General features: G+C 37.2%; 2 protein-coding genes across 2 annotated transcripts; one reads left to right on the top strand and one right to left on the bottom strand.

The window, feature by feature from the left end:
* The first annotated feature begins 26,659 nt into the window (after positions 1-26,659).
* On the top strand, positions 26,660-27,607 carry LOC122802197 (olfactory receptor 56A5-like). The gene has a single exon (XM_044071862.1). It carries the CDS (start codon positions 26,660-26,662, stop codon positions 27,605-27,607), a length of 948 nt encoding a protein of 315 aa, XP_043927797.1.
* Positions 27,608-52,251: 24,644 nt separating this feature from the next.
* On the bottom strand, positions 52,252-53,190 carry LOC122802199 (olfactory receptor 688-like). The gene has a single exon (XM_044071863.1). The coding sequence runs from the start codon at positions 53,188-53,190 to the stop codon at positions 52,252-52,254; it is 939 nt and encodes a 312-aa protein (XP_043927798.1).
* Between the last annotated feature and the right edge of the window lie 18,899 nt (positions 53,191-72,089).

Here is a 72,089-nt window from a genome sequence, read left to right on the forward strand (position 1 = left end):
TAAAGAATATTCTTTGTAAAACAAAACCAAAAGTTGACAACTTTCCTTACTCCAGTGTAAAGATTTTATTTTAAAAGACAGCAGTACGGTATAACCTCAGTGCATGAAATATATCAGCATAAAATGACTTATTAAGTCAACAGGCTAGGTTTTGTCATTATGGAATATATCTTGTTTTTTGTTCCAGTTGTGGTGCAAAGGTTAGCGTTATCACCTAACAGCAAGAGGTTTAAATCTTGCCTGGGGTGCATTCTGCGCAGAGTCTGCATGTCCTCAGTGTGGTCACGTGAGTTTCTTTTGGGTGCTCTACCTTCCTCCCACATTCCAAAGACATGTGACTAGATACTCTAAATGAACCATAAATCAAAGTTTGTGAGTGAGTGGTACAAATAAACTATCATGGCAGGACCAGCCGGCTGATGGTGTAAACCTTGGCTTAAGATGATTGTCACTGCTAAAGTGTCACCCTGACCCCATTTGCAAAATTGGAAAAGGGGTTGAGGATGGATGGACATATGATCTGATGCTAAAAGCATTATTCCTGCCCATTAAAATTTTTTATCTGAAGTTAAACCATGGCAAATGATGTTTTATTGAAAGAAAGCTTTGTAACATTGTTCACTTTTAAGTGCTAGTGGAACCAAACCAGATAAGCTCAGAGTAATAGCTGGGTTGCAAAATCTATTTTGTGTGACTGAGTTGATACAAACCCTAGTCATGATTAAGTATTTAGGCAAGTTGTTATCAAACTTGTCAACTGTCCCATGTCCTTTAACAAAGCTGTTAAAAAAATGTGCCCTGATCATGGAGATGTGCTCAACTCCAAGCATTCAGGAAAGTAAAAGAATGTTAACAGCAACTCCCATGCTAGCATATTATGATTTCACTGGACACAAATACAGAGTATAGATGCCAGTGTTAAATAATTTTATCTATTGATCCAGATAGCTAACTAATAGTTAACAGTGATATTCACAGATAAAATAAGAGAGAGTGCCTTAAAAAAGGTGGGGTATGGTAAAATTATTCAGATACCTAACAAGATTCAAGTTATGTCCATCTTCTCACTGACAACCATCGGTTCCAGTAATTAATTCCTATGACCTAGACAGAAAGCCATTAATGTGCCAAAGAATTGTAATAAAATCAAGAAGCTTCAAAGCCAGAGCAATCCATATGTCTAGAAAACAGTTGCTTATTGCAGATGTGTTATTCAGAAATCTTGCACACTACCACCCAATATCTGATATCAAAAAACGACATTGTTGCATATATGTACATCATAATGATGACTAGACCAGTGATTACTGGGAACTGTACAAGCTTCAGTAAACTACCATACATTAATGAGTGTTGCAAGCTTATATCCAACATGTGCAAGATAGATGAAAAAATTGCCCAGCAATTTATTAGTAAATATTATACTGTCAGGTTGTACTTATTAGTACATGGTGGCTTGTTGTATCAGTACAGAAACATAGTATCCTCATCTCAAAAAGCAGACGTTCTATATTAAATACACAAAGGTGATCACCGTGTGTACACTGCTTCTATGGTAGTGAATAAATCATAGCCAAGTGCAAGACAACGTTCTCAAAGTATGATCTACTCTTTGAACTGGTTACATACAATAGTACACAGCTTATGTCAAATGAGTTTTGATAATTTCTTACTGACTATGGTTTCAGCCATTCTATGACAAGTCTGCAATATCCATAGTAAGATGGTGAAGCCTGAGAGCAGTACTAACAGTCATAAAAATATTGAGACACTAAGTACCTCACAATGTTACAGCTATAAATATTCCCAGCTCATGCTTTGAAGACAAATGCAAACAGGAATTCAAATATTAGAACCAAAACTTCAGAATAAAATTATATCATAGAATGCAGTCAAACAAAATAACCAAAAAAAAAAACCTGAAGCTTTGTACACAATGCTTTAATACAGACATAATTATCTGCACCTACTACCTGTACGTCAAGCAGGCCAGGCTGTCCAGTTAAAGTTAGATGAGGAGAAATAACAGGACAGAAAACTATTGAACCACAATTCTACATCAGGCAAAGATAATTTAGTAAAACAGCTATATCAAATAGAAGACATACATTTAGTTCCAGATAAGGGTCAATTGAATGCTGTGCTCCTCAGAAGCAATCAGAAATGTGTAAGCCAGGTGTATCCAGATCTACATTTAATAATAAAACTTTTCCAGAACCAACAAAATAGATACCTCAAAAGAATATTTGAGACACTACTATAAGTTTGAGTTTGACTATTTGTAGGGACAGGCCATGTGCTTTGAAGTCAATGAAATTGTGACTGTTCATGATCTTGGGGACTGTGTTTTTCTAATGACTTAAAAATACTAATGTTTTTTATAATAGCCCGTCTCAAAGTTTCTGTCCACAGGCTCGTACTCCCAATTCTAGCAAATTCTAAATGACCAGGAACTGTTGTATAGTCAAAATGCAAAATCACTTCTAAAGATGTAATAGTGTTTTTTGCTAGTAACATCCATCTAAATGTCGTGTAAATAACTGCATTCCTTGCATTCATTAACAGTATGCATTTGCAGGATCAGTCCAGAGTACTGAATGCACGTGCATTGGTTGCGTTCCTCTATATTTCATGATTTTTGAAATGAGAGCTTTTTTGTATAGGGTGGAGAAGATGTAATGATAAGGGAAATAAAGTTGCTGTAATATTTGTATGTACTGTGATTATGTACTGTAGGTCTTGTCACTTTAACACACTATTCTGACATTGCTATTTTGAGAGTGCACATATCCCCAGTTGCATTGCATTTTTAAACCTAGTATTAATGTGTTCTGTTGAGATGCAATGATGTACAAAATACAAGTTACCTGTTTGACCAAAATGTAGGTGTATCACAACAATGAAACTACTACCAGATGTTAAAAGGTAACTACTGGTACATAATCTAGTTAGCCTCCCTTAAGTAAAGGCAACATAATGTATGTCACTGAGATGATAAGCATGTGATATACAGGTATACTTACTTTACATACATGCAATAATGTATAGGTCTCTAAGATACTGACAGCAGATTTTAATAAACTGCAGCAGAGGTGTGCACTTATGTTCTGCTGTCTTGCGCAAGGGTAGGTAAAAACATTTATGTTTCACTGTAATATAGATGGCTTGCATGCTCTTCAAAGAAAGGGATCTAGTCATGTGTCTGTTACAATTTGTGGATGAGTATAGATGCCTCTCTCTCTCTCTTTTCCACACTAACAATGTCTACTGTACTAGATGGCCGATTCTTTTGCCCAGCCATGTTGTGTTGAGTAGTACAATAATTGTAGATACAGCAATCTACTTGGAACATAGACTAATGGCAAAAATCAAGTCAAGAAGCTTTATTTAAATCACATTGTTAAAATATATATACTTAAGTGCTTAGTGCTTGCACTCTTGTACTTCATCAGATATGATCAGTGATACCAGTATATTAAGGATTTAAACACATCACATGAACAACAATAACAAATCAGTATTTAAACTCCTTCCCTCCAAACTAATGCTAGACTTAAGAAGTCATTTAATCTTGGAAATTTGGTAGCATTCACTTTAACCAAGTTCAGTCCCTTCAGTAGCATTTAACAAATCTCCACCTCTCAGCTTCAGATGATACTACATAATACCATAAACTTAAAAATGTGCTCAACATCATATTCTGACAAATTCCTAACCAAAGCATGGCTACTTTTGACATACTTTTAGCATGATAATATCAGAAAGAGGAATTCCTAATTTAAACAGTTCCCTTTGATTGATGCTACGCATATTATTCACCAGTTTTATGATCCCTAGTTAATTAAGGTGGATGTGGAATTGGCTTTCAGGTTTATCCCATTTTCTTTGTAGGACTAGCATCTTCTGGGAAAGCAGTCGCAACGTTTTTTTTTTTTTTTTACTTCTTTGTCATGGCCATACCTATGGGGTTTTCAATAGGGTAGAACTATGCAGTACAACCTTTCATTGGTGATGCGAGCAATTGTCCCCTGCACAATGTGCAGTCCATTATTTGGACAATTTTTTTTTTATTGTAAGTGGAGTTAAACATGGTGCTATAGCAGCCCTTGCTTCATTTCAAGACATTTAGCATCAGTTGATAGCATGAATATCCCAAGAGTAGACTGAAGGCCCTTTGAAGGTGATCACATTTTTAGGCATTGAGACTGATGTTGTTATGACAACATTTAGCTTTCCCTAGGATAAGCTTGATGTCTTGAACAGTCACATTTAAAATTTTTTCAGCCATAACATGCAGGTTAGCTGGGTGACAGAACTGCATGGCTTTTGAATTTTGCTTGCAGTACAGTGGCCACAGATAGGACTTTTATTAGATCACTAAATTGCTGCAAGGTAGATTCAAGAATCATCATAGACTCAGGGTAACTAGAAAAGTAAAATGGTGGTCTTTATTTTTACCTGACTTTAATGGCAGGTCATTCTGGCAGGACAACTGGGTGACAAGTAATGCATTGCAGTTGTTCATGGATGCTGCCAGTGGGTGTGGAATGGGAATAAATTTTAATGGGCAATGGTTCTCAGCTCATTAGTGCCTTTCATGATCTCCATAAACGAGGAAATACATCACCTTCCTGCAGCTAATGGCCATTTGGGTCACCATAGTTTTTTGGCAAAGGAAACTGAAAAACAAAAAGGTGATTTTTCAAGTCTGGCAACATTATACTGGTCTAAATCTTAAACAAAAATCATTTCAATCAATGTGGGTGTAGTCTCTTTTGAGACAGCTTGCATTATTTAGTTTGCTTTTTAACTTACCATTTTCAGTCAGCACATTACAGGTATTTGAAATGTATTGGCTAATAACCCTTCTTGACTGCAGGTTAGCAAATTTCTGCAGTTGGATCTAGAAGCAGCAGCTTTGCCCTAAAGGACACCAGATGAGTTGTAGATGACTGGCAAGGGATAGCGGACATCCTATGGTGAAATTCTTGGGATTTGCATACCAGACAGGATTACATAATAGTTATTAGGGCTATTACATAATTTTGGAGTAACTTGTCAAAACAAGAAAGAAACAAGCTCCACGTGGATTTACAGAGTGGTCCTAGCAGCAGGGAACTCAGAAAAGCGACTACCTTCTGGATTTAAGTATCTTTGCTTTTTTTCACTTGAAATAGCTTCTGTAGCTTACCTTGAACTAGCCTGAACTGTTTTTTAACTGATTGCTGCATTATTTTAAAATCTGCACTTAAAGTTACATTTTAGTCGAATTTGATCGAAAGTTTGCTTGTTTGTTTGTTTGTTTAATTTAACTGTGGAGGCTGCCCACTAAAGTGTGCTAGCCTGTGTAACTAATTTATCACTGTGTCTGCATTTTCTGTGTGTTTCTACCAAAAAAACAAAAAAATAATCCTTATTTTCCCGCCTTCCTCAACTAGTTTAGACCAGTTTACAGGCATTGCTGTATTCTGGGCTGTGGTGTAGTTCCTGTGTTGTCCATTACCTTACTTGGATAGAAGGACGTTTCTTTGCTCACCAGTGGGAGTGGGGAGCCTTGTGCAGCCTACCTGCCCCTTGGGGGAAATGACCTCAGCACAAGAAGCTGTAGTAATTGGTTGTTTGGGACCATTTCTAGCTCTTTTGTAGTTCACTGTTTAAAATCCGCGTTTGCACAGCTTTGCACGGTCGTGCGCATAGCGCAGAGCTGGTTAAACAAGGTTAAACTTTTTCTGGCTCTGCCAAGTCTGCTCTTCAAATTTTCCCTTAAGGAAGCTCTACTCTTAGTATAACCAGACTACTCACTGTATTATAAGCCTAGCACTTGTTCTCAATACTTCTCTACTAAGTAAGCACTCTCGTACTAAGTAAAGCACTACATCTACTTACCACCCCTGTGAATACCCACTTCCCTTAAAGGTATACCACTCCCTTATACTGTTCTAGCATGTTGAGTGGTAGATTACTGGCGTCGTCTCCAGTTCAGCTGGTCAATCTGGGCATCTTGAGACAATGCTACAATTGTCTCATGTACACAGACAACCCTCTCCTCCTCCCAACAAACACAAATACATGTGAGAGATGCAACTATATAGCCAAACTGGAGGCTGAACTCTGTCAACTCAGGGCTGGCATGACCAGACAGGAGGAGATGGCAACCACACACACAACAATCCCAGTCCCACATAGACCTACCACAACTACAAACCAAACACATAAAAACACAAAGACATACTCAGAGGCTCTAATAAAAAACTTACCAAAACAACAGAGGCTCCCAAAGCAGACATCCAGAAATCCACCACCTCAAAACAAAACACATGCAACACATACTTCAATAAATCAGTGTGTCGACCAATTGCAGCCCTTAAGGCCAAACACCTTGCCTGATACACTAGTAATAGGTGACTCCATAGTCAGACACACTGATATCCCACTGACCAGGCTGAACAAGGACAAGGTGACTGTGAGCTTGTCTATCGGGGGCTAGGATCTGCCACATAACACACGCACTCAGGTCACTCCAAAGCAAGTACAAATATGACTCCGTCATTGTCCATGCTGGTGTGAATGACCTGAGACATACCTCCCTGGACTACATGAAAAGAGACATAGAGGAGCTCTCTGATTATGTAGCCCAGGCTGGTATGACCCTGACCCTGAGCAGCATCTTGCCCTCACCAAGAATGATACCACAATACAAAGACAAGATGATCAGCTTTAACAATTGGCTCGAGTACTGGTGTCATTCTAAGGGATCCAATGTCTGTCTGCCTGGGATGATATGTTGGACAAGCCACGCTGCTTCACAAGGGATGGCTTACACCTGTCACCACTGGGCTTCCGGATATTGGCTAAGGCTCTTGCCACCCCATAGTGCCTTTTTAGGCAAGGCTCAAAAGACAAACCCACCTCCTTAGAAAACAAAATGGAAAAAAACTAAGGGTAATGCTGCTCAATGCCAGAAGTCTAAATCTCAAGATGCAGGCACTTCATGCACTCCTCAGCATGGAGAACATCGACGTCTGTGCAGTAACTGAAACCTGGTTCAAGGCTCCAGAGCGCACCCCAGCTACCAGGTTATACCTCATATCATGCTTTTCGCCCCAAAACCCGGCCGAACCACAAAGGGGAGAGGAGTGTCCAAATTCATAAAGGACACCCACACATCCAGGTTAGTAGCAACACATGAAGCATCAGAGACCATACAGGTGCAACTAACCATAGGCAAAACTGCTATACAACTGGTAGCATGTCACAGACCACCCTCCCAATCTCAAGAACCCCACTCAGCCTTCCTGAAGACATTGGAGGATATGAATGTATCACAAAATACCATCATACTGGGAGACTTCAACTACCCAAACATAGATTGGGTACATTATTCTAGCCCTAATACCCTAGCCCAAAGGTTCCTGGAATTCATAAATTCAAATGCACTGGAACAACTAGTCACCTCTCCCACTAGGGATAATATACTAGACTTGATCATCACAAACATGGGGACAAAATGCTCCACACCGATACCCCTCACTGTGAGATCTGACCACAAACTAATCACCCTGGATATACATATCCCACCTCCACCCCCAGCACAAAAGACCACAGTGAAAAACTTCTCAAAAGCAGACTTCACTCTTCTTAAGACTGAGATGGTATCCTTTAAGCCCACTGTGCCAGTGGATACCACATCCCACAATGCCGAATCCTTCACAAATGCTTTCTATGGACATCTCCAAGAATGCATGGATCATGCAATCCCAAAGAAATCCAAGTCCCTCTCCACCAAATGTAAAGTCCTGTCTGGTGGACCTCAGCCATAAACAAATGGTATAACAACAGAAGGAAGGTACTGCACGTCAGAGCGAAAACCTTAGAAGGGAAGACAACTCTGATCATCACTAGCACAAAACTACGTTCTCTCATAAAAACATCCAAGGCAAACTTTGAGAGAAAAATCACTAAGGACACTAAAGATAACCACAAAGCTTTCTTCAGCTATGTTAGAAACCTGGGCGGAAACCCTCAGATATACTCAGAGTTAGTTCACAACAACAAAAAATACACTGAACCCACAGATATTGCTAACATTCTGGCTGACAGGTTCAGTGCAAATTTCTCACCTCCTTCACCCCCAAAAGAAGAAATACTTATCCCAGCTGAATGTAATCTCCCTGTCATCTCAGATGTCCAAGTGAGAACCACCCTAAACAAAGCAAAAAACACAGCATCAATGGGACCTGACGGTATCCAGGGGTGCGTGTTATGTGAACTCCAAGAGGAGCTAAACCCACACATAAAAATGCTATTTAACCTTAGCCTTACTTCGGGATATGTACCTGAACACTGGCGTACAGCAACAGTGGTCCCACTCCACAAGGGGGGTGCCTCTACACACCATGGAAACTACCGCCCCATAAGCTTAACTAGCCTGGTCTGCAAAGCTATGGAAAGAATCATTATGGAACTCATAAACAGAGACATAGGGCACCTACAGACACTTGACCCCACCCAGTTCGGCTTTGTAAAGGGCAGATCCTGCCTTTTAAACCTGGTTGACTTTTTCGAAACAGTCACTAGAGCCATTGATGAGGGCAAAGCAGTCCATACAGCATACCTGGACTTGGCTAAGGCCTTCGACACAATACCCCACTCAGGCATCATAGATAAGCTAAACAGCTTAAAAGTAAACCCTTATGTCACTTGATGGGTTGCAAACTGGATAAAGAACAGAACCCATAAAGTTAAAATCGCTGGAGCAATGTCAGACTCAAAGCCAGTCACAAGTGGTGTCCCACAGGGATCTGTCCTGGGACCCCTCTTGTTCGGCATTTATTTCTCAGATGTTAAAGCAAACATGGGAGGGCTGTGGCTGACAAAGTTCGCAGATGACTGCAAACTAGGCGCCATAGTCGATACACCAGCAGACACACACATCCTACAAAAAGGCCTCACTGAAACGGACAACTGGTGCTGTAGTCACGGCCTTAAACTAAATGCCAAAAATGTATAGTCATCCCTTTGGAAAAACAAAGTACCCACAAATTATCACATAGACAGCAACCCACTGAGTACAGAAAAAGTAATCAGAGACCTAGGGACCCAAGTAGACAGGGACCTCTCATTTGACACCGTTGCCAAATTGGTTAGAAAAACATTCTACCTTGCACACCTCATCATGAAGGGATTCACATCCAGATCCAAGGATGTCATTGTACCCCTATATTCCTCCCTCATCAGACCCATGATTGAGTACAATGCCCCATTTGGTATGTACCTGACCCGGCACTTGCAACAGCTGGAGAGACCACAAAAGTACCTCACCAAAAGGATCAAGGGTCTCCAACATATGTCTTATTCCGCCAGACTAAAGAAACTTCAGCTCTATTCAGTAGCATACCACCTGCTCAGAGGTGATCTCTGCCTGACGTACAAGGCCATGTCCAATCAGGATCTGATGGACATGCTCCACCTCAAAAAATCCAAATCCATCAGGACCACGAGAGCTAAAGACTTAAACCTCGGCAATAGGACATGCTGGAGGGATAGATTCATAACCCAGAGGCTTCCCATGCTTTGGAACAGGATCCCAGTTCATATTAGGCAGAGCCCCTCACTGACTCTCTTCAAGAGAAATTTGATGAGTGGATGGGAGATCGTAAGTTTACCCCAGGGGTCACATCTGTGTCACTGCTAGACAGGGGCACAGTAAACTAATTCTATTATATAAGGGGACCTTCATTGTGTCACTACTAGACAGAGGCACATTATTCTAGATTTATTCTGTACATTTTTGTACCATTTCATGGGGTGGCAAAAGCCACATCACTATGGCTAGGCTTACAAATGCCCCAGGGCAGATAGCCTAGTACTATAGTATGAAACTATGAAACTATGTTCAGTCCACCTTTTAGTGCATTATCTAACATCTTTCTGGGGAAAAAGTGAAGCACCTAGAACATTGAGAGTACACTTATGTGCATTAATCCTGTTTTCCAGAGCTTCCCATCTTCAAGAACACAGGAAGCATTGATTAACTGTCAGAATCCTGAAAGTTTCAGTCAGAATTCAGAGCATGTGATTGGATTTGTTTCACCCTATTGGTAGATCATTGCTTAAAGTCATATTTGTAGATGTCCATAACATTTCACTGATTATCATGAATATGCACTTTGGTCCACCCTTTTTAAGTGGATGGATGTTGGGGCATTTTAGATTTGTGAGCATCTTGGTGATTTAAACTTGACTCATGTTGCAGTGGTTCCGGATATAGTGCTGGTTTGGATTGTGGGTCCCAAGACTGATCAATAGGGTAAGAGCCAGCACGTGACTTTGGACAGAGTTGCAATGCCCTCACTCTGTTCATTACAATGTTTAATTACCTTGCAAATGTTTGTTACCTTTATAGTTTGGACAGTTTATTGTTTTCATTTTTAAATGTTTCTCTTTTTATGTCAGCAGAGGCCATGAGATGTGTTTATGCAGGGCTTTGCTCTCTCAGATTCTATTTTGTGAGATTTATTTGTCTCATTTTTTAGGATGAGATGCACACGAGACTTGGCCTTTGAAGGTAGATCAGTAGACCTAATTAACAACACTGGTAAATTTTCCTCCCATGCATACTTTTTTTGGATAATAGATATGTTTTTCATTCTTATTCTCATATTCTTTCTTTACTTCTTATCTCTTCAGTGCTTCTGTAATCAGATGGTAGCAATCTGAGCTCAGAACTCTTTTTGTTATAAAATGCAGTGGTCTTACTACACTGAATAGCTCACTGTGCATGCTGGTTGTCTTACTAGAAGTAAGCTTGCATATAAGAATCTCTAATATAAATGACACATTTGATTATAGCTATAATTGATAATAATAATAATAATAATAATAATAATAATAATAATAATAATAATAATAATAATAATACATTTTTCTTTTATTTTTCTCTTTGTTTAGCTGTTTCCCAAAGAGACATAGCTTAGTGACAGGCCATTTACCATTGTAAAGGTGACTTTTTTAATTGTTTTCTTTAAATTCAGTGAGATGCAATTTTTTTCCTATTTACTCCTGTGCAGTTCTTTCACTAGAAGGTAGGAATTAGCAAACCTGCTATCGAGTATTGTTAGAAGTGCTGTTATTTGACTCTGTTTTACTTTATTCTCCTTTATTTATACCATTAGTTGAAAATAATCTATTATATTGTATTTCTTTGCATTGATTTACCCACCCTAAATTAAAACCAAATGTTCTGAGAGTAGTAATTTTTCTGTTCTCTTGGTGTAGTTACACCACTAAAAGCAATGAATAATGACCTTCTAGTAAATAATGTGGATGTGCTCTTATTTCAGTAATTTTTATATTCCCTTTATTTTACAACATTGACACATACTGACTCATTGTTTTTTTATTCTTTTGTTTGCTCTAACATTCAGCTTTAAGTTCAGGTTTGTTATTTCTGACAATTTTAATTTCTCCTAATGTAGCCCTTTAACAAGGAGCAGGTATCAGTGCCCTGCTAAAATGTGTTGTGGAAGTACTATAATTTCACTTTGCCTGCTTTATTTTACTCCACTGTTGGAAAGTGATCCATGTTCCAAAATTCCTTTGCCATGGAAATTGCCACATTAATAATATACTTCCAAAAATTAGTTAGGAACATTACATTTAAAAGTACTTAATCACATTCATATATTATACCGGTATTAAGTGTCATTGTGATATTTGAATTCATTGATGGGTCACTGGAGTTATTTTCAGTATGGCCTCTTAAGTTTGTTGGGTAAACCAGTCAAGGGTACCAGATGATGATGGTAAAAAGAACATTTAGTTTATAAAAGCAAGTGACCAAACACTTCCTATGGGGTTGTATGTGATTAGTTTTAACTAATTTAAATAATTCAGATACTTTTACATCTTTCATTTGTTTATAGAACCCATGTCTTTTTTTCCCTTTGATTGACTGGACAAGCTGAGGAACATGATAAAGGTGCTGAGTCTAGGAATTTGTATGTTTTATTTAAAACAGTTTTATGTAGATTACACATATGTTCATATTTCACATTTTAGTATTTTCATTTGCTGATCATATCAGGTTCATTGTCAATTTTAAGTATTTTTCTCACTTTTTTATTTTTTAAATACAATTGAATTAATTCCATAGTATTTATACATAACTTCTTAAATAACTATGTGCACTATTTACATTAGCCTGACACTATATCAGATCTTCATGTATACAGTTACTTTATAAGTATGTCCAGTCCATTATCAGAGTGTCGGGTCAATTATTGTATAATGTCAATCAACAATAAGACTTTTCCCCAAGGATTGTTGATAAATTTCTTTGGATAAATTCTTAGTTCTTTAATTTTAATTTCCAATAATGCTGTGATCTTCAGTAGGCTGTAGAAGTCTTCCAAAGTTGGTACTGTGTTTGTATTCCATCTTCTTGTTACACACTTCCTAAAACTTGCAAGTATAGTCCATACTAGATACATGTTTGACCTATTCAAATGAGGATCTTCCTTCACATTTAATAATACAAGAGCTTTAGTTAAAAAAAATGATGCATTAAATGAAGCTTATAGAACATTATTAATCCCATTCCAAAATGGCTTAATTTTAACACAGTCAAATAAAATATAGTTCCAATTTGCATTGTGTACTTGCTCACATCTCCAACATATTCCTTTTATGGAAGAACTAATTTTACTGATTCTGTCTGGGGTTAAGAATGCTGTTAAAAGATCAAACCAGATTTTAAATATATATTTGCAATAATAATTTTCCTAAATGAGTCAATGTATAATTAATCATATGAGTTTTAGTGGGTTTAGTTATGTTATATTGTATACTAATACATATGTGCCATAGCAAATTGTTTTTATCTATTTGAAACTTTTTTTGTAAATCTAATTCATTTATTGATATTACAGTCAGTAATTCTTGCCAATTTGCAGAGTAATTTGGACTTATGCAATCTGAGATTGTTTTGATATTGATGCTTTAATATATGTTTCTATATCAGGAAAGTTTAATCCTCCCTGTTTCCATGGTCTGATATGATGTATTAAAGCTATTCTGTTTCTTTTGGGAAACCATACAAATTTTATTAGACATGAATTTATTTCTTTAAGTATATTCCTTTCTGGTATTGCCAACTCTATATATAAGATCTTGGGCAGTAAAACCATTTTATTAACTGTAGTCTATCTTCAAATGTTAATATTATTTTGTTCCATTTTTCCACAGGAATTTTAATTGTATTGATGATATTATTGTAGTGTTTTGAGACTAATTCATTGTTATCCTTGCATGACTCAATTCCTAGATATTTTAAGTTCGATTCTTGTTTCCTTATGATGTGCTCCCCCTTAGTCGGCAGTTCTTTTTTTTATTTAAAAATAAAAATTTTGATTTTGATTTATTGAAATAGAGTCCTGAAGTCATTTTGTCAATTAATATGTCTAATTCTTCTAATGTCTCTTTTGTATTAGATAACGATAGCAATATGTCATCAGCAAATAGCATTACTTTAGAATTGTATTATTCATAAACATCTATTCCTTTGAATTTTATATTGTTACGAATTGAATCTGCCAATATTTCAATAGCCAGAGTAAATAGAATGGGTGACACTAGACATCCTTGTTTAGTGCTTTTTGTTATATGTATAGATTTATAGATAAAAGGACCTAACTTGACATGCGCTAAATTATTTGCATATATATTCTTTAGGAGATGAACAAAGGATGCAGGAAATTCAAATAGCAGTAGGATTTGAATAAATAGTCCCAAGTTAGGGAATCAAAGGCTTTCTCTATATATAAGCCAATTATGAGTGTTTCTTTATTTTCTTTATTAACATAATCTATACGAGAAATTATCCTTTTAATATTGTCATGTGTGTGTCTATGATATATAAATTCAGTTTGATTATTATTTATTGTTTTGGATAGTGATGTTTTCATTCTGTTAGTTAATATTGTCATAAATATCTTATAGTCATTATTTAATAATGATATAGGAATATATGAGGTACAGAGGTTTGTGGATTTGTTTTCCTTTAGGATTGGTGTGATTAAGGAATATCTCCAAGAGGTTAGTATCAAAGCTTGTGACTGAATTTCTAATAGAGTTTTATGGAAGAGGGATAGTATATTTGAAGGAAAAAGTTTATTTATTTCCATAATTATGCCATCTATACCTGGACATTTATTATTTTTACTCTCTTTTATTGTATCTGTAGCTTCTTTGTAGGATATGGGTGCTTGCAGATCTAGTTTTCATTTTTCTTGTATTATTTTATATTAGAACATTTTTCATCTAGATTTAATTGATCAATATGTATTTTTTCTTTTTGTAAATGTTCCATATACTGATTTCTATAGGCATCAAAAAGGTCACCTATATCCAAGACATTTTTCCTTTCTTTTCATGAAGATACTTTTAATGTTATTAGCTTTTTATTGAATTTTGATTCTTGTGGATAAATTATGTAGATATTTGGGAGAAGTGGCCAAGGTATTCATTTTCAGTTTTTCTAAAGCTAAACTAGTTTTATGTGTTAGCATTTTGTTGTATTTATTGTTTAACACTTCTACTTTCTTTTTCATCTCCAAATGATTTTGATTTTTTTCAGCTTTTACTGACAAAAGTTTGGATTGTAGATCTAATAATTCAGAATTCCATTCTCTAATTTTTTATTTCAAGTTAGGGTTTTACCATATAGATATGTATATATATATATATATATATATATATATATATATATATATATATATATATACATATTTTAATGAGTCCCATATCATTATTTTATTTATTTCTGTGGTGTAATTAATATCTAAGAAGAACTGTAATTCAGATAATAACCAGGGCTTGAACTCTTTAATTTTAGTTATATATGCTGGGATTCTGGAGTAAAAGATTAATGGTTTGTACCCATTTTGAAGTTTTAATATCAATGAATTTTGGTCTGAAAAGTGGCAGGAAGTGATTGAGAAATTAATGATTTTAGAATGTAAGTCATGGGCAGCAAATATTTTATCTATTCTAGTTTGGGTACCACATCTGTGATCTTGATGGGAAAACAGCAAATATTTATCTTCTTTAAATTTGAAAGTATCTACAAGATGGAAAGATTCTACCCACTTGTTTAAAGCTTTTGATACAGCAGATGTATGCAGCAGTCCTTTATTTGTAGTTTCAGAAGTATCAAATATACAGTTAAAATCTCCTCCTAATATTAAGTTGCGTTTATAATTATTGGACATGAAATCCAAGTGTTTTTAACAGTTCCTGTTCCAATGCCTGGGAACCAGTATAGATTGGCTAGGGTCCATATTATGTTATTATATTTAACTATTACTAATGCCATAAGGCCTTCTTTATCTTCATACTTATAAATGATTTCTGGGTTAATCACATTTGTTTTCCATAAAACTATTACGCCTTTTGTCTTTGTCTTATAAGTGGATTGTGCCAATATCGTATATTCCTTAGGATTCCATTTGTAACTGTCATTTGTTTTTAAATGAGGTTCTTGAAGGAAGACAGTTTGTGCTTTGTTCAGTTTTAAATATTTCAGTAGATTTGATCTCTTGCTATGATTGTTTAAGCCATTGGTATTTAAAGATAATAAGGTTAAATCCATCTTAGGCTATTTTAACTATGCATTTTTTGTTTTATTGTGACTATTAAACATTTTACTCTGATAACTATACAGTATATGTTTGAGCTTTTAAAGGAAATTATCAGTTTTATAATTTGAGTGTTTACCAATAAAGTAATGTTTTGGTCAGGCATACTAAAAATGTTTTTGTGAAATAAATTTAAATTAATAAATGTTGACAAAACTAAGATCCGCACTAGTCATAGAATGAAAATCATTCCTAATTTGATGGAATATTTTTGTAAAATAAATTTAAATTAATAAATGTTAACAAAACTAAGATCTGCACTAGCCTTAGAATGAAAATCATTCCTAATCTGATGGATAAACCTAAGTCCATCAAATTATCACTCTTACCTTGACAATCCAGAACATCTGAGTTCCATAAATTGAATTATCACATGGAGAATATTTGTAATAGGAATAAGCAATATTTATATTATTTTGAACAGCTATAGTACTATTGCAGATTAGACAGAATTCTAATATAATGTAAATGTCTACTTATTGTATAAGCAATCAATATCTACATGAAAGATAGATGACAAGCAATTCAATCATAGTAAAGTAGGATGTATCATATATAAAACCTCAGTAAAAGATCATAGCCACACTTATTTAACATAGTCACCCTTAATGATGAAGTCTTTCAAAACGTATTACTTAACATAAATAGATGGTAATAATATTTATACCCAATGTTTATAATACAATGTATATGTGTTCTGTTTAAGCATAAATTCTTTTTGGAATTATTCCTCATTGATTCTCCCTTCATTGTCATTTAGAGAAGTCTCTATATTTGTTATTTTTGTATGATGTTGCTGTAATAGTTCCTTAAGGGTATCATATCTGTGAATTTAATTTGAGGTTTTCTAACTCAATTTTAAAGTCATCCATCTTCAAATATACTTCCTGTAAGGTAGATGTCATCAATTGCAGTTCTTTTTTCAAAGCAGCATCTGGATGAGAATTACTTGAGTTGTTTGTTCATATTCAGTGACTCAATCTATCTCCAAGTTACTTGACAGGAACATTTTTGTATATCTCCACCAAAATTGATATATATGTAGTTTTGTAGTTTATCTATAGATTTCTGTTGTTTTAAACTTGAACATAATACATTTTTTATACTACTATACTAGCTTATGGAGATCTCAATAAATGTTTTTCAACTAAATATTACAAATGTATGTAGCCTGTTATTAGAGGTATAATAGGGCAAGTTTGATTGGTTTATTGAAATAACGTAAGAAGTGCTTATAATCTATTTAAATGGTTTATTTAGCATTGTACTTTACTTCAAATTAAATCCCTTGGTTTCAGGATGAAATAGCTTAAATAGAAGTAACAAAATCTGGTATAAAAATACATTGTAGGGTATGTGTTTTTTTTTTTTTTAATTTTTCCCACTGTGACACTGTATTTTTGCAATTTAAATGATGCCACAATGACATCCATATCAATACATAAAAAGGTGATTTTTTTGCCCATGGGTGTTCAATCTTCTCTTGAGTTAAAGACACTCCCAGCTGCTGGCAATGATAGTGAAATGAAGTGAGACCTGCCCAGAAACCTTGTTCTTCCACATCTTCAATCGAACAATTATTCAAATAATGGACTTCTTTTTGTGATGGGCACCACTGGAGGGCTATCTATGCTAATTTTCTCAATGGTAGGGCACATCACTGCACACCACATTAACTTCACAATGTCAAAGAAATACAAACCTTTGGAAAGCATTTCCAGATGGTGCCAGTCCAGTGGATAAACGAGGATAAACCTAAAAGTTTACTCCACATCCAACATAGAAAATCAGTGACTTTTAAACTGAGAAATAATAAGTATAGTATAATCTGAAGAGGAATATTGAACTCTGACATCCCTCTTCTTGATAATATCATTGACAGATGACTCCTGGAAGTATGAAAGATGGTAACTTGAGCAGATTTCACCCACCATATTTTTAATTGATTTAAAAGGGTGGAATGATATGGACCTACAGTTCTATATTTGGACACTTCATTATACAACAAGTCCCATAGAATGTCCTCATCACCTCTGACACAACTCAAGTTTCTAGAAAAATAAGCCTTAACAGATGCATGCAATTTAATAGAAAGGCCTAACGTAAACCCTTCCACTAAAAATCATCTTCACCTTTTGAACTGGGTAATGTCATAACAGATTGTAAAGGGCATAACTGTTAATGGGGAAATGGTACAGGCTCCTATTGTAAACTCTCTCTGGCATATCATCTCTTGGCTGCACACCCCCCACACTCAACAGAGAGTCTGATTTCTTGCAGTTACTTCTGTCCTGTTAGGTAACATTGTTCCAGACTTTCTCCTCCATAGTTAAACCAGCATTTAACAGCTGAGTGTCTGACACTGCAATGTGAACAAATGTGTGAAAATCTACCTGAGTGCCAAGCATAAGCACTATTGCTAAAAGCCCATGTTCACTTTACACGCATGCAAATCTTTGCTGATATGCAAATGAGTTTTTAACTTGTCTATCATAGTAACTAGCCTTGTGTCAGACTGCCTTTCATCCAACCTGAGATCCTTGTTTACTCTTTCAGTTTTCTAAATTGCTATTCATACCATAACCAGAAAAGCCTCCCTCCTCAAACAATGGGGCTCTCTGATAATATAAAAGTACTTGAGTAATGTAACTAGTAAGGAAAAGTAACTTCTCAGTAATAGTGCTCATAAAATGTATAGAGTCAACCACCTGGTTATTCCAAGATTTTCCTTTAATGTTAATGAGTTGACATTATCCAGTGCTAAGAATGCAGCTAGGATGTCTTTAAAGCCTGAACTATCCGCACCCACTATGAGTTGTATTCCTATTGGATCAATCATATCAAAAAATTGCAACATAATCTCCTCTCAAAATATTTTCCTTAATGGAAAGGAGAGCATGGACAGAAATTGATGATCCCAGTTTGCAGGTACAGGAAGCCTGCCCTGACAAACTTTGCTCAGGTGAAGTTTCTCAAACGGGACTCTAGCTTATTCAGCAATCCTAAGCCACTTGTCCCAGAACTCCTGCAATGATGGCATTCTCCTAAAAGGAAAGAACAAAAACATTAATACAGTGAAATGCACATATATCACAATATCTATCTATCTATCTATCTATCTATCTATCTATCTATCTATCTATCTATCTATCTATCTACCATTTATCTCTCTATATAGTCATCTCTCTATATGTATTATATGATTCTGCTGTGTATTACCGAATGTAACAAATACTGACAGTCCATACATCATGGAGCTATTGCAGAGATAGCACAATGTCAAGTGTAAATAAGTTTGGTGCACTGAAATCCCATTCAAAAGTAATGCCTAAGGAGACAATGTTAATGTGGACAAACTACAGCACTGCAGAACACCCGCCATAAAAATCTGAGTAATGCCAACAATTTCTGTAGCAAGATGTAACTGAACATTGGATGACTTGCTTTATGAAAGTTGCAGAATAATGCCCATGATAAACACAGATGATAATATAAACAAACATTTGGCCAGAATAGAGAAGCACCTCCTGCAAGATGATCAGCAGCTGTCTTTTCTCATATATGTAGCTATGACTACAGGTGGATATCCATAGTGCGGCAAATATATATCACAAAGTGATAATATCGAAGAAATCCACAGTTTGAAGACATCCAGAGCATGTTTGGTGAAACCCAAACAAACAAACAAATAAAAAGAACAATATGCATTGCCATGTAATGGCAATTCATAGGGATATTTTCTATGTTTCACTATAGATACTATTAATTTGAATACAAAGGAATATAGTAAACATATGGGTGACAGGTGCTTGTATGTGAAACCTGCATTAGTTATTGTTAAATGTTAAAATACATTATTGCACTAGAGATAAACAATAATGTTGGTTGTGGGGTTCACCTATTTAAGATAACATTTTGTCGCTGCTCTGCACATTTTGTACAATGTCGACAGTTGTCTCATTGATACAAAATAACATAGTGCATAACCAGTGTAAAAATGCTACAGAGCACATTAAGGATACAACATTATATATGTACTTCAGAAATATAGAGATGAAAATATATTGAAAAGATCAATACTATTAGTGAGGCACACTTACTCATAATGCAAAGATGAAAGTGTGATTCACAACAGGACTGATATGAAGTTACCAGTTGGTGTCAAACATCAGAACATACCAAATCAATATGACGGTATAGTTGTACCTACTGAGCTCATAGTGAAAGCAACTATATAAAATGATAGATTCTACAGATTATGCAATATGTATAATGAGTACAACTGATAGTTTGGAACAGAGTCACGTACTATTAGTCCTGCAGGTTTGACACTGCGTATTTAGAGAACGGCCTATGGCTGAAATATCTGTAAAATGAGATACTTAGATTGTCCCAAAACATATTTATATGTTTACTGGCATTACATGTGCATAAATAATTTACTCTAAAGATGTAATGTTCTGACAGATGCATTATGGTGCTGGTCATGTAAGGGTGCTATTCTAATAAGCTGTATTCATCTCATTTATGTCAGTGATTCAGAATGTCAAATCCAATTAGGAATGGTTTTAATAGGGAACTGAATATTACAATCTGTTGAAGAAATGCCATGTGATAAGTACCTTGCAGGTAGATTGCTCTTATTATCTAATCATCATACACATGTTAATTGACATGCAGCAATATCCAGTGCATGAATTTATAGTAAGTCACGTAAGATATATCAGTGCATTTCACATATATTGCATGGGAGACACTATATACCTATTGTCTGCTATGCATCTCAGAGTTAGCTCCCTATCACACATTCTCTTCCTGGGTGGTGTGAATGACTCAATGGAAGAGAAATGGATCCATATTTGTTGTATTCTAGCCTGCACCTTTACAAGACAGTACACTGTATCATTCAGAATTGTTGATCGACATTCTAGGATACACTTTAGTCTCTTGTGCCACCCTTCTACCATGTTTTGAGTGGGTGGAACACCAGCCTGAGTAACATCATAGATAGACCTGATGGGTAAATACAGGCAGTAATCGTGGAGTGGGTGAAGGTCTTGTGGAAAATTTCCACTTACGGCCAACATAGAGTCCTGATTAAAATAGCTGAGGAATTCCTGTGCATCTATTGGAAATAGACATGAAAAATCTGCAACCACTTACAGAATTTTGTCAGAAGGCAGAAATGACAATGCCAGTAGTCATTTGACTAATTGTCTGAAAGTGCTGCTGTTGTTGTACTTTGCAGTGAGACCTACATTTTGCACATTTCTCCACACATTCTGACTGAAGTGGAAGCAACAACCAGTTAAATTCACTGTTGGAAAATTTGTTCTCAAACTCAAGATGGCAGCAGGTTTAAAGTCAGAAATTATACGTTGTGGAGAGGCTGGGTAACTACAATGGACAAATACATCAAGCACACCATTCCATAAGAGGTAGTATGTATGAAGTGACTAGATGTCATGAAAGCAACAGTAAATGGAAATGTTTTATATCTGCCAGTAGTTTTAATACAACTGTGAACAAAGTGTATTTGCCTCTTAGCTCTGCCATTAATAACATTAGTGTCAATGACAAACCACATTGCACAGCTGGACAAATCCTTCATATTTTCCTCAGTTGATAGGATAAGAATACATGTGATTGTTCAATTAGTATTTAAAAGTCTATGTATGAATGGACCATATGGGAATGGCAAGTTCTCAGGTGGATTTTAAATATAGTCTGAGGAATATTGTCTACCTTTTCTGTGGATATGTTCTGTTGTGTAGCACAGAGCTGTACATGAAGGCAACCTTACAGAAATTTCCTCATGTGCATTAGATAAGCACTTGTTTATCACCTCTCAGGGGATATCTGTGGAATTATCTGCTCCGATGCTGAGATCATGCAGAATGTTGTTAGTTTGTGCCTCCGCATGCTGTGGTTTATGCCTGTGAGATGCTGACTTTACAAGTTGCTCTTCTGATGGAGTTAAAACTGTCACAGCCCTTCCACCGCATTTCTTGCTGGACTTCTCCTTCCAACACCAGTATCTCTTTGCAGTAGACTGACACTTCAGGCATTAAACATATTCATCAATAAGGGGCAAATTATTGCTTTTTTGAGAGATTATGCACATGTACATGTGATCTATTACCCCAGACCTGGCTTCTGAGTTTACATGGCTCATTCCTGACTCATCTATGTTGTCAGCATAGTATGTTGCATAGCAATGGCAGATGGAAATAATCCCTGAACCACAGAGATGTCAATGACATTTACGTACATATTGCTGACATAGTGCACAATTCACCAAAGAGTTTTAGGCACAACATCAAATGTTCTACAAGTCTAATGCTGTACATGTGTATTTACTGTTCATACAAGCATGTTGCTATTTTCATTTCTTGTACTCCTGTGACTGTGATATGAAAATGCAGCTATGGTGTACATTTATTTCTACAAACCATGTGACTTGATCTAATAGTTGTCAAAGGCATTATTTATACCATGCTGTATAGGACAGATAAGTGTTATTTCATTTATTTAGTCATTTAATATACTTGTTCTATTTTCAATGTCACACAGTTTGAGCAAGTGCCACATAGCTGGAAAGACTATGTTTCACTTGTAAAACATGCTAAGATTTTGTCAGTATGTGAGTGTAATCACCAGTGTATAAGTTCTATTTAAATCTCTCCTGGAAAACACTGTCACCATCAATGATTGTTTGCTATGTGTTTTTCACACTATGTATAACAATGTCCTATTATCATACAATTGTGGTTGTGAACATTTCATAAGCTATACTTATGTATGTTTGGTAATTTCCTTGTATAATATGGGTGGAGTGTAGGGCATGTTTATAGTATGGTTAATATGCAGTGCTGCACTTGTCCACAACAGCACTGTCTAACTTAGGCATTACTTGTGATTTCTGTGCTATGAATTTGTGTGCACTTGACTTTGCACTATCTCAGCAATATTTACTTGATGCATGGTGTATTGGTATTTGCTACATTCAGTAAAACATTGTAGAATTCCCTCTCTGTCTGTCTCTCTCTCTTAATATATATATATATATATATATATATATATATATATATATATATATATATATGTGTGTGTGTGTGTGTGTGTGTGTGTGTGTGTGTGTGTGTGTGTGTGTAAATCTGTATGCATCACACCATTTGGAAACACCAAACCCGAAAATCAAATTGGAAATCAAAAATTACACTAATTCCATAATTGTCTGCATGACTTTTATATATTATTAAAAAAAATGTGCATAACTTACTCCTGGCTTACAAATGTAAGTTAAAAAAGAAGTGGAAAAAATAAGTAAATAGGGTTTGATTTGGTAATTTAAACTATCTTCAGTAGCCTTTTTCATTTAATTTCAGCAATATATGTTTATATAAGACATGTAAGTCGCCCAACACATCAACTCAAATAAGACATGTCAAAAGGTATGCCCTGCCATTCAAAGATCAGCATTATACCACCAAGCACCTTTTTAATGAAAACTCTACTGCTTTAAAACCATACCCACGGGGCTAATATTTATTTATTTATTTATTTATTTACATTTGTTGACCGGGAATGTCCGACAGGTCCATTTTCAGTGGAGGCCCGGGGATAAAAGCTCCACAAATATTACAGACATAGTTATAGATTAAGAATCCTAGCAATTAAAATATTACAAACACAGTTGCAGATGAAGAACATAGTACATTCAGTAGATAACTAGCATCAGTTCTATCCACAAAATCATAGCAGATGTTAACAATTGTTACAATAAGAAGTTACTGCCATATAATAAGTAGATAGGCATGGAAGTACCAGAGCTTGCTGTAATCAAAGGTAGTTTGTGGGATGGAAGCGAGGGAGAGGGTAGATGAATTGGGAGAAGTTAGAGGGGAGCATTACAAGGGCATAGCCAGCATGTTTTTAGGTGCGCTTTAAGTAAAGCTTTGAAGGGGGTGCATGATGGTAGAGAGGTTATTGTGGGGGGGAAGGTGTTCCATAATTTGGCTATAGCGCTGGAGAATAGTGCTTCTCCACCAGTGTTATTGGCTCTAGTAACCTGTAATTGATTTTTGTTGCTGGATTGTAGTGGTCTGATGGTGAGATAGGGTTGGAGTAGATACTGGAGGGATGGGACCTTTAGAGGATGGTTAACCAGTCTGTGGGCGAGTGTGAGTTGATACCATTGAAGGAGGTGAGGGAGTTCTAGCCAGCCTAGTTCAGTAAGTGAGAGACAGTGGTGACTGTGGTAGAATACCCTGGTGGCAAATTTGGCAATTTTGTTGTAGCAGGTAATATATTTACCAAAAGCACATGGCACTCAATGTCTTACCTCCAGAGTTAGGAATAAATCCAGGGATAATAAGGGCCACTTTAAAATATAGGACTATTAACTTGAAGAGCTAACAGAATTAACATGTACTTTCTGAAGAAAATAAAGTGCCCTTAAATTAAGTCTATCCAACATATTTCCAACCAAATGCCGGTATAACAGGAATCAAGAGAAACAGGAATTTTGATCCGAGCACAGGAATGTCCCTGAAACATAAATATGCAGCTGAAGTAGTAAAACCTCAAAACCCTATAAAAACATTTTAAAAACAAAAAAAAAAAGGGTGTAAGCGGGGGGGGGTGCAATCCCCCTGCATCCCCCACACCCCCGCTCTTTAAATATACCAACTCTGAGATTGTGCTACAGTATAGGAAATGGAAAGCTTTTGTTTCTGCAGTGCATTGCACTGAAGTGCGATCTCAGAGCTGGTATATTTAAGTAGCGGGGGGTGTGGGGTGCAGATGGGCTTGCCCCCCTGCTTACACCCTTTTGTTTATTTTTGTTTTGTTTTTAAAAATTTTTTTAGGGTTTTGAGGTTTTACTACTTTGATCACTAAAGTTCGATGTTTAGTGATTCGAAGTAGTAAAATTTCAGTAATCTGATCTAGACCCGATTCTACCTGATAGTCATGCAAAATAACATCTTCGTATATACAATCTTTTTTTATTTGAATAAAAATCACCCTACACATCTAGAGAGTATCCCAGACATGCACCCAAGAAGACAGATGCAAAACTAAAGTAAAAGTCATATCTCCATACCAAACAACAAAACCAGCACTATGAACCCAATTCACCTTTTCCCCCCAGAAACAAAGGTGAACTAATATTCTTAAAACTTTACCTATCACAATATCTACCACTAAACTTTAAAAATATCTCTGTCTCTTTTTTAAACAGTTTTTTTCTGCTGTCCACATCTGGTCACTGTTGAGTAGCTGTCCTGAAGCTGTTTCACTGAACTGACAGTAAGAGTTCCAATGCTTGCAACATTATACATCTATTTCAACAGCTATATGAATAGCAAGGCAGAGAGACAAGATGGTTTGCAGTAAAACATTGTTTAGCTTGACCCGTAATAATTCATCTAATGTTCTGAGTATATGATGCTATAAGTCCCAATGACAGACTTATAGACACAGAAGGCAGAATCAAGAAAATGATAACTACCTCAGCCAAAACAGGGTTGAAGAGTAATAAGCCACCTCCTAATTCATCAGGGTATAAAACTAACCATTATTTTACAAAGAAAATACCTGGTGGTGTGGTTTCCATTTATATGAAAAATTCAACGAATTCACAAAATACTTTAGTTTTAAACGCTCATATTCAGAAGTAATGGCAGTTAATACTTATCTTGACTGATGATAGGAAATGTTTGGCTTCTGTAAGAGCACCAGTCTTTTAATAATGGATCACTTGAGATTCATTTATGAAATTAAGGGTTGTTGTTGTATAAAATATTGTAAAACTTGTCTATCACTAAGTAAACGACCTATCCCCTACAGGTTGCAATATAGGAGATACAGTATGCATCCTCAGTAAACCTAAACGTTGTGAATGTCAAGTTATGATCTAAACTGGGAAATTCCAGCCACTTAGGATTATGTTTTGAATTGCACACCAATACTGTTTGATCTACTAAATACCAACTGATAGAAGAAAAATATATATTTTAAAAAGAATGTATGCTAATCTTTGATTACATATGTTATTGAAACTTGCAAAGTGCATTTGCCCACCTTGACATCAGTCAGTGTTGGTCTAGTTCTATTAGAAAATGAATCCATTCATAGTGATATTTATCTTAGTTAATGCACCTATTTCATGTGCAAAACAAAACTGGTTTGGTCAAACAAGTCTTTCAATAAGTATGTCAAAAAGAAACATCACATTTCAAAATGTATAGAATCATTTCCCAACTCATTTCAACAAAGAAATTTAATTGGTTAGTAAATATTTGCTTGGCAATAGGTCAGGCAGTCAAAAACTAGCCATGAAAAGAAGCGATGCTATAAATGGGGTGTTATAAAGGCATCTAGTGGGTGTATCTATAAAAAGCAATGTCTCTAGTTCTTCAGAAAATCACAAACTGAGAGAAAATGTTATGGTAAAAGTTTTTAAGAATGCTATTGACCTGAGTGGTTACACCAGTGCTAGCATTATCTTCAGGCTACAACCATATAATATAATTACTAAGAAAATAGTTACACACATTCTCAGTAAAATTAAACATGATGTATTTTCCTGGACCAGATTAGCTACATCTGAAAATATTTTCTACTTTGCTTTCATTTATTATTTACAATTTATTATGCATTAAAGTAAAATTATTTTCTAGCCTGCTTTAACTAGTATGCCCTTCATCTTGAAGGTACCTACTCAAAGTGATTTTTTTATTGGAATAAAACTCAGCATTGTGATAATTATTCATTGTATTGTAAAATTAAACAATATACTAATGAGGGTTCTACAGCATGTATCTTTATGATGAAAAGATTTAGGAAAATAAAATTGTAGTGCAAATAAAATAATTTTTCATTCTGCTTTTACAAGTATTATATTTTCTTTTTATTTAACAGACAAATAAAGAAAATCACAATTCCTTGCATGGTAAATCATGATAGAAAAGAAGACTGATAACCTGACTGCCACAGAGTTCGTCTTGACTGGTTTTCCAGGACTTACTGACCAGCAATATTGGCTCTCACTTCCATTTTTCATCTTCTTTGTACTGATTATCCTGGGTAATGCAGCCATCCTCTTTGTTATCAGTACAGAACCGTGCCTTCATGAACCCATGTATATTTTTATCTTTATTTTGGCACTTACTGATATAATTCCTGGAATGTCAATTCTACCACAGCTGCTAATAATATTATGGACTGACTCAAACACAATCGGTTTTGATGCATGTTTTGTGCAAATGTTTCTTACTAATTTTTCTGGTGCAATGGAATCATCTCTTTTGTTACTAATGGCATATGACCGTTACATTGCTGTGTGTAAACCTTTGAGATATTCATCTATTGTAACAAATGCATTTGTTTTAAAAGGAAGCTTATTAATTTTATGTAGAAGCTTTTGCTTTGTCCTACCTATACCTATCCTAGCAAGAATGCTGTCATATTGTAGTGTGAGGAACATTCCAAATGCCTATTGCGAGTATCTTGCTGTCATTAAAATAACATGTTCTAAGTCAGTTGCATCGGACATTTATCAGTTTACTCTGATATTTTTTCTAGTAATACCTGATGCAGTGATGATTGGCATATCATACTATATGATTCTAAGAACTGCGTTAATGTTAGGATCAAGTGCATGTAAAAAGGCATTAAACACCTGCAGTTCTCATTTCTTTGTCATTTTATTTTTCTATTTAACGGGAATCCTCTCATTACTGGTATACTTTTTTGAAAACATATTTCCTCCATATTTGCGTGCTCTGTTTTCAGTCCTCTACATATGCATCCCGCCTACATTAAATCCAATAATATATGGTATAAGAACAAAAGAGATACGGCGCTCTATAATAAACCATTTCAGAAATGTTAAGATGGATTTTTAGAACAAAGGTAGCAAAATGCAATTTAAAAATAGAATAGAATTTTTGAAACAATTGAAAAATAAAAGCTTTTCATAGCACACAGTCGTCACATTTATAGGATGAATCAAAAATGTACATCATAGAGAGAGAAAAATGACAAATTATATTTTTAAGAGAAATAATATGTTCTTAATTATTTGATCCTGAACATACATGGAGATGATATACATGGTACTTGCAATGAAAAACCAACCTTTTATATTAACTTTTAAAGTGACCAGCAACACTTGTCTGGCATTCAGCTGGGGACACTAATATATACATAACAAAATTAATTTAGCTTGTCATATGGAAATGCATATACTTCTTGTGAATTTGTTTATGAATGTTTTCAAACATGAAATAAACTGAAGGGTTAACAAGAAACAGCTGTCTGTGGAATTAGGAATTAAATACAATTTTGTGACATGGAAGTGAAAGGGAAAAAGATATTGAAATATGTTGTCAATATCATTGATATATTTATATACATAGCAAGTTCACATACTTTGCAAGAAAAAAAACACAAATCAGAAATAGCGTGATGCCATATTTTAATCATTTACACAACTGTGACTTTGTCCAACATAAATTTCCTAACTAGGATTATTAATTCTGCTGCATGCAGCTGAAATAACGAGCTATAAAAATATTAAAATGGACAGATTTAAACATTATTATCACTGAATATTACAGGAAAATTCAATATGTACTCTTTTTATATCCATACATGTGAGACATAAGTAAGCATACAAAGGCTTGAAAATTCAAGGGATGAACAAATAACTGAAATTAAACCCTCAATGTGCCTCGGAGGAACAGCAAACAGAAATGAAGCAAAAAAAAAAAAAAAAAATATATATATATATATATATATATATATATATATATATATATATATATATTGGTCTAGGACAATTCACTGAAAATCAAATGACTGTGCATAAATCACTGAAAGCACAATTCACTGAAAACTCAATTCACTGAAACACATTTCACTGAAAGTTATATATGGCCTTTTCTCCACTGTAGTGCAATCCTGGAGTTAGAAAATATAGTAAGGGGGTGTGGGGGGCATCACCCCCCCCACATTGGATAGTGCAGGAGGCATTTCACCCCCACATAGTTCGGATATATATTAAGTTTAGAAAAGAGTAATTTATTGAAATTGCAAGTATCCAGGTGTATAGTTCAAAATATTTAAAATAGGTGGGGGCTACTCCCCCCACCCGCCCTTACTATATATTCTAACTGCAGGGTTGCACTACAGTGATGAAAAGGCCATATATAACTTTCAGTGAAATATTTTTCAGTGAATTGTGTTTTCAGTGAATTGAGCTTTCAGTGAATTGTGCAGCCATGTGTTTCAGTGAAATGTGCTTTCAATGAATAGTCCTAGACCCATATATATATATATATATATATATATATATATAGAGAGAGAGAGAGAGAGAGATACACACACACACACAAAAACCAGAACAGTTACTTTAAGTTTGTTCATTCTTTTGCTATTTTAGAATTCATCAGAAATACAATTCATTAAAATCACTACATTTTTGAACCTCAAAAAGTGTGACATCAGAATGAACCAACAAGTAAAAAACACATTCAATGAATTAATTAAAACTATACACAACGTTGCAATTTAAAGAAAACCCATACAGATATACACATACTATTATAAAAAAATCCCTTTATATTTCAATAAACTTTAAATAGTATTATTTAAACCAGGGGCAACATCTCCCCTCAAAAAAAAAAAAAAACTGCCACCTGAGTTCAAGGTATTCTAAACAGTTGTTAAACTGATGTATGAAATATGATTGATCCACTTTCTTTATCACTAAAAATATAAGTTTGTGAAAATCCTTACAACAAAAACTATAACTAGACAAAGAATTACTAGTATCTTTTTTCTTTATCGCTAAAATATGTTCCCTAATTCTAACTAATAACTTCCAAGTAGTTTTGTCAATGTAGAAAAAGTCACAATTTCAACAGCATGCCAGATAAACTAACCTTTTACTACTACAATCAAATCTACCTTTGGCTACAAATGTGTAATTTAAATGTGTAATATAACTGTTGGCACCCTCATCCGCTGGCTGGAGACACTGCTTTTTACTGTTGTGGTGCATTGGTGTGCACCACGCACAATAACGCAATAATTCTATAAAGAAAAGAAATGGGAAGACAGGCATGTGGTGAATTGGGGAGCAAGCAGGGGAAGAACAAAGTGAAAACAAGGCAGGAATGCGCAGGAAGGGTGTAGAAAAGAACCATAGCTATACATTTCTTCCAGAATAAAACATACAAATTTGGCTGACTTTCGATGGTCACCCCCCCCCCAAGAGAGGGGTGACCACAACACAATTTGTTGTAAAGAGAATTGCATAGAGAATTTGAAATAATCATGTGTATCATGAACACACATGCGTGAAATGGAGAGTTATGTATGGGATGATTTATTTTTTTTTTTTTGGAACAAATACCCATTTTTTTTTTTTTGAGAGAAAGAGGAATGTTGGGTAAGGGATATAGGATCCCTTCCTGGGTGAGGTAATTTGGGCAGGTGAGAAAGCAATTGCAGACAGATAAGGCAAAAAAAAACAAGAGCAAGCAAACATGAAGAACACATGAGTTGGGTGAACACCATGGATGGGGAGGGGGATGGGAAATCTCAGTCCCATGCATGTCAAGGTGGTTGACAGTAAGAATTTCGTCCTCACTTAGTGGACTGTCATCACTGTCATCTTACTGTGCTGCTGGCTTCAGTGCCTGATGTGTGCTCCTCCCATGGGTGATCTGCACTAGGATGGACAGCAGACACTACATCCAGCATAGGTGTGTGCCAACAGTGTGATGCACAATCCTACACACCATCCCCAGCAGGGGCTTCAGAGAGGTTGCTACCAGGTACTGCACCAGACATTCTGGGCAAAGGTGCTGTAGCCGGTGGCATGGGGACAGGTTTATCCCATGGGACAGTCCTACCCTGCTGTGATATGGGGAAAAAAAAGAAAAAGTAAACAACAGAAAAACACAGTAAGCCAAAAAAATAAAAATAAATAAATAAAATAATACCCCCCCCCAAAAAAAAAGGTTGGTGTGAGAGAATAAAACAGGAGAACATTAGTAACATCATATGTAACATACAAATCACTGATACGATTATTTCACTCTGTTCTGTTACCTTTACTTTTAACACTACAAACTCCTCTAACAAGTTTCTTCCTTACTTTTAAGACTACCCATACCCAGTTTATAACAGAGGCACACTATAGCACAGATTGTAGCCACCAAACCTTGATATGTGCATATATTGCACATATGCATGTCCCAATTATACTGACTGCAGATTACAGAAGGTCATTTGTGCCACTGGTACAGAGGTATGAAGTTACATTCTAATAATGATGAAAACATAACAGTATTGTAGTATATTTCAGACTATGGCACCATTGCTTTGTGCTAGAGACTAAGGCATGCATAGATTATTTTACAACTGGGATATGCATGCTTATTTTGATGCATATGTGTGTTCCAATTATACTGAATACAGATTACAGAAAGTCATTTGTGCCACTGGTGTAGAGGTATGAATTTACATTCCAGTAATGATGAAAACCAAACAGTATTGTATATTTGGGAAGAGAGGTTTCTGAATCCACAACCAATGACTATGCTAAAATAAGGTATGGTTATTTTGTCCTGCAGACTACTGCATGCATACTTTTATAGTTTAGAGATGCATGCCTACTGTTATTTTAGAATATGACACCATTGCTTTGTACTACTGACTACAGCATGTATAGTTTCTTTTACAGTTGCATATGCATGCTCAGTTTGAGACAACTCTATTAAATACCATTTAAAAGGTCCTTAGCTTTTAATACTGCAAAATTACTATAAAATTAATATTCTTAAAATACTATTTAGATAGTGGTGTTCTGATGTATACATACCACATGCTTCTTGCATCCTTGCTAGATGAGCGGTATTGGATTGAACATTTGAGACTCTCATCTCAGCAGCTGTGAAAAAAACAAAACAGAACAGAACACGATTAAGAATAGCAGTCTTGACTATATTCACCTTTTAACTCTTAACAATCATTCAGTAAAATTGATACTTACATATCAGTGGGGTGTCCCCTGCCCGATATTCCCCAATCCAAAGATCAAGTGTATCCCACTTCCTCCTCTTCTTCTGGAGGTCATAAATATGATGTCTGCATTGCACACCTGTGCGGTGGATACCTGTCACACTGGTTAAGGACCTGGCAACTGTATTCCATGCTTAAGGTTTATATTCTCAGCCAGATAGTCCTGCTGCAGTAACCTAGGCCCATGTTCTCTAACTAGGAGTCCAACAAAAATCTTGGACTTCTGGACACCCCAATACTGTGCCTAAAAGTGCACATCCTCTCCAGCAACTCCAGACATGCTTGCCATAGTTCAAGCTCAATGTCTAGTGAGCATTTCCCACCAATTGCTGTTTATATGATACTTTTCCCACCCATTCAACATCTCACACTTACTGAGAGTGCACTCACATTCATTTTGAATTTGCAACATTTGAAAATGTCTTGCATCACTTAACATCATGCAAACACTGTAGGTGACTGCTCACTGCCGGGTACCATGTTTGTGTGATAGCAAGTGATGTGCAACAGTGATGAACAAAGTGATTTCTAACTGATTAGGTATACAAGCACTTGTGTAAATGGGCTAGTCAGTTTTATCATATATATGATTCTCCTATACTTGCAGCTATTACTACCAGAAGATTGAAAAAAAAAACAGTTGTGTAACTTGCACTTTATTGTGATAATGTGCACTCTCACAACAGTAAAACAAAACTTGCACACCCTGTACTAGAACCCTGTACAATTTGCACTCCACCTCTACACTTAACATCTGCTGTCATGGGATTAGTGACATAGATATCTGTTATATTAGTAGTCATTGTAAAGTTCTTGCTGCTAGCCATAACACAACACCACTTACTATGTTTGTGAGATGCACAATATTAATTGAATGTGTCTGGTTCATATGTGTGGCTGTCTGGGTGCTGTCTACAACCTGGGTGGTCCATTTCCCCAGATTGTGTACTGCTGTGCTTCACACAAACCATGTAAGCACAGCTACACATGTTTATGCCAAGCAGTGCATCTCACAAAAACTGGCAATTAAAAAAATGGATAAAAATATTAAAAAAAGGATAAAACAAATTAATTAAAATGCAAAAGGCAAACTGTCCACAGTTTTGCAGAATGTCCAGATATTTGCATCATATATTTGGCTTTTTCCTTGTAAAATGGGTGGTTTATTATAGCAATAACCCACGCCTGGGTGTGGGTAATGCTGGATTTACCCATGGTTGGTGTGGTTTGGTCATGAGGACAAAGCCCGAGTGGCCAAACATTGCCAACTGTGGGTACATCCAGCATTACCCACACCCAGAAGTGGGTTATTGCTATTATACAATGACATTATTTAAGAAAAAAAATAATTACTTTTCTTAAATAATGGCATTGTATAATGCCTCTTTGCTGCCATTCAGCAGCTGCCTAGTATTCTGCGGCAGTTCTGATGTACTGCGCATGCCTATGCCTACGTAGTACATCAGAGCTGTGGGCAAAAGCAATGGAGAAAGCAAGATCACCGTTGTTTTTTACAAACTGTTTCGCTATGTTAAAAAATGCTATGAGTTTCAGGTACAGAATGAATAATTAAAAACAAAAAAATAGAAGTAGGCCTATTTTATGTTGTTCTAGAGTATTACTTAAAAGTGTCAGTTCTATAAAATGAGTCAGACTTATCTTTTATCAGAATATGTTTTTTTTCCACTGAATTGTGATTCATAAATAAGTATTATACTGCTTTCAGAAATGGGACTGAATTAAGGTTCAAATGGCAACATTGTACAACTTGACTGACATTACAAATTATGTGGAACAGTTTTGGAAAATGATCCCCATCACAAGATAGGCAGAGTATAGTGGCTGCAATGGATCTTTCCGTGAAATTTCTCATTTATGGAAATTTGTGATTATCTTTGATGGTCATTTCATTGTTTCCAAAAGGCCAAGTGATCACCATCTAGTATTAACGTGTATACAGAAAGTGTGAAAATATAGCAACTTAAACAGAACTCCATTACTTCTTCATCATTTCTAAGGAGAATACAAGAAATGAAAAAAAAAAAATCTTACCAGATTGTGAATACATCTCACTATGGTGCCACTGATCAGTTTCATCTCAGAAGCTCTAGTCTTACTTATAATGTCCTGCTCTGTCCTCTAGTCTCTGTGTTCCACTCTTTTATGAGAGGCCACTATATTAAAAAATAGAACAGGTTGGATCCTCTGTCTGGTATTCCAAATGAGATATTCATATGATGGTGCAGACACATCATAAACGTAGCACAAGCAGGGAAAGAACATGGAAGATAATCCGTTTACCAGTGCAATGGGCAGAGCATGCAGGGTATCTCTATACCATTTGAAGTTAAGGAAGGGTATAACCTACACAGCATGGTACCTTTATAATTGACAATCTAAACAAAAGTAGCTAAAAAGGTTATTAATTATATACATTACTATAAAATGCAGAAATATAAATACATTCAGGATGTATTGTATTTATTTTAGAAAAGTTTTTGTACAAGTTTGATGTCATTGCTTCACTTTTTATCTCTAAAGATTTATATAGTTAATGTGTATGTTTTTCTAATTAATGACTTTGAAATAATCAATAAAAGGTGTTTTAAGAAAAAAAATACTTTCAGGATACTAGAGTAAACTGTAAGTAATAAAACTTCACTGACACACACCAAAACCAGATAAAAAAATGCCAGTGTATGACTGAAGCAAGAAGCACTGAAGCAAGAATATATATATTAGATCAAATCAATGATTTAAATGTAAATTCAAATGTAGTAAACTACAATGTAGACAGAGTTTCTAGTATTTACAGGTTAGCCTTTCCAATTCCAATTTCCAATGAGATGGCAATCATCAGAAAAATTATTTGGAATAATTGGAAGGTGGTTTTGGGCAATATTGATCTGTGTACTCTATTATTGGTAAATTTCCACTTTTTACTTATAAAAGGACGGTCAATATAAAGGCCATTTTAGAAAGTAGTAGTTATAGGTACACTGATGTTCCAAGTACATTTAATTTTGGTACTTTTCCCTGTGGATCTTGTAAACAATGTAGGTACATCTCAGGAAGTAGCACAGTGTTCTTTAAGCATTTGAACAAGACTATTTACAGTAAGGGACATTATACTTGTAAGACTAAAAATGTGGTTTATGCTGCTATGTGTGTTTCATGTGAACACTTTTACATAGGCAAAACCATAAGAATGCTCAACAGGCGTATTTATGAGCATGTTTTAGCTATAAGAAATAAGGATACGTCTAATGCATTAGCTAAGCATGCGATGACTTGTTCAAATTTTAAAAAGTTTTCATTTTCTGTGTTGGAAAAAGTAAATGAAGATTTATTTTCTGGGAACTTTAAAGTCAATTTGGAATGTAAAGAAACCTTATGGTAAATCTTATTTAATGCAGACCAGCTTCCTGGACTGAATGATACAATTAATATAAAGTGCTTTTTACAAGCACAAAGGTTATAGTTATATATGTAACACAACATCCATGAATATATACATTTTTTATTAATGATATAGATATTAATATATGTATTGTTTCACACGTTTTAGTTTGAAAATATTTTAATTTATGTGTTTTTAAAGAAAGGTGAAGAATGTGTTGTATTAACTATTTTGACTTAATTCATTAAGTGGTTTATATATTCTATTGGTCCTTCAGATCATATGAGATGTTTTGGTCATTATTTAAATGATTTAAAATGTGGGGATGACATTTATGATGAAGTTCATGATTATTAAAGTGGATGAAATGCGTTAAAAAATACAAGGTGGTGGCAGTTTTCTTGCTTCAGTCATACACTGGCATTTTTTTAAACTGTAAGTAATCAATATTCTTTGTACAGATTGTCATAATTTATGCATATTTGATGATTATATTAATACATGCCTTTATAGCTGGCTCAAAGAGAAATATATATATATATATATATATATATATATATATATATATATATATATATATATAAACTTTATTTTGTAACATGGTTGTGTTCTTGTAATTTTGTTAGAAAGATCAAGCTATCCATTTACTAAATGTCTATTTGTAAGAAATTTCAAGGTAGCTATAAGCAAGCAGGTTGATCAGATTTTTCCAGTCCAGAACAATAATCCACAGTTTATCCTGTCTTTTCCTTGTTATGTAATAATAAACTGGGAAATAAATATAATCTCTCTAGCATGTCATCAGTCTGCTACGAGACCTTTTCCAAGTCTGCCATGTCTAGCACATCTCTCATGGAAGGTCCCAGGGAGAATCTTCAATTGTTGGCAAAAACTCTCAGCTTGGAGGAACTCTGCCTCTCCTCCAAGATACAACTGGATTGATGAGCTTATCAGATACTTAGAGAGAGAGAGAGAGAGAGAGAGAGACAGTGAGTCCAGCAATGCTTTAAAGACATTTCAGTTCCAAAGCCTGAAAATCTGGCACCATTCTTTTGAAAACTATCCAAAGTGTGAGATCATAGATAAGGATAGTAGCATAGACTGACTAGTGACTTGCAAACCTTAACCAGTTACCTCTGTCTACATTATCCTGGTCTCCTATGCCCCTCAAGACTATAAGATTCCCCAGTCCTGCACTTAGAGTAGCTGCTACTGTCTCATTTGTAGAGAGTTATCCATTCTTTTCTGCAGGTAAACCCTGTTGTCTGATCTGGAGTTAGTGATTTTCATTCCAGCCACTTAAAGCTCAGCAGTAATCTGTGTCAGTGCTTCACATGTTCAAATCTCAGCTGACATCCGATAGCCTGTCTATGAAAAATCACAAAAAAGAGGTGGACAGAATATGCACTACTCGAGGGAATCCTGTACCTGACATGAATAAATTTAACATTGTAAAAGAAGGCACAGATCTAACTTCTCAAATACTGGGACTGAACGACATGGGATTCCAGCTTTTGTACCACCTCACCCATGACATTCCAGGATGCAGGAATGCATACCTTGTGTAGGTTAACAAAATACATGTACCCTACAATGGTGAATTCAAACAACCCTTCAAGTGTATGTGCTGAGAGAAAAAGCCGATCCAATCTTTCTTGACCAGGATAGAATCTGTCTTACTCCTTGTGCATCAGACATTGTACAATCAGACGAAACATCCTTTTCAAGGACATGGAATATGATTTTTGAGAGACATTAAAAGACATGGGCTATCCATGTCTGGAATACAAACTCCTTTCCCCTTTTTTGAAATGGGGATCATCACTCCTGTTTGTCCATGCATTATATGCTTATTGAAAAGATAGATTAACTACAAGTACCAAACATATCATGCGCCTCCAGTATTTCCAGCCAATTCTCATTTATGTCTATAGCCTTGTCATGTAGGAAATGTAAAATTTCATCAGGAAATGCATTAATTGACATAAGGACTGAGTTCCTCCAGTTGCTTCTGGCATTGCATCCTCATAGGAGGGTAGGCCATGCTTTAAAAAAGTTGTTGCAGTTAAAATTATAACAATAGTAAGCTAAACTCCTTCAAAGCAATGTGCACATGCAAAGTTATGCTTTTCTTGACCACCTTTGTGTTCTCACTACTATACAACATGGATTTTGATCTAAACAGAAGAAATAGTCCTTTTCAAGTGTCATGCACTCTATACTTCATAATCAATAAAGGTAATTACACCAATGTTTTTTTTTTCATTTTAGCAAAGCATGTCACTCCATGAACCATAATATATTACTTTTCAAACTGCTCATTGTAGGCCTAGGTTCTCTAATATCTCAAGGGAAGGAAAGTTATTTGTCAAAGTGGCAGCACTGTCTTAAGCCTTCTTCTCCTCCAGAGGAGTTTTCAGTGGGGTATTTCATGGCTAGCTTCTGTCCTCAAACTATTTTTCATTTCCATTGATGACTTGTTATCAAAGCTGTGGAATCCTAAAATTTTTCAATTTACAGATAACGTGGCCTTCTCATCATAGTTCTAAATGCTTTCAGGCATCTCTTCCTTTTGAAGACTATATCAGACAAATCTTCTATTAGCTATCCAGCTGAATATATTAATATTCAATGGCATCCAATATGGTACTAGGAAGTACTTAACTACTCCAAATTCCAAGAATCTTCCGAATTAATCTGTGAGTGATTTCAAAAGGCCTATTATATGGCAATAACTTTTCTTGATTTTTATCTTACAACACACCAATGATGAATGGAGACACTTAAAATGGCCTTTGTCTAAGTGTAAATGTACCCAGGAGAAAGGCAATTGAAATTTTGATTTCTTTTAACATTCTATATCTATGCATTGTTATGTCAATAAAACGTGTATATTACTGCTGTGTTTAAAAGCGTCGTATAGTGGTCTGTGTTCAAAAAGAAAATGAGATGCTAACAAGAAGCCACACTACAGTGTCACCACCCACCCTGTTTCTCCTTTTTAGCATCTGCTTTTCTGAAGTGAAAGCTAATACAAAAGGGTTCTGCCTGACTAACTTTGCAGATGAACTGCAAGCTAGGAACAGCGATTGAATACCCAAATACCTAACCATCCTGCAGGAAGGTTTGTCTCAAAGAAATAACTATTGTCAAAAAAATCATGGTTGAAACTAAATACCCAAAAATGCATTATTATATTCTTTGGGAAGTCATCTATCCTGGGAACTACCCCATTGACAATATGCCCTAAAAGTTAACCCAGTTGTTTGGGATTTGGAAACGTATGTCGACAGTGACCTAACCTTTGACCAACATTACTGTAAGAAAGAAGAAGAGAAAGACAGATGTTGACTACATGACTCAAGCTGTGGATTTACAACACCAGCTGGATGAGAATTTAATACATAATGAAAACAGCAGGATTAATAAGACTAATAGTGATGAAGATCTATCTTTCGTAACAATTGATAGAGCCGATATTACTGTATTAGAAGCTGAAGATTCTTCAGAGCTGGCCAGCAAAGATATTCTTGTAATTGGAGATTCAATTATTAGAGGAACTGATACGTATATCTGCAGAGATGATAATGAACATCGAATAATGTTATGCTTGCCAGGAATGAAAATAGAAGATATGAGACAAGCCTTGGAACGCCTTAATGTAAGGAAGTATGGCTCTGTTTTTATTCATGTTGGTACAAATTATGTCACCCACAAGGGTTCTCTGACTGTTAGTAGGGAACTGACAACCTTCTTAGATAGTATTGCTTGTGTTGATGTTAGGACGTATTTTTCAGAAATCACCTATAGAAAGGATAGTCAGGTCACTGTGAATGAAAAGATTTTTTGGATAAACACCTACATGGAAAAAATGTCCTGTTTTAAAAAATGGAAATGTGTAGAGCATCCAAGCCTTGTTTTGGGCACACATCTTCCGACAGGATGGTGTGCATTTGTCTAGATCAGGGAATTGAATTTTTGCAACAGATATTTTGCTATATTTGACAAACACTAGGCAGGATTTTTGCCATATCGAAAATTTAACAGCCCGCAGATAGCAACATTTGATGCCTATCTGATGGTTGCTAATGCTAGGAGCATTAATAATAAAGTTTTTTTTACTGGAAAATTTGCTACGTTCTGATAAGATTGATGTTGTTATTGTTTGTGAAACATGGTTAATGAACAATGACTAAAAACCAGTTTTGTCAGGGTATAAATGTTTTTACTGTAACAGACATTCTAATAAAAAATCATGTTGAGGTGTTATGATAGGGATTGAAGATAACTATGAGACCAGTGATTATTACATGCTCGATAACACCAACACTATATGTAACTGTAACAATAAAGACAACCCTGGAACATGTAACAATTGTTGGAGTGTATAGACCACCAAAGTCAAGTGTAGATGACCTAGAGGAATTCATACATTTCTTGCATGAACCACAGGAGGGAAGAACAATATTAGCTGGGGACTTAAATTTACCAGAAACAGACTGACATAATATTGATTCTACAACATTAGTAAGGAAATTATTCACAGTGTATATTCAGGAACAACAATTGCTTCAGATTGTAAAAAAACTACCAGGGGACATAACATACTACACATTTTTTGTTTTCCCAATAAAATTACTATTACTTCAAGTCAAGCTTTACCACCATTGATGTGCAGTGATCATGGGGTTATAAAGGTTAATTTGTTGCTTGATAATTCTGCCAAACTGAAATCTAAGCTAGCGCACAGAAGGTTAATTACAGATTATATGGAAGCAAAACAGTCACTGTGTAAAACTAACTGGAGTGAGGTGTTCAGTGGGAAAAACTGCAGATGGAATGTAGAACGTTTTGAAAGAGAAATTGTTTGAGTGCAAAAAAAAAAATGTTAAACATCAGGATCTAGGCATATAACATCAGGCAGATATAGTTCAATAAGAACAAGATATCTGATTAAGGTGAGAGACAAAAAATATAAGAAATGGAAGAGAGGTCAAACTACAACTTTGAAAACTGAAATAAACAAGCTGGCCAAACAGATTAAGCATAGTGTGAGACGAGATCAAAAAAATTTGAAGAAAATGTATATAAAAATATTGAGCATAATAGGAATCCTTTTTATAGATACATAAGATGTGGAAGGAATAAAGACACACTAATTGATAAACTGTCTGCAGATTCTAAAATTTATTCTCAGATACAACAGATTATAGATATATTTACAAAATCTTATGCAAAACAGCTTGGCTCCACAAAAGGGGTGGTAACTTGTTATAGTGACATCCAAATAATGACAGATACTGAAATCAAATTAGATTATATTGAAAAAGAACTGGGCAAACTTGATCCAAACAAAGCACAAGGAGGACATGGAATTAGTAACAATGACCTGAGAACACTTCAGCAAGAACTTACAGTACCATTATATCTATTATTCACTAGGTGATATAAATATGGGGAGATTCCTCAAGATTGGAGACGTGCTTATTAAACCTGTTTTTAAGGGAAAAGGGAATAGGACAAACCCGGAGTTATACAGACCCTTAGGTCTACTTTCATGTTGTGGAAAAATAATGGAGAAGGTAATATTGGATATGTTACTGTCAGAACTGGATAGGCTGGGACGTGAAACCATATATCAGCATGCATATGTTGAAAACAGATCTATTATCACCTGTAACATGATGTTTTATAACAATACAATAACAGCTATGAATGAAAATTTTTGCTGTGATGTGATTTATATAGATTTAACTTCAGCATTTGATAGGGTCATACACATAACACTGGTCAATAAATGAGTACAACTAGGTATTGATGTACTCTTGATAAGATGGATAGTTGCATGGCTTTCAAATAGGACATGGCAAGTATCATACAGCAAGTGGACAGGTGAAATCCTTGGTCACAGTCAATGTGTCCCACGGGGCTCTGTGCTAGGCCCTTACTTGTTTAGATTGTATCTATTAGACCAAACTTTCTCATATGAGGTGTTCTACAGTATATATGCAGATGACCTGAAATTGGGTAAACTGATTACCTGTGTTACAGATAAGGCATGTCTGCAAAATAACTTGACTGAATTAACCATTTGCTGATAAATACATCAAAAACTAAGCATATGAGATTTGGTAGGCATAAATTGAAAGGTGAAAAAGGTGAATATTTAATACAGCACACAGCGATTGAAACTGTAGACTCATTTAAGGACCTGGGTATATGGGTAGATTCAGCAATGAGTTTTTCTAATTGTATCAACCAATTAATTAATGATAGTTATAAAACTATAGGCTGTATAAAAAGATTTATAAAGTCTAGGAAATCAAAAATAATGACGTCATTGCTTGTTAGTTACATTAGACCCAAACTTGTCTATGGAATAACAATATTGAAACCCTTTAAGAAAACAAGCATGAGTAAACTGGAAAGAGTACAAAGGAAATATACCAAGGGCGTCCATGGATGTGAAAAGTTAAGTTATTAAGAAAGACTAAAATATCTGAACTTGTTTATTTATTTATTTGTTTATTTATTTATTTATTTCCAGTTTGATTACCGGAGAAGTCCACTGGGCCCAGATGACTCATTTTCAGTGGAGACCCGGGAAGAAAAGCTCCAAGATACATAATACAGTAAAGATACAAATGATGCAATAGTATAAAAGATACATTATATAGAACAGTTTACAAATATGTGTGTTCAATTTCATGCATAATCAGCAAAATTCAATGTGGTTGTTCTTAAGTGTTATACTATGCAGATTCATTTGAGCAAACACTATGTATTAGGTGTGGAAACACTTTACATACACACATTTAAAATAAATGTGGAAACACTTTACATGCACTCATTTAAAGTAAGATGCTATTTACAATATTTACAAAGCAGAATCATGTGATTAGTAGCTATAGGAGTTGCAGAGAGCTTAGATCCACTCATAGGAAAATAGCTATGGGAGTTATAGAGACCTTTGGAACCTGGGAGAAAACCTCCTGGGGGCATATACTTAGATAAAATTAGGTAGGGTGAAGGCAGGTACATTTCCATTTAATGGACAGGTGTTTGCAAAGCTGGGATTTGAAGTTTTCTAAGTTAGATATAGTTGTTAGAGTGGAAGGGAGAGAATTCCATTTCTTGCCTATTAAGAAAAAGAGAAGTTGGCCAGCGGGAAGTTTGGATTTATGGATAGAAATTAAGTTTTGATGTTCAGATCTGAGAGTTTTGTTAGAGGTGTAAGGGGGAAGGATATTTGTTAGTGCTGGACATTTTGTTGTGTGAAATACAAGTCTGTGTGCAGTGGTGAGTTGGAGGTAGTCTAGGTAGTTTGTGAGTTCTAGCCAATTCAGAGACTGTAGGGTAAGGCAATGATGGGTGGAATTTTTGGATTTAGTGCCAGATTTAGAGATTTTATTGTAGCAGTTTTCTAGTTTGGAGATGATGGAGGAGGACAGGTTAGTTAGAAGAGGGGCTCCGTATAATAAGGAGAGAAGAAGATAAGTAGTGGCCAGAGTATGCCTAGTAGAGGTGGAGAGAAAGAAGTTGTTCCTGTACAGCATACCTAGCTTTTAGTGGGTTTTCTTTATATTTTGTTGAATATGGATATCAAACTTGAGGTGTTTCTCAATAGTAATGCCAAGTAGTTTAAGAGAAGGAACCACTTCTATAGCTGAGTTGGTTTGACTAAGGACTTTGAAAGCCTTTTTGTTGTAGGAGTAATTCTTTTTGGAAGGGAATAGTAGAATTTTTGATTTATTTGCATTGAGAGAGAGGTGGTTTTGGTGCATCCAATTTTCAGTAGTTGAAAAAGCAGTTTGGGTTTTAGTCAGCAAGTCAGAGAGGTTTTAGGCAGAGCAGACTAAGGTTAAATTGTCTGCATATTGAATGATTTTAACATCAGGAATAGCAGTGTGAACGTTACTGATGAAGATGTTAAAAAGAATAGGCCCAAGGATGGATCCCTGTGGTATGCCAGTTGGGGTAGGTAAGAAGGAAGAGGTGGAGTTCTTCCATTTGACTGCCTGTGATCTGTCTGCTAGGTAACTGGAGAACCAGTATAAAGTGTTTGGTGAGAGATAAAGGTTTGAGAGATGGCAGAGAAGGTGTTTGTGGGAAACAGTATCAAATGCTTTAGATAGATTGAGCAAAACAGTAGAAACTAAGTGTCCTGACTCTCTGGCTTGATTGACAGTTTCTAGGAAAGAGAGTAGAGCGGTCATGGTGCTATGGCCTGGGTGGAAGCCATGCTGGGTGGGTGTAAGAAGATGGCTTTGAGTCAAAAAAGGCATAAGTTGTACAGTGTCTCTTACAGATATCAAAGAGATCTTATTCAGGTATATAGAGCATTTAGTGACAGCTACCTCTGGGAATGTTTGAGGTTAACAAAAAGTACTAGAGAATCATCAGACAAGCTATGTAGGAGATTCTACAGGAATGAGAAGTGTACTAACTGGTTCTCTGACAGAGTAGCTGATGCATGGAATAGACTACCAAATTACATTAAAGCAAGTACTAGTTTAGGTATTTTTATAAACAGCCTGGATACTTATTATGGGAACAAATGTTTTGGTATATTGGTAAGCTAGAAGGTCATTAATGCCTGTGCTTGAAATATTTGTATGTATGTATGTAACATGTGTCAATTGTAAGGAAGTCCTTATATATTGCACAGCTTATAAGCAAAGGAATTGTGTCTAGATCTAGGGATTTCATTGCCCCTCTTTACTCAGCCCTTGTTAGGCCAGTCATTAAATATAATGACCCCTTTGGTATGTATCTGTCTAGACATATGCAACAACTGGAATGCCCACAGAGATACCTTACTAAAAGAATACAAGGCCTAAACAACATGCCCTACATGGACTGTCTCAAAGCCCTGTCACTATACTCGGTACCTTACAGACTGCTAAGAGGTGACCTGTGTCTGGCATACAAGGCATCCTCTGACATATTACTGATGGATTTACTGAACATCATCAAGTGAAATGGCATCTGAAATATTCAGTTCAGTATTCTAAACCTTTTCTGCAACACCAACAGAAAGGCTTGGAGGGACAGGTATTTTGCTCAGAGGACACAGCTGCTATGGAACAGACTCCCCATCCACATAAAACAAAGTTCATCTCTGACCATTTTCAATTGTAACTTACATCTATGGACAGGAAACAGAAAATTTACCCTTATAATGATAATGGACCAATACAGCTCCTAAATGCTTTATGTCATGCATGGGTCCCTCAAATTATCTATGGTAAGACACAAGTAATTCTCATTAAGAAAAATATATAATTATTTACCATGAAGTGGGTAAGGCAAATATATAGTCAGCTTGGATAGGTTACTTCAAGCAGATAAAGGGAAACTGTCTGTGGTTAAAATGGCCTGCATGGCAACTAGCCTGGTATTTGCTAATGCACCTATTTACCCATGGATGCCCCTAAAACATACAACTAAACACTCTCTTATCTCAATATACTACTTTACTCCCTTTCAGTCCAATACTCATCAGCACTTTGTACAGGGTCAAGATTTTGTAGTGATTCTTAAACACATTAGTCCATATCTATATGTTCTTTCCTGCTCATATGGCATGCTAATAGACAAGACTGAAAATTGATCTTGGAAATTCTATTCTGTTCATATAATAGTAAACAACAGAACCAAACTCGAGTGATTTTTGGTAAACATAGATATGTTTTTTATTAATTATGTTTGTTGTGCTTGCAGTAGTTACTAATATGTCTGAACTAATAAAGATTTTTGCTCTGGCTCTTCTTACAACTAACATTTATTTCATCTTAGAGAATGAGCAATCCGTACATCCCATCCTGACTGGAGAATGAACATTCTCCGGCAGGGTAGTACTATACAAGTAATGCCCACTGAAAAATGAGTCTGCCTCTTTACAGCAGCAGATCAAGCTGCCGTGGCGATCAGACTGAAAAAACATAGCCGCTATTATGTTTCACAAGATAAGCATCACAACTTTTGCTGTTTAGCGAGTATAAAATAATAAAGAAAAAAATTAAAATAAAAAAGTGTGTATGTGTTGATTTCTGTGTGTGAGAGTTTATGCGTGTATGAGAGTGATAAAGAGTATGAGAGTGAGAGATCGATTTGTTGTCTTGCACTCACTTAGCAGAACTTTTGCTATTTAGCAAGTGTAAAATAAATGAAACAGAAAAAAGTGTGTGTGTGTGTGTGTGTGTGTGTGTGTGTGTGTGTGTGTGTGTGTGTGTGTGTGTGTGTGTGTGTGTGTGTGTGTGTGTGTGTGTGTGTGTGTGTGTGTGTGTGTGTGTGTGTGTGTGTGTGTGTGTGTGTGTGTGAAGAGTGAGAGTAATGAGCAATCCCTGGCAGCAACAGCATCAGTTAAGAGGTTTGCGTAACTCTTGGCCAGACCTCTTAACCTCTCGACACAAGAAATCTGGAATGAGCCACAAATAACAAGGGACAAATGACCAAAAATAAGGACAAATGTTAAATATTACTCTTATAAACTTAGAAAGTTGCTAGAATAACAGGGTTTCTATTATCTGAAGGATATCAAGTCTGAAACTTAAATGTCTGTCATAATTTAATATGTTCAGTCCCCAGTGATTTGCCAGAATACTACACATTTTATGAGGATGAGACCAAACATATGAGACAAAAATCTGGACAATCGAAAGGTATGCTCTGTTGACTCTTTGCTCAAAATAGCTGGATAAACCTAATATAAACAGGAGACAAAGGCTCAGAATATGAACTTATTTTACTTGATAATTAGGATTTGTGTTAGCATACATTTTCTGAAACAGAGGTCTCTGTGAGACAGACTGAGTGAGACCGTCAGTAAAGAGGTTTGCATGCCTCTGGACCTTTAAGCTGAAGAAATCTGGGTAAAGCCTAAAATAAAGAGGGAACAAAGGTTCAAAAATTGGAATAGATTGCCTGCAGGGTCAGGCTTCATAACACCCCTGGACGGGCGTTAATTACACAGTAACACACACCCTGTCAGGTTATTGCTTGCTTGGAATACTTCCACGCACTGATCCTCTTTGGAAAACTGATCAGTTGTTTTAGTTAGACCTGGTGTTCTATCTTTGTTCCACATTATAGTATTGTGCTTTACAGTGAATATCTTAATGTAGTCATGCCAGACCTTCTACTTTCATTGCTTCTACTACCCTGCCTGCAAACAGTCTTAGCTTTAGTACTTAATGCATATCTTCAAATTTTATCTCTATATATCAGCATTGTACATGAACTACATTGCTATTTTTGCTAGAAGTCTGATTTGACCTGTTGATAATTATGCACATTGTTCTGTAACTAAGTTATATTTTGATGCTGTAATTCTACTTTTTGTTGCCCAAACAGCCTGTAAGGTGCTGCCACTTTTTCTAAATCCTGTTTCTTACCATAGCAGTGGTCATTTGTTTACCTGTTGACATCAATTCATGACATTCATCCATAATATTAATGACCTGGATTCAAGAAAAGGCTAGGACTACATGTGAAATGTGGCCAGAAGAGTGACCTAGCAATCTACGTCCACATCTCTGGCACTAAAGTCCTGTGGATATTTTAGATTCCTGCCCACATGGTCAAAGAGTTAGTCACAAACTGATGGCACTACACACGCACAGACAAATATAGACACACATAATGGTCACGTGTGAAAAGAGATGTAGCCTAATACTAGTCTTGCCCTCTTATTCATTGTCATGTTGCCTTCTTTGTCTTTTTAAAACCTGAGTGTCTTACCAGCCTTAGCTTAAGCTTTCTTTCCTAACTTTATTGTCTTTAGGAGTATAGAGGGGTACTCTACCAATCCACGAGTATGAGAGAAAGGTGACTTGACCTTGATGCTAAGAGCAGCCTATTGTTTGAGAAACTTTCTTTCTTATAGGGCTATTTCATAAGCAAAATATGTTAGCTCCTCCCTCAACTGTAATCATACAGGCATTGTCTGTGTATCCACCTTGATGAGAGAGTTAGTCTGTTAAGACAGTGGCACTTATCAATTAATTGGCAGACTTTTTCTTGAACAGGGCTTTCTCTATAAAACAGGATGCCTTCGCTGTCACCTTTGCTGAGTCTTGCTAAGCTTTCTTGTTTTATCCTTTTTTGCATTGTCTTACTCAGAGCAGCAATGAGATGAGAGTTAAAGAGCTACCTCAAGGATCGTAAACAAGCAGTGAAATGGTCCAGTGAACTCTCACCTTTTCTACACAACCCTACTGGAGTCCCTCAAGGCTCCATCCTAGGACCCGTACTCTTCAACATTTTCACAAACAACCTTCACACTGCCTCAAACCCTGGGACACTCATTCAATATGCTGATGATTCCACCATAATCTGTACTGCTGAATCACTACCAAAACTTCTTTCAAAAACTGAACAGTCCTTTACAGCAACTGAATGGTGTCTAAGAAATGCCCAACTCTTTCTTAATCCAAAGAAGACAAAACTAGTACTCTTTCATCCCAAAAACACCTCCCCTGTCACTGATGATTTCAACATCCTTGCATCTGACAACACTGTCATAGAAATAATGCAGGAACCCAAACTTCTAGGAGTAATCATTGACAATAAACATTCATTTGACCCCCATATACAGCAACATATAAAGAAAACTCATCAAAAACTGGGACTGTTACATAGAATCACACATTTCTTTACTGCAGCAACCAAAACTACACTTGCAAAAACATTTTTACTTCCCTCCCTTCTTTATGGTGCCCCTATCCTAACTATCTTACAAACTTCTAACCTAAGCAAGATGAAACAGTGCTACAACAAAGTCGCAAAGTTTGCCACAAACTCTAAATATCATTCACACCACTGTAAACAACTCCTAGAACTAAACTGGCTTGAACTTCCCAACTAACTTGCCTTTATTCAGCTATCCACCTTGCACAACCTTTTTTTCAAGCCTACTGCCTGCCCTGCATTAACCAATCTAGTCACACCTTACACACCAAATCGAAGCCTACAATCAGAAGACAAAAATCTCTTAACTACCACAAAACCCACAAGAAAACAACGTCACTCACTGTATTCATACTCTGTCTCTATACTTTGGAATTCACTATCTCTAGCTACCAGGTCAACCCATTTCAAAGCCTCTTTAAAAATCATCTCAAAAAGACATGGCTCTGCTCCTGCATAAAGCCTGCCTGATGTTCAGTGCTTCCTCTCCTTCCACACTAGCCTCATTGTCCTCTTCTGTCACATTTCAATCCTTCACAGTGTTCATAGGATGATACTAGGCTATTGGCCCAGAGGCCTTTATAAGGCTAGCCAAAAATTCTGCCCTTGTTCCCTTAAACATAGAACCTGTTTCCCCTGTCCAACAGGGACACAGGTGGGATCCCAGGGGTATAGTTTCTGTTTCCCATCCAGTCATCCAGGTTCCTCTTAAAGAGGGCTAGAGAGGTAGTCTGCTTGACATGGAAAGGCAGTCTATTCCACAGATGGGGTAGTCTTTGAGACACAAATCTATCCCACCAACAAGTTCTATTAATGTCACAGACCAAGTTAAGTGCTTGTGTGTGGGTTGTGTGAGTGGAGTTTGTCTTACGGGTATGCAGAAACTCTTTCAAGGCTGGGTCTGAAATGGCCTTGTATGCCAGACACAGGTTTCCTCTGAGAAGTCTGTATGAGACTGAGTAGAAGGACAGGGCTTTTAGCCTATCTGTATAGGATAGGTGTTTGAGACCCTGGATTTTCCTGGTCAGGAACCTCTGTGGTCTCTCCAACTGCTGCATGTGCTTGGCAAGGTACTTGACGAAGGGGTCATTGTATTCAATAATAGGTCTGATAAGGGAGGAGTACAGGGATGTTATGACCTCCTTGTTCCTGGATGAAATACCCTTATTTATGAGTTGGGCCATGTAGAAAGCCTTCCGTACAATGGAGGCAATGTGGTTTTCAAAGGTTAGGTTGCTATCAACCTGGGTGCCCAAGTCCCTCACAACTAATTGCATGCTTAGTACGTTGTTATTAATGTGATGATTAGTGGAGATGACTTTTCCCCAAAGGGAATAATGATACATTTCGAGGAATTCATGGCCATGCTTCTGGCACCAGTCATTAGTTTGCGTAAGGCCCTCTTGGAGGATATTCACATCACTAGGGTAATTTAAGACAGCACCCAGCTTGCAGTCATCTGCAGACTTGGTCAGCCACAGACCACTGGTTTGGCTTGCACCTCAGAAAAGTATATCCCAAACAGTAGCTGCCCCAAGACTGATGCTTGGGGTACAACACTCATTACGGGTATACTACTAGAGGTGGCTTCCCCTACTTTGAGTGGGTTCTATCAGTGAGTCAGTTAGCTACCCATCTGGTAACATACAGGTTGATGCCTAGCTGGGAGAGTTTATCTATTATGCCTGAGTGGGAAATAGTGTCAAAGGCTTTGGTTAGGTCAAGGTAGGTGGTGTGCAACGTCTTCCCCTTGTCCATGGCTTTGATGACTGTTTCAAAGAAGTTGACCGAGTTTAACTCCTTCTCTGTCTCTGTACTATATCCTTAAGCTACTGCTCTGGCTGTATTGCTTCTATTCTTTTTAACTCTCTCACTATCTTTCTGACTATTATTTTCCTAATGGAAACTAACATTCTATTTATTTATTTATTTATTTTCATGTACTGTAGCAGTCAATGTCACTAATAGCTCTACCTATGTACTATTTTCTGGACACTACATCATATATAGTAAGATTGACTATTATTGGCTATAATGTTTTTAACTCTGTAGAATTGTTTAGATGTGTGGTATATATTGTAACATCTTATAACGTAGTTTGTTCTTTCAACGTATTTTGTATAGTATTTCTAATGTGATTTGTACTGTATTGGATTTTACTGTATTTTTATTGTACTGTATGTGGAGCTTTTCTCCCTGATTCTCTGCTGAAAATGGGTTCTGTAGACCCAGTCAGACCAACCCCGGTAAACAAATGTCAAACAAATTAAATAAATAAAGTGAATCTATTTCACATCCCCAGTTATAGCCATGTACCTTTTTGTGGAATATGCTGTACTGATGAGTCCATAAACAGGTCAAAACATGTCAAGTCTATAGCTAGTAGATTTGGCCTTATAGTCACGAACGATTCATTAAAGACATGAAAAAGTAGAAATAGTAAAAAGTTAGCTTTAGATTTGGGACACTTGAATGCCCTTAAGTAATCATTTGCATATATTCCATGTGCCTCCTTAAAAAGAGTTTTGAAATATTACACAGCGAAGACTCTGGTTTATCTTAAGTATTTCAGCTTGTTTTAAGCTTCTAATATCTTGGATCAGATTTGTTTAAACTCCATGTTCCCAATCACCCCTGTTATATGAATGAAGCTTTTCCAAATACATGACCTCATCTCACTCAGCATCACCTGTTATACGTTTTAAGGAGACTAGCACTGAATTAGTTTCTTGAGTCTTTCCAGGCACCACTTCAACCATTTGATACAATTTATCAATGAGTAGTGACCAGATGACAACAGAGAACCTCTCCTGAACCAAATTCCAGAACATATAGCCTTAGATATGATGACACAACTGCAAGTAGAGACATTATCTTTGACTGAAGGTGCTATGGTACCAAGTGCACTTATGAGTTACCATGTGCATGGACTAATTGTTCATTATTGGGACTAAACGAGAGGGTAAAAAGTTCAATAACAATTTCCCATTCAGGTTCAGATCAGGCAAGCTATTTCTCCCATTCACCCTCATTAGTCTCCTCTGAAGAATTAAAGTTTCCACGAAGAATGAGAGAATCAGTAGATTGTATAATCTTCAAGCAGGTTGACTATGTTCAACAGCTTTTAGATTCATATCAATAAAGAACAAACATTTTTCAATTCTGCAATTCAAAGTCACATTGAAGCTACATCCTTATCTACCGGCTCAATCTCAAAACACATGACACCTGCTGGCCATATTGTGAGTGCCCTCAGTCAAGCAGAATAGATCTCCCAGGGAGCAATTCTGAAAGAGGAGAGAGATCTTACAAACTGAGTAGTTGTATAATGCTGTGGTGTACTGAAATAATACCAACTTAATGTACCTGCTACAACATTTTGGTGCAGGAGTATAAAGTCCTGACTGGAATCTAGATGGCCATGGATTGGCTAGTACTCCAGGTACTGAAGCGGCATATTAGCTTGTACATCCTGGAGAGAAGGAGTCTATTCCAACATCTCAACAAAAGATGCTGAATCATGCAGGAGGATAAGCCTAGATGTATGCACCCACCAAACTGGCATTTATAATGAGTCACAATTTGATCCATGTATAGAAGCATGCATTGTCAATGGGACAGTACAGTATAATCCTATGCAAGTCTGCCTGCCACGTGAGGCAATGAGGAATACGGCTAATAAAAGCTCTGATGGCCACCTGGAAGATGATATGTCATATCTGGTTCCAGCCCATGGAGAATGAATGAGTATGCCATGAAACAGAAGGTTTAAACTTTGGCAATTGCAGGAATAAAATGCATAAAAAAAATATATAACTAGGCTAGACTTTTAAACCTCACCACAGTCTCTGACTGCTTCTGGCAATGAAGAGTCACATTTCCTACAAGAAGTTTAATTTACAAGGGTCTTACCAATCATCACCTTCATCTTACCTACAACATTGTCCAGCACTGCCCCTTCACCCTAACTTTCCATTTGAGGGTGGTGAGGCTATATGTTGACTCCATACTAGATTGTTTTATTGGCTGTTGAACTGAGGGATCTCAACCATATTCTAGCTGGCTAGTAATACCACCCAGGACTGGCTCCATGGATTGGTTCTCCTATCCCTGCTCTAGGCACAGTGCTCATTTTTAAGGATTGTTTTGTCTTGCTCCTCTCTTTGAGCAATTTGACAAAGGTAATCCTAGCAGTAAGACAGAATTCCAAACAACATCTCTCTGAGGATTACAGAGGCACACAGATGCTCATCATAATATTGTGATCAAAGGATGATACTTTTGAAAAGTAAAAGTTTGAAATTTATTTTTGTTAGATAAAGGAAAAAAGACACACTGGTGTTGCTGTTTGATACCCATTAATAGATTTCAAATCTTTCTAAAACATTTTGATATCATCAATCGGATCTCTTTGTTTTTCAAACCATATATTATTGGGTTTAAAGCTGGAGGAACAGTAATATATAGGACTGCAAACAAGGTGCGGATGTATTGTGGAAACATATTTTCAAAAATAAATATAATTACTGATAGAGTTCCTGACAGGTAAAAGAATAAAATAACTATCAGATGAGGACTACAAGTGCTAAATACTTTTTGCTGAGCCTCTTTTGATTGCAGACTTAAAGCAGTACTTATAATCATGTAATATGACAGCGCTATTAATATAGTATCAGATGGTGCAACTAAAAAAACACCAATAGTTAAATAATTATCACTTATAACTGTATGGTTGCATGCAGTATTAATGACAGAAAAATATTCACAAAAAACATTGTAGACATTGTGATGATTGCAGTATATCAGTGTCCTGGCTATTATTGGTATAGGTATTACAATACAGAGGCTTCGTAATATGATAAGTAAGATCAACTTCATTATGAATGCACTTGTTACAATAGATGGATATTGAAGTGGTTTGCACACTGCAATGTAGCGATCATATGCCATCACAACTAACATTGATGATTCCATGCCTGTGTGAAGATAAACTACAAACATTTGAATGAAACATGCATCAAAAGGGATGGACTGTGAACCAAGCCATAGCACCGCTAGAAGAATAGGCAGAAGGGAGACACCGGGGACAAGATCTATTGCTGCTAAAATGGAAATGAAGATGTACATTGGTTCATGGAGACTCCGTTCCATCACTATAACTACTACAATAATCAGATTACCAAAATATGTTAAAACTAACACCACCAAAAAGGGAAATGAAAGCCAGTACTGCCAGTCATGCAGTTCAGGAAATCCTCTTAGGATGAATTGCACTTCCTGAATGTTGCTGCTGTTGCTTGATGACATAATTGAAATTAACAGGAACTACTGGATTATTCATTCAGATTAGCCTGGAAGTGAACAGATATTATTCTAAATTAATATTTAATTGCTGCTTAGCAATCAACGTCACAGGAAACAATCATTACCTAGTGATGTAGCCTACAAATGTGTGATTTTTCTGATATGGCTAAGCATTCTTGATGTTACCATAAACTATATTTGGCAATAGTTCAATAGCTTCAGTTAATCATTTCTTAAGCTTTTCATTGAAAATAATTAGAGTTAATGGTCACTCATTGTTTGAAACTTACTCCACTGGCTGATAAAAATGTTTGTATTGTTTATACATACAATATATATTGTATTTCTATACAATATGCAATTTTTGCACTGTAAAATAAAAGAATATTTTAAACATTTTAATGTGCATTGTGTAAATTTTACAACACATATTTTTCTGCAAAGAAAGTGCTTAGTTAGAAAAAAATAAGACTAATTACACAAACAACCACAAAACAACAGAGCCAGCACAAAACTGAGAGGAAAAATGACTTTAACAAAAGTCAGCAGTACACAGACTGGTTTCAGCTAAAAGCTTTTTTCAATGCATAATGCAAACTGCAATCAACAGCCCCATATTTATGGGATTGCAACAGTACAATCAACTAATCAACACAGTATTTTTATAAATGTTCATTTAAACCATGTGGAAATAAACCACTCAGATCACAATCCATGCCTTTTCTTTTTTATTTAGTGTATTATGCCAACACACTTTGCAATTTTTATTTCCTAAAACCCTGTCAATAACAATAAAGTGAAATTGAGCAGATGGATGTTTGATTGTGTGTCTGAATAATGCATTTGTAGGGCATTTATTCTTTATATTACTAATGTGTAATACCTCATGACTACCCCGAGCTAGACACCTGAACATGATTCCAACTTGATTAAGCTCCTCACCTTACATTCCAAGGTCAGAGCCGGCAATAAAATAACAGGTTTGCATTTGCCAAAACAATATTAAGTATGTGATGTTCGAAATGCCAATGTCTGTCCTTAGCTTTGACTGCATTCCTCCAAGACTTACCAGTGATTCGCCATCAAACCACATTTTTTTTCTTATATACCGGAAACAAAATGAAAATCAAATTCCACACATTATGCAAAATCTTGACTACCGAGAGGCATGCCCCACTGGCTGCCACTACAACGGAAGTAACCACCACTCGCAGGTGCCTTTCAGCTCGCAAAACATTCCAACCAGGCAACAACCTTCCCCAAACCTTTTGACCATCAGTCGCACCATGAGCATCCGTGACTGATTGATGACCACCACTTTTGTTTACCACAAACCCCAACAATTATTTGACTTAATATCTACAAAAATGTCACTGGTCCCAGAAAACAGAGATCGTGCACCAAATAATATTAATATGTGCTACTTGTCCAAATAATATATATATATATATATATATATATATATATATATATATATATATATATATATATATATATTGGGAAAAAACAGAGGGAAAAGCACATACCAGCTACGACTTTAATAACAAATCCTTGCCCACTAAAACTCTTAGTTACTTAGCATCACCCCCCAAAATTAACTGAGGATAACATTAGAGTAAACAGCACAATGTAATGAATGAATTTAACCCAGCGCACAGTAACAACTACCCCCTGGTTAACAGAGTTCAAAGCAGCCTCCTGGACAAATCTCATGCGATTTGTACAATCCCCAATCTTACAGCACTTGTGCTGTGGCAGTCATAACTCCACATTACTTGCAGCCTGCAAAAAGCCCTCAAACAGTACAGCTGAGGGAAATACACTAACAAAACTCAACTCACAGTCAAAAATAGATCATAGTAACTTTCAAATTGATCAAAATTACAAGGCAGAAAGTTGGCCATTCCACCAAATCTTTACAGCTGAGTGACAATCCGAACAAACTGCAGCAACTCAAATCAGTGCTAGCCATGCCCCCCTTACAAAAATATCAACAACCAAGCAAGCAGCATATGCTTCCACCTTTCAACCCACCCAAATCACACAGTTGAAAGCCCCCATTATAACATGTAGTAACTCCTGACGCAGTGGTTCGAACCTCAACTGCAAGTAACATTCAAATTGCTGTTGATTACCCCACAAATACCACTTTAAGAGAAACAGCACAATCTGCAAGCAAACCCCAGTCACAGGTCACCTCAAAGTATCCCAGCTATAAAGCAGCCAGCAGTAAGAAAAACAAACCCTGAGGTCATTAAATGACCAAAAGCCTCAGAAAAAACAGTGACACATTCCCAGCTCTTTAACCAACTACCCTCCTGTTTCCCGTCTGCAAACCAAACTCAAACTGACCAACTGGAGCCCCATCCCCACTCAACAGAAATCTCTGAAGGAAGCACACAACCAAATCAGTCAGTGACACACCATGGCCATGGAAGGAAAGAAGGCCAGAAAAACACAGAGCTATCAATGTGACATTTCTAAAGTTGGAATGACACATGCCCTAATATGATACTTGAAAGCTATGCCATACCCAACATGCTTACAAGTTCCCACAAATGCAACCCAACTTTGATAATACTGCACCTCGCACAGATAATGTGGTTAACGTCAGCTCTTGTACTTAACCAGAAGACGTGTGCCAAAATCCAGGGTGAAGAGTACCAGTAAAGTGTTTCTATTTTTTTTTCCTTGAAGACTGGTTGCTTGTCCTTTTGAGTTTTGAGCAGTCAGACAGTATTTAATCCTACAAACAAGAAAGTGCATACTCAGTGAGACCTATATGCTGGAAGCCAGTGAAACAGCACAACTTGTCACCCCCCCCATCCTTGCGAGCACAGTCTGGCTATAACAAGCCACACCATGCTTAATGAACTCCACCAAATGACCTGTAAGCTAGAGAATCATTTCCCATAACACACCCAGCACCATTTAGCATAGCCATCCAGTAAAGAGGTACCCCATGAACACAGTAGCAGCACGAAAGAAACCACAAAGAGCCTCCACCAATGGACACCATAGTGTAGAAGCACCCCACCAATAGGCCATATCCATAAATGACAAAACATTCTGCTGAGAACTGCCATACTCCTGGAAAAGTCATAAATTAACTGAAACAAAGTCCCTAACCATACTGCCCTCAAACCTGACCACCTGAGCACCTAGTAACCTCCTAGTAACCTAACAATCCTAAAACAACCACAATACATTTTTACATATATATATGTATATATATATATATATATATATATATATATATATATATATATATATATGGGTCTACTTCAGTTGACCTAACTTCCATTTGCTTGACACTCATTTGACTGAGATCAAATCACCTAAACTTCACTTCACCTAAATTTCACTTGACCTAAACCTCATTTCACTGCCATTGATTACTGCCAGTGTGTACAGCACTGTAAGGCAAGTAAAAGGTATATACCCTTTTCTCCACTGTAGTGCAACCCTGGAGTTAGAATATATAGTTAGAGGGGGTGTGGGGGGCATAGACCCCACCTAGTTTGATTTTATATTCTCTGATTTGCTTTTATATTGCTCAGTGGAACCAAACTACGTGGGGGGCTGTGCCCCCCACCCCCCCAACTATATATGCTAACTCCAAGGTCGCACTACAGTGAGTAACAGGGCATATACCTTTTACTTGCCTTACAGTGCTCTACAGACTGCCAGTGCTCATTGTCAGTGAAATGAGTTTTAGGTCAGATGAAATTCAGGTGAAGTGAAGTTTAGGTCATTTGGTCTCAGTCAAATGAATTTCAGGCAAATGGAAGTTAGGTCAACTGAAGTAGATCCATATATATATGTGTGTATATATATATATATATATATATATATATATATATATATATATATATATATATATATATATATGTATAAAAAAGAAAAAGACAAACAAGCACATCCCAGCTATACTAACTAACCCTACCTACCTCTGCCATGCCATAAGGCCTACCTGCTGTAGTAATACCTACAGGTCATCTCGCACTGTAGCAAGTTCACACCAAAATGTGATCCCCTTTCCCAGCTACACTTGCCTAAACATTTTAAACCCTCTCCCCTGTACCTCATTTCCCACAAATCATCCCTCCTTCACATTTTATCCTTTCATCCCTCCCACCCTCTTAACTCCCACAAATACATTTATCTAACCCCCTTCTGAAGATGTCCCTGGGCAAATTGGTTTGCTGCCAAACTGCACTTCTTTCCAAACAAGTTTGGGGGAAGGTAAAGGAGGGGTTTGCTTCTTTGTTTTGAGGTTGCTTTGGTGCCTTCAGATGAGCTGCTTGGCTAAGCAACTTAAGGCTATAAAGGAGGCTCAATTTTCTGTTCATAGGTTCATAAGTAAGTACTACTCAACTGCCCATATGGGCCATTTTATGCCTAGGTGATTTGCCTTTCAGAGGTGAGAATCACACTTTGTATCTTGTGTCTGTGGTGTTTTTCATTTTTTTTTGCCCTGCTTCATCCTTTAGAGGTGAAGGTGTGTCTGTTTGGTAGAGGGCCATTCAATTTTGGTAGATAAATTGTAAGAATTTGTCTTGCACCTGGAAAAAGTAAATGTTTCTTTACTTAAGCTTGCTAATATGGCCCTTTGACACAAACTGTCTCCTGCTGAGGGAGGGATTAGACTCTTGTCACACCTAAGGCATTCCCAGACTAGCCCATAATGATTTACTTTATCCACTGTATCCAAACCGCCTACCTAATTTAATTGTACATTACCTGTCAACATTACAGATAACAACTCTATTCCTCCATAATCCTACAAAATTTTTTCCATATTACAATCTTTTCTGATAAATACTTTCCAACTTTGTAAAGATGTTTTTCCTAGTAACTTCCTATTGCAAAATCAGTTGTCTGTAGTCTATATTTTCTTTTCTTTAGGTAATACAATTATTATTTTCACAGATGTCAACTGTATGTTAATATGCAAACCCATATTCATACTGTATTGTTTAATCCTGACAAGCAGATATTGATTGCTTTCCCTTTCTGCCAGTATGGTGGCATCATCAGCATAATTAAGACTGTTGATAAGCCTTCCATCACTTTTCAGATTTAATTTTCTTTATAGAATCTTGCATCTTTAAGGATTAATTCTACATATCCAACAACTGGAATGTCCACAGAGGTTCCACACTAAAAGAATACAGGGCATAAGTAATATGTTCTATGCAGACTGCCTCAAGGACCTATCACTGTATTTTGTCTCCTACAGGCTTTTGAGGGGAGATCTAGGCCTGGTATACAGGGCATTGTCAGACCCCACTCTAATGGACCTCCTGCCTATCCACAAAATAATACAATTACCCATTCTAAAGACTTAAACATTGCCTGTGATATAAATAGGAACTGCTGGAGAGATAGGTATGCATACCAGAGACTACCCAGTCTATGGAACAGGGTCCCCATCCATGTGAAGCAGAGTTCCTCCCTAACCCAATTCAAGTGCAACTTGGACAAATGGATGGGAAACTGAAATTCATCCCTAGTTTGATACCTATTTTTCTAATGCAAACAGGTAACCTGTAAATGGTTTATCTGCCAAGCCCATGTTTACACTTATCAAGGGTATCAGAACTTGTCAAAGATTTGGGATGCATGCCTAGACTTTAAAAGGCCCTTGTGGTCATAAGCCTAGTAAACACCTATGAACCTATGAATCTATGTAAAATTAAATATGTATGACCAGTTTTAAGACATCCTGTTTCTCCTTGTTCTGTTTGAATCACTGATTTACATTCTGATTAATGTAAAGATGTTCAGGTATGCCAATGCTTCTTAATGGAGTCAGAGTTTTCAAAATGTATGCAATCAATAGCTTTCTTTAATCAATGAAGCAGAGGTAGATATATTTTGGCATAATTTTGTCTTTTCAAGATTTTGTTGGTCTGCAATAATATCCCCTTATTCCTATCTCTTTTCTTAATCCTGTTTGAATTTCTGACAGTTCTTGTTCCAAGTATGGTTGCAAATGTCACTGAATAATATTGAGTACAATTTTGCTGACGTGTTTAATTAAAGCAATTGGGCCATAATCATTTTCTATGAATGAATTCACTTATCTTCAGAACTAGTACAAACATAAATCTGTTAAAACCAATACCATCTTGTTGTCATCTAGGTTTATTGATAGAGCTTTATAATTATTGCACAGCTGAATATGAGTGTTATTATTCTTTAGCGGAAATTCTCTCAATGTCTGGTGTTTTGATATTTGATAATAGTTTTAACACTGATTTATTTTTACCACCAGTTAGGTCTAGACTGCAAGGGATAAGTTGAAACAACTGCTGATCTGATTGATCTTTTTGTTATAATGACTTAGTGTATTCTTTTCATTTTTTATCTTCTCAGCAAAATTCAGAATGGATACTTGAGCTTCTTTAAACATTTCAGGTGAAGGATGGGATTTTTCTGTTTAACCTTCAGAAGTTTACGAAAGCTTATGTTCTTCTTCTGTTCTTATGATTCTATTTTCTTGCATACATCATAGTCATACTTCTCTATGTATTAAATTAAAGTATATTGGATTGGGTCTACTTCACTTTGTCAAAAACACTAATCATCGAATACCTTTTTGTTGAACCCTATTAGTCGAAGACACAAATCAGACAATGGACTTTTCATCGAAGTTTTTCCTAGGGCAAAGCAATGGTTGGCCACCCCCTGTCATTTGTCCTTTTCCCCACTGTAGTTTGATCTCAGAGTTGGTGTATTTAGTTAGGGGGGTGGGGTTTCCATCCCCTAATGAGGGGTGTTGGGGGCATAGCCCTCCATCTTGTTAGGTTTTAAAGTTTGTTTGTTTTTTTATGGTCACTAAGGTGGCCTGCCATTGTTTAGCCCTAGGAAAAGGCGCAAGGAAAAGTCCATTCACTGTTTTGTGTCTTTGGCAAATAGGGTTCAATGAATAGGGATTCAACAAATAGTAAATTAAATTAAGTGATATAGACCCATATTGGATCATGTACATTCCAAAAATGCTTATCTTCCTCCTCTAGCTTTAGCTTCTCTATGTTTATGAACAATATTCAAAGCATCGTCAGTGATATTTCCTGATTGTATTTATCTTTTCTCTTTTTGGGTGGACGTTTTCACTTTCTTCAAAATTGAAATGTTCTTGATGTTTTTTCTTAACTCTTATGGTGCTATATCAGTTTTAACTACAGGTACATTTTCAAGATCATACTTTACTACTTATGTGCCTTGTTATACAATTTTATTTTTAACTTGATTTTACCTTCTAGCACCTGATGAGTTATATCACAAACAGTCCCATTTTTTATGTTATTGAATTTTCCATCAATTGCTTTCAATTTGATTTCTGTACACTCCTTTCTGAAAAAGTTCACATGTAAAGTGACTGCTTTTGTTGCTAAAAACAATGCTTGAAATGAAAAACAAAACAAAAAGTTGTTAATCTTGCAAAATTCTAGCAAAGATTTTTTTGTTTCATATCTATTGTAAAGCCCATATTTCCAACCACTGGCCATCCTTCTTTATTTTCAGCTTATGAGTTGTAATAACACATGGCTCTCAATATATTTTTTATATGTTTTGTCAGTTTCATCTTGTAGTTGTTTACAGAGCTATTTTATTTCATCCTCTGATTCACCTATTACTGATACACATATCTAAATAATAATCATATCTTGTAGATGAACTCATTTTAAATACACTTTGTCTGCGTTTCATTTCATTTGCAGTTTTGTAATCTTAATTATAAATTCATCACATTTCAACTTAGCATTTAATTTCCAGCACAATATACTACATATTTACCAGATTCAACATGCCATGATGCTGTCCCATCATAGTAGCATCATATAAATGGAGTTGCATACATTCCATTGTTGACTACAACAAACTCTCCCTCATGCATAGTTCTTATGTTCCATGTTCTAATATGTAAAACATCTTAACAGTTTCTAACCCTCAATTAATTCATGACACCAATGACAGGTTCCAATTGTCCTATTACATGGGCATTACTGTGAAGACTGCTCTTCCACAGTTGCTCACTGAATATCTTACAACCTGGGAACTCACGACTGTTATCACGAATTATTATAATGTCGCTATTCATTGAGTTTTTATTCAAAGGTGTCAGAGATCATATCAATTCTCACCCATAAGCCAATGTTTGGAAAAACTCTGATAAAGTTATCAGCTTCAGAAACTGTATATACCAGATATGCTTTGCAATAAAAGATAGGAAAGTTAACTGAAATGACATAATTTAATGTTTGTGCTTCTAATAAATTATACAATCTGAGGAAGGCTTATTTGCCGAAATCACTTATCGGAAGACCGAGGACTGCTTATTTTATGTTATATTCTTTTTATTAAAGTTTTGATTTTACTATTACGTTTTACTGCCGTGGTGGACATCAGGAGTTTTTAGTAGCGCTTGCCTTTTCTCTTCCTCATTGGTGTCCTTCACAGTGTAAGAAAGTTTTTTACCTACCGAAAGTAAAAAGGTGTCATTTATTCCAAACTTCATGTTAACTTAAATAACTTAGCGCTTTCACCTTAAAAAAAATCCAGGCTTCTTCAGAGTCATTTAAGCATTAAATTCTTTTACTTAATATAGTCAACTGACCACATTCAGTGGCCAATCAATCTCTTTCAATGAATTTAAATTAGATTACATCACCAATGAATTTATATGGTAATTGTACCAAAAACAAGTACAATCACAACCACTTCACCATCCGCAGTTTTAAATTGATTCAAAAGTATTTGACCAAGATATTATATCACTTCTTTAGTTAAACAGTTTTTTAAAACAATATATATATAATTATTTAAAATGCAATATACTATAAAAATCATATATATTATAAAAATATATATGCTTATATACATTTCATTTTATAACATTTTAAATACTTTGACCAAGTCTTCATAGGTACCTTTACTTGTACTAGTTATACATTCCTTTAAACCAAAATTCATCTTCTTTAAAGAATTTTATTCTCAGACAATTCCATTTGATTTTTAACTTGAGAAAGGGTTTTATTGAAGCCAAAGTCATTTAAACCAGGTGCTGCTGTATTTAACTGCAGTTGCCACCTGGACACTGTGGCTTCAATTAGTGTCTTAACATCACCCCCTCTCTCTCTTCTAAGGGCCCTATCTATTATGAAGAAAATAAAACATCTAAACTTAGGGCCAGATTCATGAAGGCTTGCATGGAGTCTAAGAGTAGAGTAAGACTCCAAGCAGCCAACATGTCTGCCGAGTGATCCAGGAACAGCTGGCAGGGGCGTGCAAGAGAGCTCCTAAAACGACTCTTGCATGGACAGTGTTAGTTTATGCAAATTACCTCATTTGCTGCTGAAAGATATGCAAATTAGGTAAATTTGCAATCCAGGAAACACTAACCTGTCTGAGTAAGAGTAATGTTATTTGCAGAAATGTACCTGGTTGGCAACTGAGTACCGTTTTGCAAATAGCAAAACGGAGCTATGACAGCTCCAAATAAAAGATGCATCCAGTTGAGGAAGCATGCCAATGGCCAAATATACAGCCACTGGCATTTTTATCTGTTGTAAAATAATAAAAAAATATTTTTTTTTATTTTCCTCGATCTCCTATGTTTAAGCGTAGTGCATCACCACGCAAACGTGCGGTGCTCTAAAAACCCTAAAAACAAAAAATAAAAGCTACAAATAGGTATTTTATTCACAATATTCATCTGCCATGTAGGTGAATGGCAGGCTGAAGACAACATGGCTACTGAGCAGTGGTTGCTAAGGGGGGGAGCTCAGTCTGAGAGATGTAACCAAGCATTAGTAGGCAATTCTATGCAAATGAGTATAAGGATAGTGAATCCCAAATTTCCCTGCCATGTGAACAATGTCCCTAGAGTGTAAGAGTAGGATTAGGGGAGTAACAGAGTAGAAGATAGGTGACATCATGAGGGGGTATGTATCAAAAAGACTTTAAGCTTATTGGAGCAGAGTGGCATGTGTTTGCTGTGAGTTACTCATGACTGGAAGAGGCGTGTCTACAGTTGTCTAAACTGAAACCCAGAAAGCGAAGGTGTACACTGTGGCTATCACTGAAGTTTCTTGCAAAGCTGCTTACACTGTGTGAGCGTGTGTGCGCCAGTAAACCCATCTAAGCCTGTCTGCATGTGTGTGCGCCCCTGTAAGCCTGTGTAAGCCTGTGTGCATGCATGTGCGCTCATGTGTGTGTTTGCACTTGTTTGCGCGGTGCTGCCCCCTGTGGAAACAGAAATGGGAAAAGGAAGGAAAGGAAGTGGTAGGAAGTTAACCAAGGAGAACTAGCAGAGCTGCCAGGTGAAATCAATCAGAATCAGCCAATTACACAGGCAGTACACTAGCCTAGCCTAGCCCAGCACTTAAAACTCTGCAAACAACATTCCCCCATGTTTTTCCTCAGAAACACTGCAACACTGCAGTGTACAAAGAGAAGTGAAAACTTAAAAAGCTTAACTGAGACAAAAAATGTTAGGGGCTGCCATTGCTATTATAAGGTGACATGTGCAAGATGCTGAGGGTGGCGCCATTGCGAATGCTTCTGAGCAACCCACAGTGAGGAGACGGAAAAGAGTGTACAGACCCAGGGTAACTTACCAGGGGCTACATGAGTTGGAGATAGTGGAGTGCTATAGAGTGGACAGAGAGCTTCTGCAGCAAATTGTTGAGCTGTGCAGGCCATGCCTCACACACAGAACCAACAGAAGGGAACCCATCCCAGTGGAAAGCAAGGTATGTGTTGGCCTAAGAATACTAGCAACAGGTACCTTTCAGAGACCAACTGGTGATATGATGGGGATTTCACAGGCATCAGCATCCAGGGTACTGCACCAGTTCCTGAATGCCATATCAGTACATGTCAGTGATCATGTATATTTCCCCAATTCCTGTAAGGTATTGGGCAGCAACATGTGTCTCTTCCATCAAATAGTGGAATACCCTGAGGTAGTGGGTGCAATTGACTGCACGCACATACACATCAAAGCACCAGCTGGTGAGCAGTGTAGGGCCTACTTCGACCGCAAGGGCTTCCACTCCATCAACTGCTAGGTCATGTGTGATGCCCAGGGCATAATACTGAATGCGTGTGCTGGCTGCCCTGGAAGCTACCATAATTCCCATATCTGGCATCTGTCGCAGCTGTACCAGACATTTGCCAATGGGGACATCCCTGACGGTCACCTAGTGGGGGATGCTGGATACGCACTGGAGCCGTGGCTGATGACACCCATCAGAAATGCACACACACCTAAACAAGAACTCCATAATGAGGCACATGCGCAAACATGAAATGTAATCGAGCGTGTGTTTGAGATGCTTGAGTCACAGTTCCATTGCAGTACTCACCAACTACATGTACCCAAATTGTCATGGTATGTGCCATGCTACACAATATGATCCTGTGAAAACAGCTGCAGCAGGAACAGCATGGGGCAGGGCCAAACAGCCCCCCACCATTGCCAAGGCCTGCACTGGCACAGCATGACTCAGAGGAGGAACAACCTGAGCCTGCCCCAGTAGGCAGTACGAGGCATGCCCAGTATGTCTTGGCCTTGGCAAAGAGGCAACGCATAGCACATACACTGGCTCAGTAGGAACCCTGGAAATGATACATCCCTCTGACTTGCACATAAAATAATAGGGATGCCTAACCTGACATTACCTGTTTCCAAACATGTATAGAGAGTGTAGTATGTGCATCTGACATAGGCAACCCTGCAGCACCACCTCAGGCATGATTGCCATGTTTTAAGCAATATAAAGCAGTGCTAAGCAGCTTTTACCAATATCTAGTATATGTAGAGAAAATTGCTCGTGCCAACTAGCGCAACGTTGGGCAACGTTGAGCAAGGTCAGTTAAACATGCTCATATCTGCTTTACTATTCCTTAAGCAGTCTGGTCTGCCCAGCATGAAAATAAAACGTAATGACAGGGCTCGAACCCAGGATACTGTGCACTATAGTCACAGTACTGAACTACTAAGCCATGATAACATTTCAGTGGCACAGGCACAGCAGGACAACTGTACACTAATGCAAATACAAAGAAATGCAGTATCATGCCCCTAAAGAGGCAAATGGGTAACCTCCCCCACACGCCTATGCAGACAGAGAACATCAGGCTAGGCGGTGTGATATGGGTTGTGTAGGCTATGAAGTCGCAGTGTAATATACGTGACATTGGATGCTAACATCTCTAGTACAGTAGTATGCCTCAAGCCACTACGATAGGCAACAGTACAGACTGAAATTGTGTCCTGTACATAGCAGTGCAGGCATAGCAAATGTGTATAAGTGTCAGGTGAAACCCACATCCTATGTACACCCACAATAACAATTAGGTGTGCCCCCGGGTAGAAATGTACAAAGAATAGCTGTCACCCCTGTATGTAGAAATGTTGATAAGTCTATGCAAAGTGTCACATGGAAGCCCTGCATGATCCCTGTTGATCTGTGACACAAAGGTGAGCCCTGCTGTAAAAATACAACTTGATTTTCCATACACATATAGTATAAATGTCTATACTGGGCGTGCTCACACACTCCAACAAATGTAGTGGATTCCATTCAGCATCACACTGAAAGGTCATACTGGGCATGCTCACACACTTAGGATAAATACGGATGTGATAATAAGGGATCTATGGACAAATGTGGATAGTCATCTCTACTTCCAGAAATACATTCACAAAGTTGTTGGAAAATCATGCTATGTGTTCACACAAACTGCCAAGGTCTGTGCATGTAGGTCAAAGGAGGTTCCCACTACTCAGCAGTCATCAGACCTGTCAGAGAGTACCACAACACACATGCGATGAATCTGACTAGGCATGTTCAGCAGCTAGGAAGACCAATGAGGTACCTTAACAAGAGGATTACTGGCCGCAAATAGTCGCCCCATGCAACAAGACAACTAACCCAATCTGTACTCTGTTGCATACTGTCTGCTCAGGAGATATCTGCCCAACAGACAGGTTCATGTCATGGTTACACTCAGATCTGTTCTGAGTTACAGCTCAATGGCAGTAAATGTACAGAGCCAACTGATATTGCCAACATCCTGGCAGATAGGATCACTGTTAACTATACCCCCCTCTCACCCATGAAAGAGCACATCTCTATAATGGAAGACTGCAAAGTTGCTGTCATCACAGCCGCACAGGTAATAAACACTCTCCAAAGCCAGTATCACAGCAGCCATGGGACCAGATAACTTCCCAGGCTGTGTAGTATCTAGTTCCCTGAAGTAAACATTAACATGGCAGGTCTGTAGCTGCAGAAGTTTCCAGAGGACTGCAAACCAGGAGCCATAATTGTAAACACAAAAGATGTGGACATCCTACAAAAGGGCCTCACTGAGACAGATGGCTGTTGTCAAAGCCATGGGCTCTAGTTCAATGTCAAAAGGTTCGTTGTCATCCCCTTTGTTAAAAACTCTGTAGCCAAGAACTACAACAGAGATGGTAGTATACATCACACTGAAAGTGTGACAAGAGACCTTGGGTCACAGGTGGACAGTGGATACAACTGTGATAATCACATTCCCACAGTAGTCAGGAAACCCTCCTATGTGGCACACCTCATCACAAAATGTGTCTCATGCAGAATAGAAGAGGACAATGTTCCCCTCTACTCATCACTCACTAGAACTATAATAGAGTACAACGCCACTGCTGCTATGTACCTCACAAGACACTACAACAACTGGAAAGCCAGCAGCAATACTACACAAAGAGCATTAGTGGCCTGAAATACATGCCATACACAGACCATCTCAAAATGCTCCATCTGTACTCCCTTGCATATCACCTACTCATAAGTGTTCACTGCCTAACATCAAAGCTATGTCAAACACAGAGATGTTGGATATACCCCACGTAAAACACTCACAATCCCTCTGACCTTTGGACCCAAAACCACGAGTAAAATACAAAAGGAAGGGGTGTAGCCATTTACCTTATGGATACCCACACCTTCAGGTTAATGGCACAGCATGAGGCCTTGGAGACCATGCAAGTGCAACTTGGGAGGGTGGCCTAATGGTTAAGGTGTTTGCCTTACAAACACAAGGTACAGGGTTTGAGTCTCACAAGGGATAATTGGCTAGGCTTAAAATGTCTCGCAAGGGCAGTTAGCCTAGTACTAATCTATGAACCTATGAACCTATAACATTGGCCAAAGCTGTCCATCAGATTTTAGCCTGCTACAAATCACGTACATTGTCTCAGTAACCTAACTCAGTATTCCGGAGAACAGTGGAAAGTATAAAGGTCCTATCAAACACCATTATATGAGGAGATTACAACTACCCAAACAGTGAGTGGTGGAATTACTCATGTGCAACGTTCTTCACCCAATGTTTCCAAGAGTTTAAAACCCTAACACCCTGGAACAGCTGGTCACCATGCCCACTAGAGGTGACAACATACTGGACATGATCATCACCAACATGGAGTATCAGTGTTCCACTACAGAGATAAACCCCTCTTGCTGGTAATATCAGATCATGAAGTAATCACACTGGACATTCACATCTGGCCCCCCCATCCAGTCAATGAAACCACTGTGAAGACATTTGCAAAAGCAAACTGCACACTTCCCAAGACCAAAGTGGTGCATTCCAAAGCCCTCTTGCTATAGGATAATGGTATACAATCTGCAGAATCATTTACAAGTGCATTCTATGAGCATCTACAGGGATGCATGGAATGAGACATCATAATTAAAACCAAGATGCACTCCTCCAAAAATAGGACAACAATCAGGTGGTTGTTGCCCATAAATAAGCTAGACAACAGAAGGAGGAAACGAACACATGACTGAGCCAACTTCACTAAAGGAAAGGCATCACTGGTCACTATCAGGAAGAAACAATGATCACTCATAAAATAATCCAAGGACAGTTTCTAAAGGCAAATAGTCAAAGAATGCAAGTATAACATCCACAAAGCTGTCGGTAGCTATACCAGACATGTAGGTGTCAACTTCCAAATATGCTGTCAGCTACTGAAAAAAGGAAAGAAATACATCAAACCAACTTTCATTGCCCACATCCAGGGGGACAAGTTCAGTATAAACTCCCCCCATCACCCCCAAAAGGGCCTGTGTCCATCACAGAAGGATGCAGAGCCCCAAACGTCATGGACATGCAGGTAAAGACAGCCCTCACTAAAGCTAAGAACACAGCATCAATGTGACTGGATAGTGTCCCAGGCTGCGTCTTACACTAGCCCCATGAGGAACTAGACACTCACCTATATTCGCTGTCCAGACACAAGCGTACCGCAGGCTATGTACCCAAAGAATGGCATACACAAACAGTCATCCATCTCCACAAAGGGGGTGCCACAACAGAACATGGACACCATTGCCCAATATGTCTACTCAGCCTGGTCTACAGAGCTATTAAGAAAATTGTCATGGAACTCATAAACAGAGACATTGGAGACCTTCAGGTACTGGACTCTCCACAAATTCACCTTGTTAAAGTCAGATCTTGGCTCCTAAACCTAGTTGACTTATTTCAAACAGTTACCAAGGACATAGATGGAGGTGAAAGTAGTCCACACAGCCCACCCGGACCTCATGAAGGACTTTCCACACCATTCCCCACTCTGTCATCATGGACAAGTGTACCAGCTGGAGCATTAACAGCTATATCACAGGATGGGTGGCCAGGTGGCTCACAGATCAAACACACATGTTCAGAGTTGCTGGTGCCATGTCCAACTCTAAGCCAGTCACAAATGGCATCCCACAGGTCTTGGTCCTGGGACCCCACCTGTTGAGTAGATAATGCTCAGAGGTACAGGCAAGCACAGGAGGTGTATGGCTGAACAGGTCTGCAGATGAATGGTAACTGTGGTCCATAAGACTGTATGGCTAACACAGACATCCTCCAGAAGTGTCTTACAGAGACAGATACCTGGTGTCAAAACAATGCCCTCAAGCTGAATGCCAAAGAATGCATAGTCATCCCATTTGGGTACAACAAAGTGCACACAAATTACCACATAGGTGGTAATCCAGTATGTACGGAGAAAGACATTATGGCCCTGGGGACACAGGTAGATAGTAAACTCCCCTTTGATGATGACATGGCCAAAGTGTTTAGACATTCCTTCAATGTAGCCCACCTAATGTCACCTAATGTAACCCACTTTGTATAGTCTGATGATGTCACCATCCTACAAATAAACCTGTGGAAAAAATAGCTCACTGTAATGTTTATAGCGTGGCGTGTAAATGTGTACTTTTGTAGTATCATAAAGTAGTTAGGTAGTGGTTTGAATCCTGCACTTGACAAGTGTGTGTGTTTGTGTGTGGTCTCCTTGGGAATGAGCAAACATTTTGGAGAGTAGTAAAACACCTTGAAAGTGTTAAACCAATCTTTGTCAAGTCTGATGATTCTACCATCCTACAAATATACCTGTGGAAAAAAGAGCCCACCAGTAATGTGTATAGCATGTCGTGTTGATGTGTACTCCTCTGGTATCATGAAGTAGTTAGGTAGGAATTTGAATCTTGCATTTGACAACTGTTTGTGTGTAGTCTCCCTGGGAAGAAGCAAATGTTTTGGAGAGTAGTAAAACACCTTAAAAGTGTTAAACCAAGCTCTGTCAAGTCTGATGATGTCACCATCCTACATATATACCTGTGGAAAAAAGAACCCCCAGTAATGTGTATAGCACGTCGTGTTAATGCGTACTTCTCAAGTATCATGAAGTAGTTAAGTAGGGGTTTGAATCTTACACTTGACAAATAATGTGTATAGCATGTTGTGTTAATGCATATTCCTCTAGTATCATGCAGTAGTTAGGTAGGGGGTTGAATCCTACACTTGACAACTGTGTTTGTGTGCGGTCTCCTTGGGAAGGAGCAACCTTTTAGGAGAGTAGTAAAACACCTTAAAAGTGTTAAACCAATCTTTGTTAAGTATGATGATGTCACCATCCTACAAATATACCTGTGGAAAAGAAAACCCCCAGTAATGTGTATAGCACATTGTGTTAATGCGTACTCCTCTAGTATCATGAAGTAGTTAGGTAGGGGGTTGAATTCTGCACTTGACAACTGTGTATGTGTGTGGTCTCTTTTGGAAGGTGCAACCTTTTAGGAGAGTGGTAAACCAATCTATGTCAAGTCTGATGATGTCACCATCCTACAAATATACCTGTGGAAAAGAAACTTCCCAGTAATGTATAGCATGACGTGTTGATGCGTACTTCTCTAGTATCATGAAGTAGTTAGGTAGGGGTTTGAATCTTGCACTTGGTGAGTGTGTGTGTGTGACTGTGTTGGGGGTTTTACCACCGTATGACATATCAGTAGGCATTGCACATGTGAGGTAGCTGTGAGGCAAATACACATATGTGCATTATTGCATGTGTGAAAACTATGCTTTATCCAGGTACACAGTTGTCATCTTTGCCAAACTGTGCTGCTGCTTCACCAACCTTAGGTCACATCTGTATACTTGTGACAAGGTCAGCCACTGCAGTCATGCCTGGCCTAGGTCATCCTTGTCACACACACTCATTACGGTTTCTATTGAATTGTGTGAGTGAGGGTTTATGGCCGTGGTATATGCCAGACCTGCTCAAGCGCAGCAGAGTCTGTCAATGATGACTATGCATTATAGGTGTACAACAACCTTTGTGGACATGCATGCAGACCCCTTATTGCTTCTGTGATCCACTGAGGGATTTCAAAATACCTTAGGGAATGTGATTATCAAAGGAGAGATGATGTAACACTAGGTTGCATGTACACATCAGTACCTGTTCATCATGTTGGTGGCTTCTACCTATGTGGTACTGTGGGGATACTATGTTCCGTAAAGGTGGATGACTACACTTAGTTTCTCCTATAACTTTACAGCATGGGTTTGACAACAGGTATCTGTCTGTATGATACCCTTGTGGAGGATGTGTGTGTCACCTGGAGAATGCAGTATAGGCCACAGTATGCATTAGCACACATGGACAGACATATCCCTACTGTGATCTTGTACCTAAGAGAGCCATATGCTGAACAGGAGTGGTCTCAGTAATGGGTGCAGCTGAATACTACTGGTTACTGGCATAGTATAGTACCTGAAGGATCCAAATGTTGCTGTGTGTCCTACATCTGTGTGTCAGTTGTCAAGACATCATCTAACGGTTGGTTATGATCAGGCTGTTGAAGTCATGTATACTACCAGAATGCAAAACAATGACAGATAGTAACAGTATCACCCACAGCACAGTGTCAAACCATGTCATACACACATGTGCAGTCAGGTTCCAAAATGTGTGTAGTACAATGCATACTGGTCACCAGTAGAACCTATGTAGTGTTACTGTGTAATACAGAGTATGTCACCCTGCCCATGTGTCCACTATGCACGTACATACAGACAGTGCACCTCCACCATTTTCACAACTGTACACCTGCAATTATGTGCTACACACATCCCACACATACTGCCCACTCTCTAACACATGCTGCCAATACTGCACACATCAGCCAAGTGCCACGTGGGCAGACAATATACAATTAGAACTAACACTGATGTAAACAACACTACAATGACAATCATAGCTTTAATGCATCACGCCTGCTCGGCTACACCTTCAAGCATATCATTACACTCTACTGCTGCCAACATGCTAACATTGCTATACTGCTATAAAGACACCCTGTGCATCAGCACCATGGTAGCCTGTTCCTGCATGAATGTTGCAGATGGCAGGAGGTGGCACAGGTTTCATCATATGCACAGGGAGTGTTGTTGGTCTGCCAGAGGCCTACAGTGAGCCATCCAATCGACATGTATGTGTGTGTGTGTATGTGTGAGGGGCAAGAATACTTGTATGGGCCAATATTGAT

Source organism: Protopterus annectens, chromosome 5.part0 (genome assembly GCF_019279795.1).
Source record: "Protopterus annectens isolate FY-2018-M chromosome 5.part0, PAN1.0, whole genome shotgun sequence".
Taxonomy (NCBI): Eukaryota; Metazoa; Chordata; order Ceratodontiformes; family Protopteridae; genus Protopterus; species Protopterus annectens.

What these genes read in the sequence shown, in the direction of transcription:
- LOC122802197 (XM_044071862.1), top strand. Translation starts at nt 26,660, where the DNA reads ATGATAGAAAAGAAGACTGATAACCTGACTGCCACAGAGTTCGTCTTG.
- LOC122802199 (XM_044071863.1), bottom strand. Translation starts at nt 53,190, where the DNA reads ATGTCATCAAGCAACAGCAGCAACATTCAGGAAGTGCAATTCATCCTA.